The sequence below is a fragment of the Somniosus microcephalus genome, chromosome 11, assembly GCF_052327205.1.
Source record: "Somniosus microcephalus isolate GS21.2 chromosome 11, FLI_Smic_1.0, whole genome shotgun sequence".
NCBI classification, from domain to species: Eukaryota; Metazoa; Chordata; class Chondrichthyes; order Squaliformes; family Somniosidae; genus Somniosus; species Somniosus microcephalus.
Window position 1 is genome coordinate 99,767,469 of NC_140997.1, and position 72,089 is coordinate 99,839,557.

Below are 72,089 nucleotides of genomic sequence, written 5' to 3' on the forward strand. Positions count from 1 at the left end.
GATTCCAGTCCTGGGCCTCCACCAACTGCAGGCGCGCAGTGCTTGCGTATCCCAGGGGCGCAGTTAGTTCGATGCGTCCCCTGGGATCACGTGGGCCATGGAGAGCTAATGGTAGCAGGGAAATGCTCATTCATAAAATTGACATGAAGAGCTGTCAAAACTATAAATACTATAAGCCCCAAAACATCACTAAAACTTCAAATAAATTTTAAAAAGACATCATATTTTTAAAATAACTATAAATTACATAAAATCACTATTTTAAACAATAATTTAAATTTTTGAAAAAATTAATTACATTTTCTAACGGGGCTAAAAATAAACTTAGCTTTATTTAAAGTATTTAAAAATAATAAACCTGTGGAAAAAATGTTTTAATTTTAATTAATTCACCACTTACCTTGTTAAAAACAGGCCTTGCGCCTGTTTTTTACAAGTGTAACTCCTGGAGACTTAGCCTCCCGGAGAAACCTGCAAAAAAAACGTAAGTTCCATGCACACGCGCTGTCTCTCCGGCGTACGCGTTCGACCTCTGAACCATTTCCTTTAATGGAACAGAAGTTCCGGTTTCCCGCGCATGCGCAGTGCATGCATGAAACCGGCACTTCCATTGGGCCTACGGGTGAGTGCACCATGCGTACTCACCCGTGGAGACCCGAATTTCTGGGCCAATATCTTAGTGTCCATGGTGCCAGGCTGGTGCCTTGTGCGTAGAGGAGTCTCACTACTAATGAGCTGCTAATGATAGACGGAGCTTCCTGCGGCGGACACATATACCACAGCAATCCTAGCTTCAACAAGAACACACGCCAACCTGCAAATCTGGGGCACCACAGAAAGTATAGCTGGCCTTATGTGAATTCTGCAAATTCCTCATCAGAGTTGGCCGGTTGCTTCTGCACATCCAAGGTTTTTGAAGACATTGGGTGAGCAAGTCATGGCCTTAGTGCCACTCCGTAGCACCACTAAATGGCACTAAAACAGGGGCTGCCGCTTTTTCACCAGCTGGTGGTGGGTCCCGAGGTGGCCGCTGTTTTCGGCCCTACCTTTGAGCGGCTGGTAACTGGCAGCACCATCCTCAACAAAATGGTGGCGTTGTGACGTCAATTGGCGTGCAACTCCGACTTTACGTCACCAACGCGAACTTCGACCCTAGCGCTGGGTCCTAAGCATGCCAGGTTAACCTGGCGTACAAGCAGGCTGACGGTGGCAATGCCTGCACCTCTTAAAGGGACACACACATCGTTAGGTAAGTTTGAATGTAAGTATTTGGAGTTTTTCTTAAATTTTATTGAAGTGGTGGCCTGCTGCAATAGATGTGAAAAAATTTTTAAGTGTGTAGGGAGTGTTGCTGGATGCTTTCCAGGGCTCAGATGGTAAATGAAGGCCTTTGAGAAGACAGAACATGCTGCAAACACTCAGCCAGTCACGCAACATCCATGGAGAGAAAAACAGAGTTCACATCTCAGGTTGAGATGCTGCCTGACCAGCTGAGTGTTTCCAGCATTTTATGCTGTCATTTCACATCTAAAGCATCTGCTCGCAGGGGGAAGAGGAAGACACAGAAGAGGAGGAAGCAGAAGAGGAGGAAGCAGAAGGAAGGGTGCATCCCAGACAGTCCCTTTGTGGCTGGGATATCTGGGATGGAATCATCCGTCTGTGGTCCCAGTGACCACAACTCCAATTCCCCTTTCAACATTAGTCCCACACCTTACCTTCCCTCTGTTACTGACCATCACAGCGTCCTCTTGGCCACGATACTGAAATAAAAGCCACCACAAAGCAAACTTTCCAATCCACCTATATACGTCTATCCAACCAATGTGGCATCAAGAAATCAATTAATCACCCATATGCGTTCTCTTACTCTTGTGTGTGCCTTTGCCTATCCTACTGTTGTCGTGCAGTGCTGCCCCAGTGGCTGCAGCATGGCTGGTGGAAGGCTGCTGGCTTTCAGTGGGGGTCACTGCAAATGGACTTGCTGGTTGACCTTCAGGAGCTGGTGGCTGGGAGTGTCAAATCAATCATCTTCTTCTTGTTCTTCAATCTCCTCCCCGTCTTCTTGGTCACCCACTGGCTGGGCAGGCTGCATTTCTTGGGTGTGTGAAATGAGGAAGGCACAAGGATGGAGTTGTGGTGACAGGAGGGCAGGAAAGCATGAGGTGCATGCAAGAAGGAGGATAACATACGAGGATACCAGCACCTTGTATCCTTTCAGCCCCGCCGCTGGCCAAGGGCTCAGCCATGCCCCTGCCAAGAATGGCCAGCACCATCTCCTGATTGATGCAGATTGTTGGTAGGTGAGAGATTAGGGGTGGGGGTTATGCATTGAGCAATGTGTGAGGCGAGTGGTGCAGTTGGTAGGAGATGGCTTTTGAAGATGCATTCACTGGCCTTGACAGTGGTCTGAGGTCACAAAGCTTCTTTGGGCACTGGAGCCAGGTGGTGGGGGTGAAATTGCTGGCAGTGATGGTTTTGGTGATGCTGTTCCACATCGTTCTTTCGGGAGGGCCTCCTGTCCCCTGTGGGTGGAGGATCTGTCTTGCAGTGTTGACCCCCTGCACAAAGCTGGAGTGCTGCGTGTGGGACCCTGGGTGCCCGTTCCCTGTGTTGCTGAGCCATTTGTGTTAGTGCTGAGGCAGTTTCCCATTTTTTGAGTTTAGGAAGATAATTCAGCTTGAAGAGCTGAATATTCACATTTGGGACTTCTTTATAATGTTAAATATTTTTTAAAAAGGCAGAAAGAGCTGAAAACTGCATTGTTTCACTTCATTTTAATTTGTATTGTTTCAGTGAGCGTGGCCCCTTTAATTCTCAGACCTCTTCATTGCCCTCTTCATTCCTTGCGAGTTCCACGGCCTCACTTCCAGAGGCTGTGCGAGGCTTGAACGCCACTCGTGCACACGAACTTTGGGTCGGATGCCTCCAGCAATGCTACCAGGATGCCGTCGCATAGCAGGTAACATAGAAACATAGAAGATAGGAGCAGGAGTAGGCCATTCGGCCCCTCGAGCCTGCTCCGCCATTCAATGAGATCATGGCTGATCATCCAAATTCAGTACCCTGTCCCTGCCTTCTCCCCATATCCCTTGATCCCTTTAGCCTTAAGAAATATATCCAACTCCTTCTTGAATATATTTAATGAATTGGCCTCCACTGCCTTCTGTGGCAGAGCATTCCACAGGTTCACCACTCTCTGGGTGAAGAAATTCCTCCTCATCTCAGTCCTAAATGACTTACCCCTTATCCTTAGACTATGACCCCGAGTTCTGGACTCCCCGGCCATCGGGAACATCCTTCCTGCATCTAGTCTGTCCAGGCCTGACAGAATTTTATAGGTTTCGATGAGATCCCCTCTCAATCGTCTAAACTTCAGTGAGTACAAGCCCAATTGACCCAATCTCTCCTCATACGTCATTCCTGCCATCCCAGGTATCAGCCTGGTGAATCTTCGCTGCACTCCTTCCATGGCAAGAACATCCTTCCTCAGATAAGACGAACAATACTGCACGCAATACTCAAGGTGCAGTCTCACCAAGGCCCTGTACAACTGTAGCAAGACATCCTTGTTCCTGTACTCGAACCCTCTTGCTACGAAGGCCAACATACCATTTGCCTTCTTAACCGCCTGCTGCACCTGCATGCTTACCTTCAGCGACTGGTGCACAATAACACCCAGGTCTCTTTGCACTTCCCCTTCTCCCAATCTATTGCCATTCAAATAATAATCTGCCTTCCTGTTTTTGCCACCAAAGTGGATAACCTCACATTTATCCACATTATAGTGCATTTGCCATGTTTCTGCCCAATCACCTGTAGTGATCAATAACATGTAATTCTGTGGTGGACACTAGGTGGAGCAGTAGAGCTGTATGTATAAGACTACACTACCCAGATATATATTATATTAAGACTACATTACCCATGAGGCTAGGCTACCCAGAAGGCAGCAGTCAAGATGGAAGCCTCCACAAGATGCTGTACAAGTCCACATGTGCTCAATAAAAGTGTCTAGCAAAAGCTAGCTGTGTTCATAATAAGAATGCCTATGTATTAATGAACATAACATGGTACCAGGGTGGTGAAGATCTGCTGAAAATTGTGAAAAGCGACATGGAGAATTTGAAGCCACCAGAGCGTTTGAATCTCACAGAAAAAATCAACTACAACTGGTAGCTTTCTAAACAACAATTCGAACTCTACATTGCAGCCACCGGATTCGGTACGAAGCCAGACGCAAGGAAGATAGCGTTGCTGCTCACGGTTGCAGGCCCACAGGTGATAGAGATATTTAATACATTTGTATTTAATCCAGTGGAGAACAGAGAAAAATTAGAACATGTGCTAAAAAAATTTGATGCACATTGCTCTCCCAAAAAGAATGAGACCTATGAAAGATACATCTTCTGTTCTCGGACGCAGCAGCAAAATGAGACTTTTGATAGCTTTATAACTGATCTGAAACTGAAAGCACAGACATGTAATTTCTTTGAGCTCAAAGCATCCATGATTCGTGACCAGATTGTGTTTGGTATTCATGATAAAAAAGTCAGGGAATGTCTGTTGAGAGAAACCGAACTAAATTTGGAACATGCTGTGAAAATATGCCAAGCCAGCGAGCTAGCTCGAAATCACGCGAAGACTTTCAGTGAAATCAATAATGATGCGAATGTAATGAGTGATAATGCTGCTGTCGGTGCTGTGTCCTACAAGGGGAAGAAACGTGGGCAGAACAGAAATGAAAAGCAATCGGAGGATGACATTTTTAATTGTAAACGCTGTGGTTACAAACACCAGTTAAGACAATGCCCAGCGTTTGGAAAAATGTGCACAAAGTGTAATGGAACGAATCACTTTGCCAAACAATGCTTTTCAAAAGTAAAAACGACGAAAGGGCAACGAGTTAATGTGATTGAGGACGCTGATTTAAGTGAGACATTTTTTGTAGGAATGGTGTCATGTGACGATATCATAAAAGATACAGAAAATGTGCAGCCCTCAGAAATAGACAATGCTGAACATAAAGTTAATGCAGTAAAAGAGGACAAATGGATGATCCCACTGCAGATAAATGGAGCATTAGTTACATTGAAACTGGACACTGGGGCAAAAGCAAACTTAATCAGTATGAGTGACATTAACAATATGAAAGAAAAGCCCAAAATACAGAAAAAGTCAGTACTACTGAAGGACTATAATGGACAGAAAATAGATAGCTTAGGTGTATGCAGACTTAAAGTGACAGTCAAAGACAAAGTGCATCATCTCATGTTTTCTGTTGTGACTGAAAGACTTGATTCGATACTAGGTGACAAAGCTTGTGAAGACTTAGAACTGGTTAAGAGAGTCTACCGTATAAACTGTGCCATAAGCAGACCAGATGAATCAGATGATGAAGCAGAGAGCCCATCAAGGATGAAAAGGCCAAAGGGTATCCATGTCTTCAAAAAGCCTAGTTTCTCCAAGAAGAAAGAAAAAGACTGTAAGGTCAAAGAGAAGCCAAAGGAAGAAAAGCACAAAGAGGAAAAACACAAGGAGAAAAAGTCCAAAGATATAACCGCAGCAGATGTTGTTAAGCAGTGGAAAGAGAAAAATAAAATGAAGAAGCCTGCACCAGAGCAGGAAGCAATTCCGGTGGATACTCCTTCTTCCCTCAGGCCAATCTTTGGTGTTCCATTAGCCGAGGCTGCTGAGAGGACTATGCTGTATGATGGGATCCAGCTGCCAGCAGTTTTTCGAGAGTGCATTGACTACATTGAGAGTTATGGCATGAAGAGTGAAGGAAACACTGAAACCCTCTCCAAGCAAAGATCGCAAGGAGACCTCGATCTATACAAGAGCAGATTGATGACAATGCCGCAACTGCATCTTGTCATTCACCGCCAGAACAATCTCATGAAGACACATCAGACTTACCCGTGTTGAGAAGATCCACACGTGATGTAAAGGAGCCTGATAGACTTAATCTTTGAGTACAATGTAAAGCTTTGAAAATGTGTTGACTGTTTTGAAAATGTTTATGTTTATAGAGCACTAACAAAAGTGTTACTGATATTATCTTTATTGTTTTCTTGAAAGTTGATTGATATTGATTTTGTTAAGCCTCAAAGAAAGGAGGATGTAGTGATCAATAACATGTCATTCTATGGTGGACACTAGGTGGAGCAGTAGAGCTGTATATAGCTCTATATATAAGACTACACTACCCAGCTATATATTATATTAAGACTACATTACCCATGAGGCTAGGCTACCCAGAAGGCAGCAGTCAAGATGGAAGCCTCTACAAGATGCTGTACAAGTCCACATGTGCTCAATAAAAGTGTTTAGCAAAAGCTAGCTGTGTTCATAATAAGAATGTCTATGTATTAATGAACATAACATGGTACCAGGGTGGTGAAGATCTGCTGAAAATTGTGAAAAGCGACATGGAGAATTTGAAGCCACCGGAGCGTTTGAATCTATAATTTGAAGTAATACACTGGATTAACCTTTTCCAAACCATTTGCTGTTTCTATGTGTGCGATCATGTGTATTCATACATCATGGATCTGTGTATGCTTTATAACACCCGTAGGCCCAATGGAAGTGCCGGTTTCCTGCATGCACAGCGCATGCGCGGGAAACCGGCACTTCGGTTCCCCTGAAAGAAGGGGTTCAGAGTTCGAACGTGTGCGCCGGAGAGGCTGCGCATGCGCATCGAACTTAGTTTTTTTTTGCAGGTTTTCCCGGGAGGGTAAGTCTGCAGAATTTACACATTTAAAAAGCAGGCGTAAGGCCTGCTTTTTACAAGGTAAGTGGTGAATTAATTAAAATTAAAACATTTTTTCCACAGGTTTATTATTTTTAAATACTTTAAAGCAAGGTAAGTTTATTTTTAGCCCTGATGGAAAATAAAATAATTTTTTCAAAAATTTAAATTATTGTTTAAAATAGTTATTTCATGTAATTTATAGTTTATTTAAAAAATGTGATGTGTTTTTTAAATTTATTTGAAGATTTAGTGTTTTTTTGGGGCCTGTAGCATTTATACGTTTTGACAGGTCTTATGAATGGGCATTTCCTGCTCCAATTGGCTCCCCGTGGCCCACGTGATCCCAGGGGACACATCGAACTAACTGCGCCCCTGGGATATGCAAGCACTGCGCGCCGGCAGCTGGACCAGGCCCCGGATCGGAATTCCACGGGGGCCCACAGCTCAATGGCCGGCGCGCAAGGTAAGTGCAGGTCGGGGGCTTACACCCGCAGGAAGCCCCCGGCCCAAATTTCTGGAATAACTTCCTTCTCAAGGAACAACTGGGCGATGGGCGGAGCGGGGTTGTTCTGGATGGACAGGCCGAATGGCCAAATGTCCTTCTGATGTGCAGTCACTGTTGTTATGTAGGCAGATGAGACAGCCAACCTGCACACAGCAAGATCCCACAGTGACCAGTTCATCTGTTTTGGTGGTGCTGGTTAAGGAATCAATGTTGAACTCGAATCTCTTTTAATTTCCACCCCAATGAGCTTTCTGCTCGAATCAACACCATTGATTAAGAAGATTCTCAACCCAAGCTACTGGGGCATTGAGGAACACATTAATGAAGTGAGGGCAATTTCTAATACGTTCCATGTCACAGCTGCGCGCAGTGTTTGGAAAGAGGTTTGAGAAAAGCAGGCTCACCATTAAAAGCAGGAAACCTTGCATCAGTCTTCACACTCCCCAAGAAATACTTAATTTAGGCCCAGAAATTACCTCAGAAGCCAACATTTAGACAATTAAAATAATGAGGATTTTATTACGGGATGTTTCAGTGACAATAATAGCATATCCATGTGTAGTCACACTCTTGTATTTGAGCCGGTTAAAATTGAAAGAAAGGTTAAAAGGAGACACAAGTAAATGTTCAAATCCAACATTAAGTAATCAAATGAAAACTAATCACAGAGCTGATTGCTCAGATTCTGATGCCTTGCTTTCTATCTCCTAATCTTACTAACTGGGAATATTTCAAGCACCGTCAACAAAACTCAGCAACCTTCTCACATTCGCTCCGGGGAGAAGACTATGGGGAGAAATTCGGTACCTTAGTGCCTCCAGTTAGCACCTGGCGGAGGCGCTAACAAGGCACTGAGGCAGTAGCGCCGCTGCGAGGCAAACCCAGCGGCGAACGCCAAGTTCGCTCCCCACCATAGCGCCGCCGCTACGTGTTAGCGCCGGGGACTTCAGTGCCAGGCAACGCTCACTGGGCGCTCAATCTGCCAAATTGATTATTGCCCCCTGTCTTAGCGCCTCACCCCGACAGCGACCGAGAGAGGGGGCGTGAAGCAGTCAGTAGCCGGCTCCAGGGGAGCTACTTAAAGGGATCGTGAGTAATGAGTCACAGATCTCAGGTTAGTGCTGTTTCACTGATTCCTCATCAGTTTGACATTGTGCAACAGTCTAAATCAGTCGTTTAAAGGTTGTTTAGTCTCCGGAGTGTTTTGGCTACTAAAAATTAGTTACATTTATTCTCACAAAATATCAAAGTGCTACAGTTCCTTAGATTAATGGGGGCTGTACTGGCAGTCGACTTCACCCTCCAGGATCTACTGCGGAGGGAGCGGAGGCAGCGAGAAAGACTGGAACATGTGGCTAGAGGGAGGAGGAGGACCATCAGGTCTCTCAACAGGAGGCCTTACCCTCCGAGGGTATTCCGAGAGTACTTCTCCTACCTCCAATTAAGTGTAGAGCAGTGTGTTAGAAGGCTCCGCTTCACCAAGGAGGTGGTCACAGAACACTGCAATCTACTGCAACCAGACCTCAAGCCTCAGATCAGGGTGACCATGGCTCTCTCAGTGGCAGTCAAGGTCACCGTCTCTCTCAATTTCTTTGCCAGCGGATCCTACCAGTCTGCAACAAGAGATACAGCTAACATCTCGCAGTTCGCCATCCATTGCTGTATCCGGGAGTTCACAGAGGTCACAGTAGGAGAAGGGACTACATTTCCTTCCCCATCACCAGAGAGAAGCAGGACGAGTGTGCATGTGGCTTTGCCAGGATAGCGGTATTCCACATCAAGCTCGCGGCTGGCTGGTCGGAGACAAGGGCTATCCGCTCTCCACCTGGCTCATGACTCCCCTCCGCAACCCCAGCACTCCTGCCCAGCTCTCATATAATGAGAGCCATGCCGCCACCAGAAACATCATCAAGCAGACCATCAGCCTGCTCAAGCAATGGTTCTGCTGCCTTGGCCACTCGGGAGGAGCCCTCCAGTACTGGGCTGAGCGGGAGTCCCAGTTCGTGGTGGTCTGCTGCATGCTCCACAACTTGGCCATCATGAGGGCCGAGCCCTTGCCACCAGGGATTGCGGGACCACCACAGGAGGAGGAAGAGGGAGAGGAGGAGGAAGATGAGGAGAACGAGGAGGAGGAACAGGAGCGAGGGAGGAGGCAGCCACTCAATCGGCCTTCCGGAAGGGCGGTCTGTGACCACTTCATCAGACTGCGGTTCCAGTAAATTAAACACCAGATTCCCGTTGCTCACCACATCCCCATCATTCCAGCCCTGTCGCAGGTCATATCACAGCGCACAGCTGAAATGAGATACATCACAAAATCATCCAAAGTGAATTAATAAATTTATCAATAATCAGTGAACACATATTTACAACAACAATATTACCTATTCACCCTTGTGCAATCCCTTAGTGCCTCGCGTTACTGTGCCTTTGCCTACTCTAGTGCTCCTACGAAGTGTTGGTCCAGTGGCTGCAGCACGGCTGGTGGAAGGTTGCTCAGTGTCCGTGCAGGAGACTTCAGATGGCCTTGCAGGAAGCCCTCGACCAGCTCTGGATCTGGAAGGCCCGGCTGTAGACTGCACCACCTCAGCATGGGCGGCAGCAGCCTGGGCTGGCTGGATGACTGGCAGCGACAAGGGCAATGACAGAGTGCCAGTGGTGGGAGCAGGAATGCTGTCATCCTGAGAGAGGACAGGAGCTTCCTGCTCCACTGACCCACTGCCACTCCCCCGGGGCAGCACCTCAGCATCCCTAGCAATCTGTTGGAGCACAGGTTGCTGGCCTGCTGTGACACCGTGAAAGCCCCGGTCGACGGTGGTAGGCCCAGCCACGATGGCAACAGTCAGAGCTTGCGCGGCATCAAGCTGAGACTGCATGAGAGCAGTCTGAGATTGAATGGCACCAACCATAGGTTGCATTACAGCACTAAGACATTGCATCACTTCCACCTGTGCTGCAATGGAAGTTGCCAGATCGCCCATCACACATGGCATCAGGTCTGGGTCACCACGGTCTCTCTGGGAGTCGACCATCTTTTGCAGACTGGAAATGATGGGCTCCATGGTGTGTGCAGAGCTCTGTGCAATGTTAGAGGCAGACTCCTCCACGTTCCTTACTATTGCTGAGAGGCTCTTGGGCACCCTTGCCATTGCTCCTATCATCTCCGTGTGCATGCCCATCACGCTTCTTCTAAAGGCCTCCCCATTGAGGTCCTCATCTGAGTCCTGTGCAGCAGAACTCGCACGCGAACTCGCCCTCCGGGGAGCTGGACCCCGAGCTACCCTTTCCCCCTGGCCTTGCTGCAGCCCACTCGTCCCCGGTGCCTCACCCTGTGCAGATCCCACTACTGTACTAGCCTCTAAAGAACGCGTTGGGCCAATATCTCAGCTGGTGCCTGCAGGTGAGACATGCAGTGACGCGATGTGCTCTTCCTCCTCCTCTTCTCCCGCCTCGTTCTCTACAATGCCCTCGGGGACAGGCTGCGCAGGTGCTTACTGGTAATCTGAAAGCATAAAGGCACAAGAGACAGGTTAAGGTGAGGGGAGCGGGGGCAAGAAGGGAGAAAGGCAGGCATACAGCATCATTAGCTGGGAAGTGAAAAAGGCTTGTGGGGTGAGGGGGAAGTGGGATGTGAGAAGAAGGCGTAGGGATGAACATACTGTTGTTGTCCCCAAGGGGGCAATGTCGCCAGTGGCCACGGCGCCCACCACCTGGCACCCAATGATCTCCAGCACTCTATTTTCCAGCGCAGACAGTTGTTGGGTGTCGGCTTGTCCCCTGCCTGTGCGCTCCTGCTCCCTCCGGTTGTGAGTAACCTTGGCCTACATGAGAAAGGAAAGTGTGTGAGTGAGTGTGGAGCAATGTGTTTGGGTAATGTGCCTGCCATAGTTGAATAGCTGCTATTGTGTGAAAGGTGTGAGATGTGGGTGTGAGTGTTGGTAGGTAGAGATTGTTGGTGGGTGAGTGCTGGCGGTGTGGTGCTTTGGCCAGTGTGTGCAGACTGTGGTTCAGATGGTGGTATGTAGCATTTGTTAAAGCATTGACACACACTGACCACCCGAGTGAGGTCATTAAATTTCTTCCTGCACTGTGTGTGGGTCCTGGGGACCACAGTGCTGCCTGAGACCTGATGGGCAACCTCCCTCTACATGGCACTGAAGACTTGCAGCAAGGGCCTCCTGCCACTTGCCGGGTAGAGCACCAGCCTCCGTCTCTCCACAGTGGACACCAACTCCTCCAACGTTTGGTCTGAAAATCTGCGGACTCTCTCCCTGGGGCATGGATCTGCAATTATGAAACCTGCTTGAGTCATCGGGCTCCTTGGGCTTGGCCTGCTCCTGCTTGCTGACACAGGTTCACAGCCAGCAATGCTGAGAATGAGGTTCTACAGCATCAATGAAACTCCCCTTTAAGAACTAGAAAGAGCCTGTGGCAATTATGACTTGCGATTAGACTGCACCTGATATTGGTTAGTGCTTTGAGTCCACCGCCACCGAGCTAGGCCGTTAGCACTTGATTTAGCGCTCCCATCCTTTCTTTGAGCAATGACAGTGAATTTTGCGTGCAGCGAGATTCATTAGCACCTGGCGCTAAATCTCAAACTTTTCTGAAGTTAGCACCCATTCCTGGGCGATAATGAATTTCGCCCCCTATATGTTTAATCGTACCATCAATCTGCCTGCTATATCGACAGACCCCAAGTTCTGCTATTGAGTGCAACGTTCATTGCGACATGTCAGTTTGGCTCGTTTGGCTGTGTCTCACTTCTGTGTCAGGCAGTTGTGGGTTGGAGCCCTACTCCAGGAGTTGAGCAGATAGCCGAGGTGGTTAGCCTCTAGAGCAGTACTGAGGGAATGCAGCATTGTCAGAGGGGCTGTCTTTTGGATGAGACGTTAACCCATGTCTGGATGTTAGAGGTCCCATGGTACTATTCAAATAGAAATAGGGAGTTCGCTCAGTGTCCGGGCCAACATTCCTCCCTCAACCAACACCACCAAAAACAGATTAACCGGGCTTTTATCTCATTTGTTGTTTGTTCGACCTTGCTGTGCGCACATTGGCGACGGTTTGCGAATTGAACCCCAAATCCACTCCAAATACATACCCAAATTAACAAACTGTGATTGAAATCCTGTTCCCCATTGAGGTCAACATTGAACGAAGCTTGACTCCAATACTTCATTTAATATACAAAACATTGAACGATGTTACACAAGAGAGTGCCGTCAGACTCACAGCACGTTCTGTGAGCAAGCCTCATTAAAACAGGCACACATTGCTGTTTTTCTGCAGGTCATTCACAGGACAGTGTTTTTTTTCAAAAACACATTAGTGTCAGGTTCGCTTTGGAGATAAACCCTTGGATTCTGAGTAAACAGCAATTGCTGGCTAACCCAACGCCAGTAGGCACAGAACCAACATCTGGTGGTTTTACCTACAACTACTGAAGGCAGGACTCGATTTAGGATTGCTTGGCGGAAATCAGTGCCGCACGACATTGCCCAACTGCCCACGTACACAAACTCTGTCATTCTGTTCCCTCTCAAACAAGCCCGCTGGGTCAATAGGAGATTGTATTCTTCCTTTACTGTGTTTGTCCAGCGCTGACTACACAATGTAGTCCACTGATTAAAACGCATTAAACTGGTTTTCTGCGTAATACACATTTATCCAATGTAAACACTTACAGACTCAAATGCCCCAGTTCTACTTATTCATGGTCTGGTGGTCAGCAAAGTTTTATTCAGCGGTTTTTAAAAAATGCTTCACTATTTTTACAGTAGTTACCGACCATAAAAAGACCTGAGCCTCGGCATTACCCAATGGGATAATAGTGTATGAATACTGAAGGCATATTTTAACATCTCCATTAAAATAATGCAGAGAGAAGTTTCAGACAAATAAGAAGAATGAACTTGCACTTTGTTTGCTTATAATGCCTTTCAGGACGTCCCAAAGCACTTTAGAGCCAATGAAGTACTTTTGAAATGTAGTCACTGTTGTAATGTGGGAAACGCGGCACAACAAGCTCCCACATACAGCAGTGTGATAATGACCAGATCATCAGTTTTAGTGATGTTGGTTGAGGGATAACTATGCTGAGGAGAACTCCCCTGCTCTTCTTTAAAATAGTGCCACTGTAGGAACGGAGGTTCCTGTCAGAAAGACTGAGTTCGACTCAGGCAATTAAAATAATGAACTTTAATGAAATGAAACGAGTTTAAACTGGAAACTGCTGGAACACATCAACAACAGGTCTACTCTCCTCGAGGGCTCCGCCAGGACTGATCCTCTGGTCAGAAGACTGACGTCATGATGTCATCACGTTCTTCCCACCATTGGGGCATCACGTGACTAACGGCATGACGTCATCACGTTGAAACCGCGCTGTAAAGGTAACTAGACATTGTACAGTCAAACAGTGTAATTAAAGGTACAGGCACAGACAGTAACTACATTGTTGTTAAAGGAATTATGTACAACCGCTCTGAGTCCTTTGGGGGCTCCGCCACACCACGAGATATTTTCCGTCCACCTGAGAGAGCAGACACCTCACCCAAAAGATGGCACCTCTGACAGTGCAGCGCTCCCTCAGTAATGCACTAAAATGTCAGCCTGGATTTTGTGCTCAAGTCTCGTGGAGTGGGATTTTGAACTCATGACCTTAAAACTCAGAGGTGAGAGCGCTATCACCTGAGCCACAGCTGACACCTACATGGGTTAAAGGTTGGTACACTAGCATCCCATGGTCTAATGTCTTAAATTAACTTTTTTTATAATTAATTCTTGGGATGTGGGGCGTCGCTGGTGAGGCTGGTATTTATTGTCCATCTCTGGCCGCCCTTGAGAAGGTGGTGGTGGGTCTTTGTCTTGAACCGCTACAGTCCGTGTGATGAAGATACTCCCACAGTGCTTCATGTTATTCCTTGATACAACTGTGTGGCTTGCTGGGCCACTTCAAAGGACAGTTAAAAGCTAACCACATGTATAACACAGATGTGGGATAACAACAGAAAATGCTGGAAAAACTCAGCAGGCCAGGCAGCATCCATGGAGAGAGAAACAGAGTTAACGTTTCAGGTCGAAGACCTTTCGTCAGAACTGGGATGTAGGATGTTGGGAGTGGATAATCTTATGACTGAGAGGACTACAAAAGATCTCGCAATCTCTGTGGCGAGAAGTTCGGCATTTTCTTCATTTTGTTGAGATCAGTGCAGTTTAATGGGAATTCCATAGCACGAGCTGCTGTGACATCAAAAAGCTGTCTAAGCAGCCAATCACAATGCAGAATTTTCACAGACTGGGAACCAGGAAGTGAGTAAGCTCCTTTTTTTCTGACTTTTTAAAAATGTTACAGAGAGCAAAATAAAGGTTGGGGCTCTCACACGGGGAAAAGGCAAACCTGAAATAAAGATGAACAGCACTGGCATCTACCCAACAATGTGGAAAATTGCCCAGGTATGTCCTGTCCACAAAAAGCAGGACAAATCCAACCCGGCGAATTACCGCCCTATTGGTCTACTCTCAATCATCAGCAAAGTGATGGAAGGTGTCATCGACAGTGCTAACAAGCAGCACTTACTCACCAATAACCTGCTCACTAATGCCCAGTTTGGGTTCCGCCAAGACCAATCGGCTCCCGACCTCATTACAGCCTTGGTCCAAACATGGACAAAAGAGCTGAATTCCAGAGGTGAGGTGAGAGTAACTGCCCTTGACACCAAGGCAGCATTTGACCAAGTGTGGCATCAAGGAGCCCTAGTGAAACTGAAGTCAATGGGAATTGGGATAGGGGGGAACCTCTCCACTGGCTGGAGTCATACCTAGCACAAAGAAAGATGGCTGTGGTGGTTGGAGGTCATTCATCACAGCTGCAGGACATCACTGCAGGAGTTCCTCAGGGCAGTGTCCTAGGCCAAACCATCTTCAGCTGCTTCCTCAATGACCTTCCCTCCATCATAAGGTCAGGAATGGGGATGTTTGCTGATGACTGCACAGTGTTCAGTACCATTCATAACTCCTCAGATAATGAAGCAGTCCATGCCCACATGCAACAAGGCCTGGACGACGTTCAGGCTTGGGCTGATAAGTGGCAGGTAACATTTGCACCACAGAAGTGCCAGGCAATGACTATCTCCAACAAGTGAGAGTCTAAGCACCTCCCCATGACATGCAACAGTATTACCATCACTGAATCCCCCACCATCAACATCCTGGGGGTTACAATTGACCAGAAACTTAACTGGATCAGCCACATAAATACTGTGGCAACAAGAGCAGGTCAGAGGCTGGGTATTCTGCGGCGAGTGTCTCACCTCCTGACTCCCCAAAGCCTTTCCACCATCTCCAAGGCACAGTAAGGAGTGTGCTGGAATACTATCCACTTGCCTGGATGAGTGCAGCTCCAACAACACTCAAGAAGCTCGACACCATCCAGAACAAAGCAGCCCACTTGATTGGCATCCCATTCACCACCTTAAATATTCACTCCCTCCACCACCAGTGTACTATGGCTGCAGTGTGTACCATCTACAAGATGCACTGCAGCAACTCATCAAGGCTTCATCGGCAGCACATTCCAAACCCGCAACCTCTACCATCTAGAAGGATAAGGGCAGCAGGCGCATGGGAACACCATCACCTCCAAGTTACCCCCCAAGTCACACACCATCCTGACTTAGAAGTATATCACCATTCCTTCATCGTCGCTGGGTCAAAATCCTGGAACTCCCTCCCTAACAGCACTGTGGGAGTACTTTCACCACACGGACTGCAGCTGTTCAAGAAGGCGGCTCACCACCACCTTCTCAAGGGCAATTAGGGATGGACAATAAATGCTGGCCTTGCTGGCGACGCCCACATCCCATTAACGAATAAAAAAACCTTACAAAAATGTAATTTTTTTTAAGTTTCTTAAAAATGTTAGTTTCTTTCATAATGGAGAAATTTGACACTCCACAAAATGAAAATGAGTCTTTCAGGGCCATAACATTTGTTTAGCATCAGTACGCTGTTAAAACTCGAGTTACACCTAATCCAACAAGGTCTAACATTAATGAGGTATTTAACAGCGATATTACCGCGGAACAACCCAGGTTTTCGTCAGTTTCTGATTACACTGATTGCTGGCTATGGGGGGCGGGCCACAATGCAGCCAGTGTCGGAGTAGTGAATGGCTCACCGCAACTTCAGGATTTCCACGTTTAGGTGCGCATGTGCTACATCCTGAAGTTGCGGTCAGTTTCAAAGGGGTAATAATGGCGAGCGCTGACAGTTCGCCATCATTACCCACTGCAAATTCCGGGTCATAGTGTGAGTGAACATTATATAGTGTATCAGTGAACAGTACATTGTTCACTAACACGATATACTGTTCACTAATACAAATCTCCAATGTTGGAAAACTTGATGGCCTCGATTTTAACTCAGGTGCGGGCAATTTTCGGGTTCCCCGAATTTCGTGATTCCCACACGAATCTAAATGGATGTGGGAGATTGATGCAATTTTGACTCAATTGGCCAATTGATTTCCAACGTGTGGGAAGCCTTTGCAAATGGGTTTTTCATGACTGAAAGTCCCCTCGGATGACGTCATCATTGCTGCAGCATTTAAGGTCCACATCAAGCCTTGCTTCTTCTGCAGACTGCCAAGCTTCCTCCATTTGATGGCACAGGAACCTGCAGGAACAATGGCCAGCGGGAGGCCAAGAGCAGCTCCTAAGTTTGACGAGGCAGCACTACAGGCATTGGTGGATGGGGCTAGGGCCCACAGGGAGGTCCGGTTCCCTTCATCGGGGAGGAAGAGGCCTCCCACTCAGACCAAGGCTGTGTGGATACAGGTGGCTGGGGAGGTCAACTCTTTGGGGGTCACACGGCGCATCTGGATGCAGTGCAGGAAATGATTCCATGATCTTCAACGCACTGGAAAAGTAAGTATGAAGTTCCAATCACCCTCAATCGGATCCCCATTGCCTTTCCTCACAAGCACTCAGCTTTAGCAATCTCTTCCTCCACATCCCACTTGACACTCACATCCATGCACCCTTACCCATTCCCTCTCTCTCTATGCTCACAATCACTTAACTATTCCACCATGCAGCCCTCACACTCCCTATCACTCTGATGCTTTGAACGCAACTGACAACACACAGGGAGGGCCCTTGGTCTTGCAACCTCACTCCATCTTTGTCTCCTTCTAAGTATCTATGCTATGCAATCTCTACACTCACTCAACTTCCACTTGTCTCCCTCATTGCAGGAAAAGAGAGCTCACAATAAAAGGGAAAGAGCCAGGACAGGAGGAGGCCCACCATCATTAGCCCAGCTCACCCCCTGGGAGGAAGCCATCCTTGAAATTGTCGGGGTTGAAAAAGATGCGCACATTGGGGACAGGCAGAGAGGTGCATCACAGCAAGCTGGTGACAGAATAGTTTTCCATCTCTCTCATTGACATTGCATGAGTCGCTGATAATGATTCTGAAGCTATAACAGGTGGACTTATGATCATCTGCAATATGCAGTTTGCATGTAAACATGACCTCACATCTCTAACTCTTTCCTTTACTCCCCCACAGGACCATCGAGAGGCCCCGTCCCACTGTCCAGGAGGAAGAGCCTGAGCTTCCAGACTCCTCAGAGGAATCTGCAAGCCCTGAGGGTGCAGCGTCAGCAGAAATAAGTGCACTCAGCACCAGCGCAGACACTCACACCTCAGTGGGATCTTCGAGACATAGCGTAGTGTTGTCACCTGGTGTATACATAGATACATAGATACATAGAAGATAGGAGCAGGAGTAGGCCATTCGGCCCTTCGTGCCTGCTCCGTCATTCGATGAGATCATGGCTGATCCTTTAATTCAGTATCCCGTCCCCGCCTTCTCTCCGTAACCCTTAACCCCTTTTGCCCGTAGAAATATATCTAATTCCCTCTTAAATATATTTAATGAGCTGGCGTACACTGCCCTCTGTGGCAATGAGTTCCACAGGTTCACCACTCTCTGAGTGAAGAAATTCCCCCTCATCTCTGTCCTAAATGGTTTAGCCCTTATCCTTAAATTATGTCCTCTAGTTCTGTTCTCACCCGCCAAGGGAAACATTCCTTCTGCATCCAGTCTGTCTAGACCTGTCAGAATTTTATACACTTCTATGAGGTCCCCTCTCAATCTTCTAAACTCCAGTGTGTACATCCCTAAACTACATAGTCTCTCCTCATAGGTCATTCCCGCCATTCCTGGTATCAGCCTGGTGAATCGCCGCTGCACCCCCTCCATGGCAAGAACATCCTTCCTCAGATGAGGCGACCAAAACTGTACACAGTACTCGAGGTGTGGTCTCACCAGTGCCCTGTACAGCTGCAGCAAGGTATCCCTGTTCCTGTATTCTAACCCTTTTGCTATGAAGGCCAGCATACCGTTTGCCTTCTTGACCGCCTGTTGCACCTGCATGCTCGCCTTCAGTGACTGGTGTACAAGAACACCCAGGTCTCTCTGTACTTCCCCCTCTCCCAATCTATTGCCATTTAAATAATAATTTGCCCTCCCGTTCCTGCACCCAAGGTGGATAACTTCGCACTTGTCCACATTATAGTGCATCTGCCATTTATCCGCCCAATCGCCCAGTCTGTCCAAATCGCTCTGGAGCTTCCTGGTCTCTTCCTCTGAGCCCACCCCCCCTCCTAGTTTAGTGTCGTCTGCAAATTTGGAAATGCTGCATCCGACTCCCTGATCCAGGTCATTAATGTAAATTGTGAACAGCTGGGGGCCCAGGACAGATCCCTGTGGTACCCCACTTGTTACTGCCTGCCATTCAGAAAATGAGCCGTTTATTCCAACTCTCTGTTTTCTATCTGACAGCCAGTTCCCTATCCACGCCAAAACTTTCCCCTTTATCCCATGAGCCTCAATTTTCCATGCTAATCTTTTATGTGGGACCTTATCGAAGGCCTTTTGGAAGTCCAGGTACACCACATCTACTGGCTCTCCCCCATCTATTCTACCAGTTACTCCCTCAAAAAATTCCAATAGATTAGTCAAGCACGATTTACCCTTTGTAAATCCATGTTGACTCTGTCCTATCCTGTCCCCATTTGCTAAGTGCTCCGCTATTTCATCCTTAATGATGGACTCCAGCATTTTGCCCACAACTGATGTAAGGCTTACAGGTCTGTAATTACCTGCTTTTTCCCTACCCATCACAGCTCACAAGTGAGCATCAGCAAATTGTGGAGACAGGGACAGCAGTGGAGAGTCCTCGTCGGAGGGCGCAGGATTCTGCCAGCTCGGCTCAGCTGCATGTTGACCCTCTGCCTCTGGGTCCATCCATAAGATCAGAGGTGGTGGAACTCCATGCACAGATGCAGGAGTCTCTGGCAGGTTTTGTCTCTAGGGTCGCTGCGAGTGTGGAGCGAATGGAAGAGTCCATAGCGAACATAAGCAGAGCCTTTGTGGAGTCATTGGCACATGAACGCATCAACACGGAAAGGATGGCTACCTACGTGGAAATGATTGCTGCCTCTGTGGTAAGGCTGGCTACAGTAGAGGAGAGGAGGGCTACGACCATGGAGGAGGTTAGTCACCAGGGTATGGAAAACATGGTGAGTGTTCAGAATAGAATTACATCTCTTGAGGAGCGATGGGCATCCATTGAACAGAGAAAGCAGACCTTCATGGAAGTCCTTCTGAGTAGGACTGCCATTGCAGATATGGGTCCACATGAGCCCACTGATGTGCAGCAAGGTGCTCTCCAGCCACTTGCAGGCGCGGAGGGGGAGCTGACCCGTGAGAGGGAGGTTGGTGGCAGACCTCAAGGAAGTAGGGGTTCCCCTCCAGGTGCTCACACTTCCATGGCACTGCAGAGCCCTCAGTCAGAGCCCCACCGGAGTCCACACCCAAGTGAGATAGACGTCTCAACCCCTGCACAGCCGCAGGAGCAGCAGACTGTTGACGAGCCTGTTGTGTATGTACCTTTAAGAGGATAACTGGTCTCAGACTGCAATACCGGCTGTGACCACCCCTGTATAAAAGGCGCTAGAGAGCCTCTGTTGGTTAGATTCGTTTATGCCTTTCACCAGTAAAGTTCTGTTTGTTTCTCTCCTGCTAGTCCGTGTCTCAATCATTCACGGACTTAACATTGGCGACGAGGTAGAAAGAACTTACCTGCAACTCAGCAGCAGCTCCGACGACGTTGAAGGTCGGAAGAAAAAAAAAATAGAATCCATTGAAACTCGAGGAACGGGCGTCGACCATCAATCATCGGGTTCAAGGCTTTGCAGGAGCGACTTTCCAGAGTCAGGCTGGGTTCCTCGGTCCGTGGTTTCCCAGCTAATCGGGCTGGTGGCAGGTAGTGCTCTGATCCTTCCTGGGCTGCAACGGGGCCAGGCAGCGAGTCGGGAAGCAAGGAGAGAGAGAGGGTGGAGCATACAGGGCGCGGCCGGTGTTTCGAAGCTGGGCAGCGTTCGGACCTCAGAAGAGAGAGAGAAGTGTTCCAGAGGGTCCGCTCCACGACGGGAAGATAATAAAAGAAAACAAATTAATATTTAACGCGCAGGAAACCGCGTAAAGCAGCGCTAACAACAGCGGGGAAGAAGGAAAAGCGCGGGAGGCGCCATTTTGTTAAATCGGAGAAGAAGGCAAAGCACGGGAGGCGCCATTTTAGATTTGTAAGATGCTGAAGACTGGCTGTATCACTGCTTTTGATAATACATTAGAGGACTGGACCACGTATGTGGAAAGAGTAGAGGTATATTTCGAGGCAAACGATATAGCGGAGGGGAAAAAGGCATCGGTATTGTTAAACTTAATGGGCGCTAGACTGTACGGCCTATTGCGGGACCTGATTACTCCAGCCAAACCGAAGGCGAAGAGTTTTAACGAAATTGTTGCTGTTCTACAGGAGCACTTAAACCCTGCACCGCTGTTGATAGCAGAAAGATTTAAATTCCACAGGAGAACTCAGCACAAAGATGAGAGCAATGCTGAGTATCTTACGGAACTACGCAAGCTATCAAAGCACTGCCAGTTCGGAGCAGGACTGGCAGATACCCTACGGGACAAATTTGTCTGTGGACTCCTGAGTGAAGGAATACAGAAGAAGTTACTCGCAGAAAAAGAGCTGACGCTAGATAAGGCTTTCAGCGTGGCAGTATCATATGAAGCAGCAACCAGGGGAGCTGCAAAAATTCAACAAAAACCACAGGAATACAGCACCCACGAAATGACACGGGGATTTGCAAAATGTTATCGCTGCGGCAGAACTAATCATGACCAGAGGACTGCTGGTCCAAAGACAAAATATGCAGACAATGCGGGAAGATTGGACACATTGCACGAGTTTGTAGGTCTGGGAAGAAGACCAGCGACAACAAAAAGGCTACTAAGGAACCGTACAAGAAATTACAAAAGATGACGGACAGTAGTTCCGAAGACCAGATGAGCGATAGTGAATCCGAGAACAGGAGATTAAGCTGTCTCAAACTTCACAATGTAATCGCAGAAGAGGATCACCGAACCATTTGGGTCACCCTCACGATAGCAGGGTCCCAAGTTAAAATGGAATTGGATACAGGATCAGAGCTAACGGTCATGAATCGACGAGACTATGAGCGGCTATTTTCACACATACCCTTGAGAGAGACATCCATTGTCTTGACGACGTATACGGGGCAAAAAGTATACCCCAGAGGAAAAATAAGGGTGCCTGTCGAATACAATGGCAAGAAAATACGGAAATTGCATCTCTACATACTGCCAAATGGTGGACCACCGTTATTTAGATTGGCATTCCATTCATGCAATGATGGTGGACGGTAAAAATGATGAAGACGTCACTCCTGGACGATTGTCAACAATCTTAGCTAACGCCAAAGAGGTATTTCAACAAGAACTGGGCACGCTTAAAGGCATAACTGCCTCGTTCAAAATAGAAGAGAATGCAGTTCCCAAGTTTTTCAAAGCGAGACTGGTACCATATGCAATTCATCCAGCCGTCGAGGCAGAGCTGGAGAATCTGGAGAAGGTGGGCGTGTTGTCTAAGGTTGACTGGAGCGAGTGGGCGACACCCATCATTCCTGTCATGAAGAAAACGTTAAGCAATAAGTCCAGAGAGCCAAGGAAGATTTGCATCTGTGGGGATTTCAAGGTGACGGTGAACCCTGTCCTTCACACAGTACAATATCCTCTTCCAAGGATAGAAGACATCTTCGCCTCACTGTCTGGAGGGAAGCATTTTACAAAAATTGACCTAGCACAAGCATGTTTGCAGATGGAGGTTGAAGAATCCTCTAGGAAGTATCTCACGATAAACACTCATAAAGGTCTTTACCAGTATCATCGATTGGTATTCGGAGTAGCATCGGCTCCGGCGATATGGCAAAGAGCGATGGAACAAGTCCTGCAAGGGATTCCGGGGACTCAGTGTTACTTGGACGACATCCTTGTAACAGGTGAAGATGACAGTGAACACCTTAACAACCTAGAACAGGTGCTCACTAGACTATGGGAACATGGGCTGCGAGCCAACCGCCCCAAGTGCGAATTTTTCAAGAAACAGATATCGTATTGTGGCCACGTGATTGATGAAGAGGGGTTACATAAGTCCCCTGACAAAATTGAAGCGGTTGTTAAGGCCCCAGCGCCTGAAAATGTGTCGCAACTGAGATCATTCCTCAGGTTGGTGAATTACTATCATAAGTTTTTGCTGAATTTGTCGACAATTCTGCATCCACTGAACGCCCTGCTACGAACAGGGGTAGCATGGAAATGGAGCGATGATTGTAAACGTGCTTTTCAGAAGAGTAAGGACTTAATCACTTCGAAGGAAGTATTGGCTCACTACAACCCAGCACTGACAATCAGGCTGGCGTGTGATGCGTCTCCCTACGGCATTGGGGCGGTACTGTCACATAAATTCCTTGATGGTTTGGCGAGGCCGATAGCTTTTGCGTCACGCTCATTAACTTCTGCCGAGCGTAACTACGCCCAGATTGACAGAGAGGCCCTCAGCCTAGTGTGGGGGTTGAAGAAGTTCAATCACTATCTGCACGGTCAAAAATTTACTCTACTAACCGATCATCAACCTCTTGTCTCCATTTTCAACCCTCAGAAGGGCGTACCGATAATGACAGCACAACGGCTGCAGAGGTGGTCCCTTTTCCTAGGGGCACACCAATATGACATCGAGTACAGGGGAACTAAACAGCATGGAAATGCTGATAGATTGTCACGTCTACCGTTGCCGATGGTGGAAGAAGAAGACCTTGCAGTGGATCCAATGGAGTTATTCCACTCAACCACAGTCGAATGTCTCCCTGTGACGAATGCAAACATAGAAAAGGAAACACGGAATGACCCGACACTATCACGGGCCTATGATTTAACAGTGAAGGGATGGCCAGCACATGGCGAACCACTGCTGCCAGCATTTTCGTCAAGAAGAGAACAGCTGTCAGTGTGCAGAGTAACCTTGATGTGTGGATCCAGAGTAGTAATTCCACCTAAGTTGATGGATAGAATGCTCAATGAGCTTCATGAGGGTCATCTGGGTGGGGTAAAAATGAAGAGCTTAGCCAGAGCGTTTGTGTGGTGGCCGGGAATCGATAGAGAAATCGAAGAGATGACCAAGAGCTGTGCAGGATGCCAGAAGGTCCAAAACGCCCCACCACAAGCTCCTCTGCATCCATGGGAGTGGCCCTCATCCCCATGGCAAAGGGTGCACATTGATTTTGCTGGTCCCTTCATGGACTCGATGTTTTTAATTGCGGTGGATGCACATTCAAAGTGGCCAGAGGTAATAAAAATGTCCTCAACCACCACGGAAAAAACTATCGCAGTTTTATGAACCATATTCACCAGGAATGGGCTGCCTGAACAGATTTGCTCTGACAATGGACCACAGTTTGTGTCTGAAGAGTTCCGGAGGTTCTTAAAGAACAATGGTGTTAAGCATTACACATCTGCCCCATATCATCCAGCCACTAATGGATTGGCCGAGAGGTTTGTCCAAACATTCAAGAAGGCTATCAAGGCAATGTGTAATGAAGATATACCCCTACAACACAAGGTAGACAACTTCTTGTTTGCCTACCGGAATGCGACACATGCGGTTACCAACCAAACTCCAGCCATGATGTTCTTCAATCAAAGACTACGATGCCGCTTGGATTTGGTTAAGCCAAACGTCCGAAGAGATGTGGAGAACAGGCAGTTTCAGAATATGAATGAAAGGCCGACCAGGAGTTTTTTTTAAGATAGGTCAACCAGTTTTGGCCCGGGACTACCGCACTGAGAAATGGCAGCCAGGAATGATTTGTACACGACAAGGACCTCTCATGTATACCGTGGACGTTGGGGAGAGCATTGTAAGACGCCATGCTGACCAGATTCTAGAGTCACTGGAAAACGTCAACTCCACACCACGATCTGATACACCTGGTAATGAAATCGACGTTCCAATTGCAGCTACCGCAGAACCGGTAATATTGGAAGCAGATGAACCAAACAACGACATTGATTCCGACTCAACATTGCCAGAAGAACCTGATACTCCAAAGAGGCGTTATCCAGACAGAATCAGGAAGCCTCCTCAAAGACTGAACTTATAATTGCTCAAACTTAACCAATGTATCTAGCAACAGTAATTGTGATTGTAATTCGTTATCATTAGTGTTAAATGAATGTTATGTACTGTTTATCTAAAAGGGGAGGAATTGTTGTGTATGTACCTTTAAGAGACTAACTGGTCTCAGACTGCAATACCGGCTGTGACCACCCCTGTATAAAAGGTGCTAGAGAGCCTCTGTTGGTTAGATTCGTTTGTGCCTTTCACCAGTAAAGTTCTGTTTGTTTCTCTCCTGCTAGTCCGTGTCTCAATCATTCACGGACTTAACAGAGCCCTCACAGGCTTGCTACCCCAGAGGACGCCCATCAAAGCTGTCAAGACAGGAGCAGCAGGAAAGTGAGCAAGGGGCCTCCACATCTGCTGAAGCCACAGGGGAACCATGACGTAGGATCACGCGTAAGAGGAAAATAAAGCAGAAGTCGTCACAAGGGTAGTCACTTGGGTGAAATTTTATGTATTGTTAAAAAAAGCCGTCAGATGAATTCTGCCAATAAAAAAGCTGATGGCTACTGCTGTATTTGTGGCGTGTGTCATTTCGCGAATGGGACTTTCACATTGAGGGCTTACGATTACTTGCAATTGTCAGTATGCTGGACAAATAGCTAAGAATCCGCAGGGTCTTGGCCATTGTCGATGCTCAGGTGTGAAGCTGCGAGGCAAAAGCGCTTGATTGGCAAGGCTATGCAAATCTGGCCAGGATGAGTGTATTCCTGGCATCCCGGGCAGCAATGTTCTGGCGTAATGCTGCCGCTGGTTGCTGGTACTCTGCAGGACGGTCGTTTTCTCCCTCCTCCTCCTCCTCCTCATCATCATCATCATCTGAGGAGGGTATGTGAGGAGCCACTTGGTCCTCAGGAATCTGCAAGCCATGACGCTGTGCCATGTTGTGAAGTGCACAGCAAACCACGACAATTCTGGAGACCCTGGCTGCTGAGTACTGTAGGGCTCCAGCTGATCTATCCAGGCATCTGAAGCGCATCTTCAGCAAACCAATGGTTTATTTGATAATGGATCTGGTGGAAATGTGGCTGGAGTTGTAGCGCTCCTCAGCTTCGTTGGCTGGCCTCCTCAACGGCGTCATTAGCTAAGTCCTCAGGGGATAGCCTTTGTCTCCAAGTAGCCATCCGTGAAGTTGGTCTGCCGGCCTGAATAGCGGAGGCACACTAGACTAGTGCAGTATGAAGGAGTCATGGCAACTGCCAGGGTACTTGGCAGAAACATGCAAAATCTCCTTCTTGTGGTCACACACCAGCTGAACGTTAAGGGAGTGGAAGCCCTTGCGGTTGACAAAAATACCTGGATTGCGATGGGGCGCCCTAAGGGCCACATGTGTGCAGTCAACGACACCCTACACCCTTGGAAAGTCTGCCAGATGAGCTAAGCCAACTGCTCGCGCTGTCAAACTTGCGCGATCCTTGGTGAAATGGATGTGATTGTGCGCGAGGGCAAAGAGGGCATCGGTTACCTGCGTGATGCAAGTGTGTGCGGCTGCCTGAGAAATGCCGCTGATGTCTGCTGATGATCCCTGGAATGAACCTGAGGCAAAAAAGTTGAGTGCTGTGGTGATTTTGACGGCCACTGGTAAGGAGTGTCCACCTGGTCCTCTGGGCAACAGGTCTTGCTGTAGCATTAAGCAGATGTCAATCACTACCTCTCGCGAAAGTCAGAGCCGCCTTTGCCACTGCTGCTCAGTCATGTTGTGTAAGAGCAGGGTTCTCAAAATTCCCGCACTCCCCAAATTATGGGTCAAGGGACCCTGTTTTGGACAAGTTATTAAAACCAGGGTACCCAAAATGGCTTCTGTAACCTCATGACCAAAACCGACAGGATTTTTAAAACAGGGCTCTGCAAGCAGGCAGGCCCGGAGACGAAACTTAAAATGCAGGAATCTGTGAAAAGGACTCTCTAGAGCCAGCCAGACAAAGTAAACACAGAATACGCATTCATTCAACTTGAAATAGATCAAGCCAGAATGGGCCTAGAACCGAGGCCATTAGGTTTCTGCATATTTAATCGGTAACAGCTCACAGTAGCCATCAAGTCAGGATGAGGACAATTAAGTCTTATCCATGACAAACAACCAGGACATCGGGGCCATTAGACCCCAAGACAACCACTCCACAAGTCGTTAAAATAAATGGCTGTAATCATTTAAACAAGCCCGCCAAAAGTTAAACAATGGACTGACCTGATTTGGCGCGCAGATAAGGAGTTGAAGAACAGTTATAATTGTAGGCCCATCAGTGGCAATCGCTCTCTTGCTCCTGCCCTCATCTTTGACCTTGGCCTGCTGCCTCTCGTACTCGCACCGTGGCCTCATGGCGGGCTCTCTTCTTGCTCCCCGCGCCGCTCAAAAACCAAGGACGCCCATTACACCGGGACCAAATGCGGGAGGAAAACGAGACCCGAGTTCAAAACCACAAAGGACACACAGGCAGGGCAGACGAGACGAGACAAGACGAGACGAAGAAGAAGGTAAACTGGTAAAGGCAGAGAAGGGCAGTGGAAAGACGCATTTGGGGACCAACGCCCAGTTATAAGCTGATGTTTGGTGAATAAGTTGACGTATAGTGTAACCCCAATTTAAGAATATGCTGGCATTCGGAGGATGGGTAGAAGAATCGAGACATACAGCCTAGTTATAAGCTGGCGTTTGTCACATGGACAATAATAGCCCGGTTAAAGAATAAACTGGCGTTCGAAGCATGGATAGTAAAATCATCCAGATGATAAAGACCGCAAATCGACCCCCGACCGTAACATTACCGCCGACGACTGCCCAAGGGAGAGGAAGAAGAAAACCCATCGCGACGAGACGACGATGGTAGTGATGTGCCTCAATAAATCCGAGACTCGATGTTAGCGAAACAAAACAAGGCTTTGATTGACTTAGAAGGTAACACACAGAGGAGAATGTATCTTCCATCCAGAGGTCTGCCGTACTGGATGTGCTGCAGGCTGGGCCAGCTTACATAGGAGCCAGGTATGGGCGGAGCCCTACACACAGTACAATGCAATGGAAATGAAACTGAAACCAACCACAGTCACAGGCAGAGAAATACTGATGAGTGATGAATGGAATATTTCATCACGGGTAGCTGAGGAAAATGAGGGTGCTTCACATCAACAACTTCAGCGCTGCGCCCCGAGACCACGTGGCGACGGGATACCCTAATGGACAGCAAGAGCGGACCTCAAAACCAGCCCAATTAAAGCAACAGGTTTTGGATTGGTGAGCATGAATTCCTGGCCCCTCATAGCTTAATCTAGTTAGGTATAGCGGGTGGGATAAGGATAAGGGGATTGTTAATGTAATTGGTTTCCCTCAATGTGCCGTGTGTTCCCCATTCCCATATAAGTATAATTTTTTTATGCCTGTATTTTCACACCAGTAATTTTCATAAGATTGTTGTATTCTGCTTATAATAAAATTTTGGTTTTCTTACACCAAACCACTTGTCTACTCGATTTTCTGTATCGCCGCCTACACCTAAGTCCAGTGTCTAGAACCCAGGGGTGTGGGAGCAATTTGAACTGCTCAAAGGACAGTCAGAGGTGAAGCTGACTGGGCACACACGCCACCCCCTACAGAAATGGCGACCACGGCAGGACTCCGGCAACAGGGGTGCGATACAGTAGACAATGGTTCGGATGAGCAAACCATGATGGAGGAAAGGATTTCTGATTATGTGTTTAGTAAGGTGAATATCACAAAGAAGTGGATCACCACTCTGTTAAATGCTGGGTGTCCGGTAGATGCAGCAGCTAAGTGGACAGAGGGGAGGGAACACAAGAAGTCCTTAGAGAAGGCAGTCTGGCTGATGTGTTTCAAAAAGCAGGTCCAGCTTCTGGACAGGCTCGTTGCTGCACAGGCAGCCGAATTAAAGGAGTCAGCCCTGGAAATCCAGGACAAGGCTCTAGCAGGGGGAAAGTTACTGGTAGCATTGCAGGCCCTGAATCAGGAAAGGATGCATTTAATGGGAGAACATAAGGCCAAGTTGGAATACTTACAGTGCCAAGTCACCAAAGCCAAGGGTAATGAGTTGAGGTTGCGGGAAAAGATCGCCCGCCTAGCAAGGCAAGTTAGGGAACAGGAGGAGAAATTAAAAGAGGTAAAGGCAGCTTACAAGTTAGCGAGCGAACAGGGGTTTGAAGATGCAGATCACAGCCCCTGCAAGGAGCAGATAGAAAATCTGAGCTTGGCCCTGAGGAAGGCTAAAGGCATGGTGTGCCTCATAAGCCCGAAGGCAGGCCAGGCGGACTTTATGGGGAACGCTGGGAGGACGGTTCAAACATCACTGGTAGTGCCCAGGGACGACCCGGTTGAGGAACAGGAGGTCTCACGACCACCACCTGCAGTGCCAGGTTTCAGCGAGGTCTGGCAGCAAGGTGGGGTGGAGTCAGAGGTGGGAGCGGAGGTGGAGCAACCCCCGCCAGAGAGGCCGGAGCTGGGACCGATGTGCCCAGCCCGGCATCGGAGGTTCGGCCCACCCGTCAATGGCGACGATGAGGGTCCCCTCCATAACCAGTTCGTATTACCCTACAGCACCCAACAGCTTAGGGCTATGGTGAGCCATATCCCAAAGCTCTCCGAAAAGGGAGACCCCTCGATCCACTTCAGGGAAGTAGAGCAGGCAGCCAGCGTCAACGACTGCGATGGCGCTGAGCAGGCCAAAATGCTGCCATTCTCCCTGGAGAGTAGGCTCCTCCAATCCCTCTCTGATGAGTGTAAGAAGGGGCAGTGCAGGTATGAGGAGCTCAGGGATGAAGTTCTGGAGGCCATGGGGATGAATGAGGGAAGTCCTTTCTCCCGTGTGGAGATGACGGTCCAGCTCACAGGGGAAACCTCGCAGGCTTTCGCGGACAGGTTATGGCCGGTGTACCGGAGTGCCTGTCCAGGGACACCTAACCGGCCGTTCCTGAATGGGGATCCACTGGCCCACTGGCTCCGTTACCTGGTGGCAAACAGCTTGCCACAGGTCCGGGCCAAGGCGGAAGTCTGGTTCGACCCCAAGTACCCCCAGACCACCGAACTTACGGTGATCAGACAGTTGACCCTAGCCTATAAGAACGGTAGGGGAACCGATGTACACCCACCCAAGGGGACGGTGCATGAGGTAAAACCCAGACAGGGTAGGAAAGAGTGGCATCAGGAAGGGAATAACACCCCCAACACAAAGACGAATTGTTACGGGTGTGGGAAGGACGGTCACTGGTGGTAGGAGTGCAAAAACCCTTGGAAAGACAACAAGGGAAAGAATTCCACTGCCCCAGCCCAAAAGACAGAAGCAGGAATCCCTCCCGCCGTAGTCGAGTCATTTTTGGACACCATGAGGTCCTTATTGACTGGCCACGGGAGAGTAGCAGCCGCTACCGGTGCTCTGACCCCATCAGCCCCATCCAACCCACAGCCCTGACTAGAGCCAGCGCAGCCTGTTTACCTGTGTCCCCTTTGGTACGATGAATGGAAGAGACCCCTTGTGGAGATGGAGGTAGAAAAGGTGAAGGGGACCTATCTGTTGGACATGGGGACATCATGCACCATGGTCCATTCAGCTAACCCCACCACCTCACCTCTATCTAACGGGGTCCCATACAGTCTGTCGGGATTCACAGGCAAAGAACAGGCCGGCTCGTTTTCCATCCCACCCGCCATTCGTTTAGGACCACTCCGCTCTAAGTGGACCTGTGTCCTGATGAAATGGGAAGTGGAGGGAGGAAGAGGGGTCCTGGGAACCGACTTTATTGTAGGCCACGGGATCCTGGTCGATTTAAAAAATCATTGCCTATGGGGGGCAAGTAAAGGAAACGACGGTGCGGTAGTAGTAATCCCAGGGAAAGAAGGGAAGGGGACCCTATGCACCATGAAGCACAAAGAGGGTTATAACCTTGAGCTCATGGTCAGTAACACCCCACAGGAGTTCCAGGCATTTGTGCAGGCCCACCTAGCCACATTTGCCACACACAAACACGACTGCGGGAGGGTCAACGGGTTTGAGGTCAGCGTAGACGGGGACCCCATGGCCCGACAACAGAAACAGTATAACTTTCCCAGGGAAGCGGAGCCAGACATGGAAGCAACCATGTCCTCTTTAGTACAGTAGGGAGTTCTGAGACCAATAGCCACCCACGTAAACTCTCCACTGTGGCCGGTTAGAAAGCCGGTCAATTCCTGGAGGGCCACGGTGGACTATCGGGTGCTCAACAGCAACATCCCAGCCTGTGCACCCACGGTAGCAGCAGTTGCCAACCTGATAGGAAGTATCCCAGCATCTGCGACCACTTTCACGGTGCTGGATATTTCCAACGGGTTTTGTTCCATCCCTTTAAGGAGGGAGGATCAGTACAAGTTTGCCTTTACGTTTAAAGGGCAACAGTACACGTGGAACTGCTTGCCTCAGGGCTTCCACAACAGCCCCAGCATTTTCCATCAGTGCATGGCAAACAGTTTAAAGGAGTTCAGTCAGCCCAGGCAGTTGGTATGATATGTGGATGACCTGCTTCTGTTTACAGATACGAGAGAGGAGCATGTCCCACTATTGGCCGAACTGCTGGAGCTGCTCGGGCAAAAGGGTTTTAAAGTGAACCCCAAGAAAGCGCAGATCGGCCAGCAGGAGGTGAAATTCTTGGTCCTGACCGTACGCGCTGGAGAAAGGGCCATAGATAAGGCTAGGAGAGAAGCGGTACAAGAGTTGCCAGTCCCCAACACAGTCACGGGTGTGAGGTCATTTCTAGGGCTAACCGGGTACTGTAGAGACTTTATTGAGGACTATGCAGCCACAGCGGCCCCTCTGCTCCGACTCCTACACAAGGGAGTGGAGTGGGTTTGGGATGAGGGTTGCCAGGCAGCGTTTGTCAGGCTTAAGAAGGACTTGCAGACCGTACCAGCTCGAGGGGGCCATGGATGGGGGGAAAGAGTTTTTCCTGGAGGTAGCAGCCAGCAGAGACAGCCTGAGAGCTGTGCTGCACCAAGAGCGGCACGGCAGGCTGAGGCCGGTGGTCCACTCCTCCAGGATACTCACGGATGTGGAGAGGAGCTACTCCAACTGTGGCCACACATTGGGCTGTGAAAAGATCACTGATCTTCACAGGCACCTCTCCCATCACCCTCCTTACCCATCACACACCCACCCAGTTGCTCCTGGATGGGAGGATCAAAGATGGAACGGTGATCAGTGCCCGCATTGCTCGCTGGACCTTGCTCCTCTCACAGATGGACCTCAAGGTGAAGGGTCTCTGCGAGCCAAAACTCGCAGCCAACCTGGTATATCCTGGAACAGCCCACTGGTGTTCCATAGAAGGGGTTTGGGAAGCGGACATAGGTTTACGGGCCGGGTTACACCCCACAGGCCGCGAGATCTATGTGGACGGCTCCAGCACGGTATCTGCTGGCGAGCGACTCACGGGGTGTGGAGTTTATGACCCAGCGGCAAACATTGCCCTGGCGATTAAGCTCCCCAGCACCATGAGCGCCCAGCAGGCTGAACTGTCCACGGTAGTGTACGTCATTACACACCCCGAAATCTTCCCCACCCCATACACGATTTGCTCGGACAGCATGTTTACGTGCAATTCGTGTACGGAGTACCTGGCCATCTGATGCACCTCCGCCGACGGGAGATCCCTCACAGTGAAACCCCTGCTGGAAAAGATCCTAGCAGCAGTGGGGGAGGAAGGGGAGGTTTTCATCCACAAGGTGAAAGCCCATTCCTCCACAGAACTCCGCAGTCAAGGCAACCAGCAGACTGACATGCTCGCCAAGGAGGGTGCCCGTATAGGCACTTTCTGGGACCCATATGGGTCCAGACCCATGGCGGCAGTCAGAGGTAGGGACGGGACCCAAGTGAGTGCAGGGGTAGCTTTAGCCCCGGACCTTAAGACGGTCCAAGCCCAAGACCCCGTCCTCAAAACAGTCCTCAGTGCAGTGACTGAGGGAAAAAGGGTAGAGGGTCCGTACGGCACAGCAACCCTCTCCGTGAAAGAGGGCACGCTGTTCCAGGGGGAACAATGGGTTGTGCCGCAGCAACACCGGAGGGAATTCCTTCAACTGGACCATGAGGGCCCAGGAGCGGGGCACCCCGGGCCTGAAACCACCTGGCAACGGGTGGAACAGGTGGGATGGTGGCCAAGATTCAGGGAAGATGTCCGTGAGTTCTGTGCTGGCTGTCTTGTGTGCGCTGCTAATAACCCTGACCCCCACAAAAGGAAGGTACCTATGGGACACATCAGGAGGGTAGAGGGACCATGGCAGTCGATACAGGTCGACTATATCAGGCCCCTGCCCACCGCCCAGGGAGGCTATAAGTACTGCCTAGTCCTGGTAGATGTGTTCACGAAATGGGTAGAGGCCTTCCCCTGTAGAACAGCCACAGCTCTGGGCACTGCCAGGATCCTGGTCTGGGAAGTGTTCTCGCGGTGGGGGCTACCACAGTATGTGGAGTCCGACCAAGGGAGCCACTTCACCGGACAGGTGATGCAGAATACCCTTATGCTGCTAGGCATCGAGGGGAAGTGGCACGTGGCCCACAACTCACAGTCATCAGGGATTGTGGAGAGAATGAATAGGACCCTAAAAGAAAGGTTGAGGAAGGAGACGGTGGACTTGCCTCGAAAATGGGCCGAGGTCCTACCGTTGGTTCTGATGGGGATCCGGGCCAGCCAGTCGAAAAGCACAGGGTACTCACCATACCAGCTGATGACTGGCAGGGTTATGCGGACCCCCACCCATGTACTAGCCCCGGTGCTCACGGAAGGTCAGCTCAGAGAGGTAAACCGGGACAGGTTCGCCCGAAACCTCTTCGAGCACCTTAAACAGGTCCACGAGCAGGCGGCTGGGAACATGGGAAAGCAGCATCGGAGTAACCGATTGCTGTTGGAACCCCACAAACACCACGAGTGGGAGGTGGGAGATCAGGTCATGGTGAGGAACTATGCCCGAGTAGGGAGTCTGGAACCATTATACATGGGGCCATACAGCATTGTAGACAAGGCCAGCCGCATGGTATACGCCGTTAAGATGCCTCAGCGCACCAAATGGCTCCATATTAATCAGTGTAAACTGTTTAAACCCGAAAGGAGGAAACAGCCATTTGGGGTAGGGTCTGAGGATATAGATCCTCAGCCTGCAGCGGGAGCAAGTTCACAGACTGCACAGGCAGGCGCTGTGGCTTGCTTAAGGGGAGGGGTAATCCCGCCCACTGATTGGGACACTCGCCCACACTTCTGGGCTCCAGATGAGGAGGGACCCGAGGGCGAAGACCCCGCCCCTAACCCAGGTTTAGAGGAGGAGGGACCTGAGAGCGAAACCCCTGCCCCGGACCCAGATTTGGGATCTGAAGGCGAGGATCCCCAGCCAGCAACAGTGGTGAGCCCACAGACCGCACCGGAGGGGGCAGCGGTTCGGGTTAAAGGCCCACCAGCCAAGAAAACCCCACCCGCCAAAGTCCTCAGAAGGTCCCCACGGACGCCCCAACCAAGGAAACCATGGTCACCAGCTCCCCATTTTAAAGGGACAGCCTCCCGAGTGAGGGGGAAGTCCAAGGACAGGGGTCCCCAGCCAGCAGCCACAGGCTGTGAGGGACCGACATTGCAGGACAGTGTGGCCACACCGAAAGGAGCGGTGTGCCGCAGTCCAAACAGAGATTAGCCTGGCCCCCCGGAGACGGGCGGCGGATGTACATAGTTTAGCGTAAGTCTATATTGTTAAGTTTGGGTGTTTGGTTTAAGTTAAACGAGGTGATGGGTAGTTTAAATAGTAGTTTTGTTAAGAATGTGTATTGAGTCGAGGTCGCAAGACTCGACTATGCTTCACCCAAGCCAGAGAATCTCCTCGGGACCTGGCTATATGCTCTTGTGTCTCTTTGCAGAAAGAGGATTTGAGAATGAAGGGGGGCGTACTCCTACTCACCTTGCTAGGGATGAACGTTGGAAAGCGAGGCGGCGTGGAGGACTCCCACATCTACGGGTGCGTGGGAGAAAAGGCTCCAGTGGTGACTGCTGGGAGCAGCGAAAAAGGCGCGGAGGGACCCGCCATCTACGCCCATGAGGGAAGATGGCCCAGGTGGCTGGGATCCAACTCCACCCGGTACTCCAGCCAGACTGGGTTCACCTACGGGGAGGCCTCCCTCCCCTGCCCCAGCGTACAGGTTGTGGCCTCACGGGTCGGGGTCACTGAGGGGAAACGCATGTGCCTGACCTGCAAAGGACAGATTCCCCTGGGAAGATGGTGGTGGCTCAGAAAGCTGAGCACGGACATGGGGGATCGTACAGCTGACTGGGAACGAATGGGGAACGACACCCACCGGACGGTCACCGGGACCCAAGAAGGGACTAGCGTATGTTGGGATAAGTGGTGGGAGTCGTGTGGTGTATGTAACCTGTTCCACCTTAAGAGAACTTAAGCCTGTTCCACCTTAAGAGATGTACTACTTTCTCTGGCTGCTGTATACGTAATACCGGTGGTGACCACACCGGTATATAAGCACTGTGTAGTAATATTATATTCAGTATAGTCCCTACCTCCAACCAGTAAAGACCTGTTGAATTTACTCTTGTAGTCTGTGTAGTAATTATCACTATAACACACAGACTTAACAAGTCGGAACAGGGAATCGATGTCTGTATGTGGGGGTCGAAAAGGGCCTGCCCTACAGGCATATCTATCATCTTCTCCGCATCATGGCAGGATAAGGGGAAGGGGTGGAATGGAATACCCACCTGCACACCTGCATAGTCCCACGTTACCCAGCCCCAGTTAAAGCCACTGAGCTAGTGGCACGCACCCGAAAGCCCCTGCCCACGACTCAGGCAGCAAGGGCACACCGAGAGGGGTGCCCCACCACCACCAAGTGACCAGGGAATGGGCTGGTACTAGTGCCTACAGAACAGGTACTGTACCAGGGGGTACACTACGCGGTAGCCTCCGTGATTTTAAATCTCACCGAGGTACACTTACCACAGTGATGTCCCAAAGAGACAGAGCAGCTATACCAGGCCCTGTTAAAGGACATGTTCAGAAAGTTTTATGAATTCGATTTCACCAATGTCGACAAAACCGAACTGTACACCACATAGCGCGAGTACTTTGGTAATGCAGGGAGACAAAGAAGGGGAGTATGGAATGATGTTTTTACTGCGTTTAACACTGGGTCCTCTGTCATCAACAGTCTGGATGACATAGAGCTGCAGACCCAGATAAACGGTTTAAAAACACAGTTAAGGAAGATATTAATGGACGAGAACAAGGTGGTAGGCTCGGAGTTACATGAGGACCAGGCCATGACAGTCCATTTAAAGGAAATCATATCCGAGCTGGAGAAGCACGCAAAGACTGTAAATGCCCTCATAAGGGAGGAAAGAAATGCTTCTGACCAGGCTGCGCAGAACGAGGTGTGCGTGCTATATGAGGCATGGTTACTGGGTGAGGGCTGCAGTAATCTGGAGGATTTAAAACAGGGTTTAGTCTCCTCCTGGATCAGCAACAAGCACCTCGCAGCCCTCCATCCGTTTGAGAATGCGTTAAGCCCGTGTCAACTCCAGCTAGCTTCCAAGGCCTACCCAGTCCCAGTGGATTGTGGGCGGTCTAACCACACTATCATGGGGATAGTAGTGAGAATGCCGGTCATGGGTGGGACAGCCCGACCCGTGCCGGTATACAGGGTAGAGAACATTGGAGTCATTCAACGGGGTGCACACACATTCGTTTCACAGTGGTCCCACCTTACGTCATAAAGTGGGAGCACGCTATGACAGGTGCTGACCTCTCGGGGTGCCGGAGCCAGGGAGCACACATAATACTGTGTCCCCAGCACTTGAACACCTATTCAAAACCACAGTGCGGGTTTAAAGCTGTTGACGCAAAACCTATAAATTGTACCATGAAGGCAATGGCACAAGGCCATGTCCCCCCACAGGTAGCATATATAGGAGGTGGGACATATTGTGTCACCACAGGTGCACCCCACTACCAGCATGGACAGCATAGCTGGTGTCTGGTAAGTGACAGCAGTTTCTGCTTTAAACCCGAGGCAGAAGTTCAAGTGGCCCAGGAACGAATTGTCCCCATTCCTGAACCCTCCACTGTTCACCACACTGTGAAGGAGAATTTTACCAACCTGCAAAAGTACGTAGCGCATTTCGGCTACAAAATTCCCCCCCTCCCAGAACACCTTACCAAGATACTCAAAGCCGTTATAGTCTCGCAGAAACATTTCTACACGTTAGAGCAGAAAATGGTAGAGATAGGGGCTAAGATATTGGACATTGTGATTTCACCCTGGTGGGACATTTTCAATAATATAGAGGTCTCTTCGTGGATCAGACTGGCCTCCCACATTCTCATGGTTTGCCAGTTGGGGATAGTGTTGTACCTAGTCTGCACTCAGTGCAAGGGAAAAGGTCAAATACTAGAATTCCAAAACCAGAGGACCTGGAAGGAACATTATGTGAGGGTGGAGGGAGATACACCTGTTGGAGTTTTTGTATTTCTGATTAAAGATTGTTTTTGTGTTTGTTGTTTTTAATAAAGATTTTCAAACGTGTTGATAATAAAGATATATGTGTACCAAGTGGTGCAGGGATGCCAGACCCCCTCCATGCTTGGATGTGTGTAAACGACTGTAATTATTCTATGTATACTTATGTATACCACATTTTCGTGGAATGGGAAGTGCATGTGCCGTGGGTATATTAGATAGGTAATTACAGGGGAAGGTTGACTATGGAGGGTCGGAAATTTTGCTCACCCTATCAGGATGATACTTAAAGCGAGTTTAGTATCAACAGGGAGTGTAAGTGCAGGGTTCTCAAAATTCCCACACTCCCCAAACTATGGGTCAAGGGACCCTGTTTTGGACAAGTTATTAAAACCAGGGTACCCAAAATGGCTTCTGTAACCTCGTGACCAAAACTGACAGGATTTTTAAAACAGGGCTCTGCAAACAGGCAGGCCCGGAGACGAAACTTAAAATGCAGGAATCTGTGAAAAGGACTCTCTGGAGCCAGCCAGACAAAGTAAACACAGAATGCGCATTCATTCGACTTGAAATAGATCAAGCCAGAATGGGCCTAGAATCGAGGCCATTAGGTTTCTGCATATTTAATCAGTAACAGCTCACAGTAGTCATCAAGTCAGGATGGGGACAATTAAGTCTTATCCATGAATAACAACCAGGACATTGGGGTCATTAGACCCCGAGACAACCACTCCACAAGTCGTTAAAATAAATGGCTGTAATCATTTAAACAAGCCCACCAAAAGTTAAACAATGGACTGACTTGATTTGGCGCACAGATAAGGAGTTGAAGAACGGGTATAATTGTAGGCCCATCAGTGGCAATCGCTCCCTTGCTCCTGCCCTCATCTTTGACCTTGGTCTGCTGCCTCTCGTACTCGCGCTGTGGCCTCGTGGCGGGCTCTCTTCTTGCTCCCCGCGCCGCTCAAAAACCAAGGACGCCCATTACACTGGGACCAAACGCAGGAGGAAAACAAGACCCGAGTTCAAAACCACACAGGACACAGAGGCCACAAACGGGCAGACGAGACGAGATGAGACAAAGCAGAAGGTAAACCGGTAAAGGCAGAGAAGGGCAGTGGAAAGATGCATTTGGGGACCAACGCCCAGTTATAAGCTGGTGTTTGGTGAATAAGTTGACGTATAGTGTAACCCCAATTTAAGAATATGCTGGCATTCGAAGGATGGGTAGAAGAATCGAAACATACAGCCTAGTTATAAGCTGGCGTTTGTCACATGGACAATAATAGCCCGGTTAAATAATAAACTGGTGTTCGAAGCATGGATAGTAAAATCATCTAGACGATAAAGGCTGCCAAACGACCCCCAACCGTAACATTACCGCCGACGACCACCTGAGGGAGAGGAAGAAGAAAACCCATCGCGACGAGATGACGACGGTAGCTGAGGAAAAGGAGGGTGCTTCACATCAACAACTTCAGCGCCGCGCCCTGAGACCACGTGGCGACGGGATACCCTAAAGGGCAGCAAGAGCGGACCTCAAAGCCAGCCCAATTAAAGCAACAGGTTTTGGATTGGTGAGCATGAATTCCTGGCCCCTCATAGCTTAATCTAGTTAGGTATAGGGGGTGGGATAAGGATAAGGGGATTGTTAATGTAGTTGTTTTCCCTCGATGTGCCATGTGTTCCCCATTCCCATATAAGTATATAATTGTTTTATACCTGTATTTTCACACCAGTAATTTTCATAAGATTATTGTATTCTGCTTATAATAAAATTTTGGTTTTCTTACACCAAACCACTTGTCTACTCGATTTTCTGTATCGCTGCCTGTACCTAAGTCCGGTGTCCAGAACCCAGGGGTGTGGGAGCGATTCGAACCGCTCAAAGGACAGTCAGAGGTGAAGCTGACTGGGCGCACACGCCACCCCCTACAGAAATGGCGACCACGGCAGGACTCCGGCTACAGGGGTGTGATACAGTAGACAATGGTTCGGATGAGCAAACCATGATGGAGGAAAGGATTTCTGATTATGTGTTTAGTAAGGTGAATATCACAAAGAAGTGGATCACCACTCTGATGTGAAGCTGACTGGGCGCACACGCCAACCCCTACAGTTGCAAGGGCCTGTTAAAATATGATTGTAGAGGCCATTTAGTGGTAATTAAGGGCCTTAAAGACCAGTCCACCCTGTTGGATGCGGGATGGAGTTGGGACCATCAGACATGCCTGAGTTAAACTTGCTCGGAGTCGGGAACCAGGTGGGGGGCCCGCCCGCCAGTTTTTGTGATTTTAACCCCCCACACGCTTCCAAGCCCGACTCCACGGCCCAATCAAAATTGAGCCCGTTAACTCTGTTCCTATCTCCACAGATGCTGCCTGACCTGCTGAGTGTTCCCGGCATGCTCTATTTTTATTTCAGATTTCCAGCATCCGCAGTATTTCGCTTTTCTGTTCTTGTAGTGTTAACTGTGCCTGGCTACATTTGAAAAAAAATGCTTTTCATAGACTGCTTCTTCATAGTTTGGGATTGGAGTTCCCCACCATCAGCGTCTCCGAGGGGGATGTGTGAGTTGAAAATGTTTTTTCTCTCCTGTCACTCAAAGTTTCTTTTGCAATCCCTTTTTTGTGCTTCTAGTAGGATCAACATTAAGAATGAGGAGACGGTTGAGTTTGACTTGTTGTTTCTGAATGTTTTAATCATGTTGCTTTGATTTGTGCCTCTTTAAACCAGACACAGATGTGTTTCTTTTGTCCCGTAGGCTTAACCCCACACTTTAATTACCAAGTTGTTTTTCCCTTATGTCCGTCTACCTGTGACAAACACCATCGGCTGCTGTGAAGGACGGGGAGAGTATCTTGCTCCCAGGCCGCCATCAAAGCTGCTCTCAATGGGATGTTAGAAAGTGTGTAAGAGTAGCTTGGGAATAGTCCATCTGTACTCCCTTCCTTTCTCTCCTGTTTCTCTTAAAATGTGGTAGGGCCTCTGTCCTCTGTACATGCCCTCCACAGACTTTGACATGTTTTGGGGAGGGAGAAAGTTGCCATCCGCTTCGTGTGCCTGTGCAGACCCGCCCAAATGTTTGAGAAAGCATTGAGCATGCCGATTGGAGGGTCCAACAGCTGATGGATCTTCCTGCCATTTGGCAGCTGGTTGCAGACTCTTCCTTAGGTGGAAGTTATTCAGTGACCGTGAACAACTCCCTTCTCGAACATTTTGAAATAACTGGGTATGTGATAGTTGTGTGTGTGTGAGGTCAGGTTCTGAAGGTCTCCAACTTTGAAACAAATACATCGGCCTCAATTTTAACTGAGCCGTGGAGGCGGGCTTGGAGGCGTGCGGGGGGTTAAAATTGCAAAAACTGGTGGGCGGCCCCCGCCTGGTTCCCGACTCCGAACCATTTTTACTCAGGTGTGTCTGATGGCCCCGAATCCGTGACGCATCCAACAGGCGGGACTGATCTTTAAGGCCCTTAATCACCACTAAATGGCCTCCATAATGCCATTTTAACAGTCCCTTGCACTTTTAAACCTTTTCCCAAGTAAAACACGCCTGGTGGGAATCACGACTGTGAAACCTGGCAGGAGCACTATTGGCTTGCTGACTATCAGCTGCAGGTCAACTATTAAAGAGGAGATTTGATCAGCCATCATTTGCAGGTGGCAGGATTTTTTGTCTCAGGCCTGGGACCACTTTTACCAGGCTTAACCACACCTCTGGAAGGTTGGAGCCATACACACACATCTCCAGTGTGAACTCCTGGGAAACCCCTCTCGCCACCTTCACTCAGCGCTTCCTCAACAGAGGCATATACCAGAAGCATGGGAGCCATTTTTTTCCTTCCCATCTGGGCATTAGAGGAGCTTGAGAGCCAGGTGTGGCAACAGCAGAACCAGGAACAACAGCAGCACCAGCAACAGCAGCAGCAGCAGGAGCACCAGGCTGCTGCTCACCCACCTAAGGCTGCACAGGCCAGAAGGGGCCAGCGCCTGGAAGCCTGTCAGTGCAGGAGATACCCCCCAAACAGGGTCTACAGATGCAGGGTCACCTATCTCAACATGTCTGAGCAGCAGTGCCAAAGGCGGCTCCGACTTTCGCAAGAGGTAGTTACTGACATCTGCGCAATGCTACAGTAAGACCTGCTGTCCAGAGGACCAGGTGGAAAAGCATTACCAGTGGCCATCAAAGTCACCACCGCACTCAACTTTTTTGCCTCAGGCTCATTCCAGGGATCAGCGGCATTTCCCAGGCGGCCGCACACACTTGCATCACACAGGTAACCGATGCCCTCTTTGCCCTCGAGCACAATCACATCCATTTCACCAAGGATCGAGCAAGTGTCATGGCGCGAGCGGGTGGATTAGCTCATCTGGCAGGCTTTCCAAAGGTGTAGAGCGTCGTTGACTGCACACGTGTGGCCCTTAGGGCACCCCATCGCAATCCAGGTATTTTTGTCAACCGCAAGGGTTTCCACTCCCTCAACGTTCAGCTGGTGTGACCACAAGAAGGAGATTTTGCAGGTTTGCGCCATGTACCCTGACAGTTGCCATGACTCCTTCATACTGCGCCAGCCTAGTGTGCCTCCGCTATTCAGTCCGCCAGACCAACTTAACGGATGGCTACTTGGACACAAGGGCTATCCCCTGAGGACGTGGCTGATGACGCCGTTGAGGAGGCCAGCCAACGAAGCTGAGGAGCGCTACAACTCCAGCCACATTTCCACCAAATCCATTATCGAACAAACCATCGCTTTGCTGAAGATGCGCTTCAGGTGTCTGGATAGATCAGCTGAAGCCCTGCAGTACTCAGCAGCCAGGGTCTCCAGAATCGTCATGGTTTGCTGTGCACTTCACAACATGGCACAGCGTCGTGGCTTGCAGATTCCTGAGGACCAAGTGGTTCCTCACATATCCTCCTCAGGATGAGGAGGAGGAGGGCGAAAACAAACATCCTGCAGAGGCCGATCAATCAGCGGCAGCATTACGCGAGAACATTGCTGCCCGGGATGCAAGGAATGCACTCATCCTGGCCAGATTTGCTTAGCCTAGTCAATCAAACACTTTTGCCTCGCAGCTTCTTACCTGAGCATCGACAATGGCCAAGACCCTGCGGACTCCTAGCTATTTGACCAGCATACTGACAATTGCAAGTAATCCTAAGCCCTCAATGTGAAAGTCCCATTCACGAAATGACACATGCCACAACTACAGCAGCAGCCATCAGATTTTTTATTAACATTATTAATCTGATGGCTTTTTCTAACAATACATCAAATTTCACCCAAGTGACTACCCTTGTGACTACTTGTGCTTTATCTTCCTCTTTCGCGTGCTCCTGCGTAGTGGTTCCCCTGTGGCTTCAGCAGATGTGGAGGGCCCTTGCTCACTTTCCTGCTGCTCCTGTCTCGACACCTTTGGCGGGCATCCTCTGGGGTTGCGAGTCTGTGAGGGCTCGTCAACAGTCTGCTGCTCCTGCGGCTGTGCAGGGGTTGAGACATCTATCTCACTTGGGTGTGGACTCTGGTGGGGCTCTGAGCGAGGGCTCTGCAGTGGCATGGAAGTGTGAGTGCTTGGAGAGGAACCCCCACTTCCTTGAGGTCTGCCACCAACCTCCCTGTCATGGGTCAGGTCCCCCTCCGCGCCTGCAAATGGCTGGAGAGCACCTTGCTGCACATCAGGGGGGCCATGGGGACCCGTACCTGCAATGGCAGTCCTACTCAGAAGGACTTCCATGAAGGTCTGGTTTCTCTGTTCAATAGATGCCCATCGCTCCTCAAGAGATGTAATTCTATTCTGAACAATGACCATGTTTTCCATACCCTGATGACTAAGCTCCTCAATTGCCGTAGCTCTCCTCTCCTCTACCATAGCCATCCTCTCCTGTACGGTAGCCAGCCTTACCACGGATGCAGCAATCGTTTCCACGGAGGTAACCATCCTTTCCGTGTTGATGCGTTCATGCGCCAATGACTCCACAAAGGCTCTGCTCATGTTCGCTATGGACTCCTCCATTCACTCCACACTTGCAGCGACCCTAGAGACAAAACCTGCCAGAGACTCCTGCATCTGTGCCTGGAGTTCCATCACACACTGATCTTATGGATGGACCCAGAGGCAGAGGGTCGACATGCTGCTGAGCCGAGCTGGCAGAGTCCTGCGCCCTCCAACTAGGACTCTCCACTGCTGTCCCTGTCTCCACAATCTGCTGATGCTCACTTGTGAGCTGTGATACACCAGGTGACAACACTACTCTATGTCCCGAAGGTCCCACCGAGGTGTGAGTGTCTGCGCTGGTGCTGGGTGCGCTGAATTCTGCTGACGCTGCGCCCTCAGAGGTTGCAGCTTCCTCTGAAGAGTCTGGCTGCTCAGCCTCTTCTTCCTGGCTAGGGGGGACGGATGCTTGTGATGGTCCTGTGGGGGAGTAAAGGAAAGAGTCAGAGATGTGATGCAAAGGCTACATGCACATAGCTTTTTGCAGAAGCTCATTAGTGTATCTGTTACAGCTTCACAATCATTATCAGTGACTCATGCAATGTCAAAGAATAGTCGAAGAGGTGGATTTTAAGGAGGGTCTTATAGGAGGAGAGGGAGGTGGAGAGGGGAGAAGAGGTGGGAAACTTTTCTGTCACCAGCTTGCTGTGTTGCACCCGTCTGTCTGTCCCCCATGCGCGAATCATCTTCAATGCCGATGATTTCCAGAACGGCCTCCTCCCAGGGGGTCAGGTGGGCTATTGAGGGTGGTCCTCCTCCTGTCCTGGCTCGCTCTCTCTTGTTGTGAGCTCTCTTTTCCTGCAATGAGGGAGACAAGTAGAGGTTGAGTGAGAATGAAGGAGTGAGTGTAGAGATTGCATAGCACAGATACTTAGAAGGAGACAAAGATGGAGTGAGGTTGCAAACCCTGTGTGTTGTCAGTTGTGTTCAAAGCATCAGAGTGATAGGGAGTGTGAGGGCTGCATGGTGGAATAGTTATGTGTATGTGAGCATAGAGAGAGGGAATGGGTATGGGTGCATGGATGTCAGTGTCATGTGGGATGTGGAGGAAGAGATTGCTAAAGCTGACTGCTGGCGAGGAAAGGCAATGGGGATCAGATTGAGGGTGATGGGAACATCATACTCACTTTTCCAGTGCACTGAAGGTCATGAAATCTTTTCCTGCACTGTATCCAGGTTCTGCGGGTGACTCCCAAGGAGTTGACCTCCTCAGCCACCTGCATCCACACAGCCTTGGTCTGAGTGGGAGGCCTCTTCCTCCCTGATGAAGGGAACAAGACCTCCCTGTTGGTCCTAGCCCCATCCACCAATGCCTGAGTGCCGCCTCATCAAAGCGAGGAGCTGCTCTTGCCCTCCTGCTTGTCATCTTTCCTGCAGGTCCCTCTGACACCAAATGGAGGAAGCTTGGAAGCCTACAGAGGAAGAAAGGCTTGCTGTGGACCTTAAATGCAGCAGCAATGATGATGTCATCGGAGGGGACTTTCAGTCATGAAAAACCCCTTTGCAAAGGCTTCCCACATGTTAGAAATCATTTGGCTAATTGAGTTAAAATTGCATCAATCTCCCACATCCATTTAGATTCGTGTGGGAAACACAAAATTCGGATAACCCGAGGGTAGGATGTTGTGGGGGGGAGTCCTTTCACATAAAGCTGAAACTGGAGTGAATGGTTTATTTTCCAGGTTTTCATTGCACCACTTTCCCCATTAGACCTTCAGGTCTCTCATTCAATTATCAAAGTTATAAGGAACAGTTTTTAAATGGTACAGAACAGCAGTTCATCTGGAGGGAAAGAAGCAACAATCACGGCACCCAATCTTTCCTAAGCCTTTTATAGACCGTGTCATCAAGATATGCTTCTTGTATCATAGCAGCCCAGCATTGAACTCACTGCCGATGACAAAAGGTTGTGCGGTCTTCAACAGTCACCCTCGTTGCCTTTTCATGTGACAAACCAGAAAAATTAAATTTCATATGAATTAAATCTTCCGAATAAGCAGAAAGGGTCTGTACGGTCAAATTAGGGTACTTGCCAAATTAGACTGACCTGCTGAGTTTTTCCAGCATTTTCTGTTGTTATTTCGGATTTCCAACATCTGCAGTATTTTGCTATTAGACTATGGTAACCTGGCTTTGGATTTGATTTTTTATTATTATATTCATTTCCGGAGTGTGGGCGTCACTGGCATAGCCAGCATTTATTGCCCTGAGTCGGTGGTGCTGAGCGATGTTCCCTTTGAGCTGTGCGGCACGCAGCGCTCCAGGGGTCCCATGCAGCCGGCTTCTAAATAGAGAAAACGCGTATGCGCAGTATTTTGAATGGGCCATGTGGCCCGTTAAAGAGGTAGGCGCAGGCCCCCAAAAAATTACAGGAAACATTGGTGATGGGCCTTCTTGAAATGCTGGTCGCAGTTTGGTACAGTTCGCTAGACCGCTTCAGTGGGTAATAAAGAGCCCACCATATTGGTGCGGGATTGGAGTCACATGTAGGCCCAGACCAGGTAAGGACGGCGGGTTTCCTTCCCTAAAGTACATTCGTGAACCAGATTTTTTTTTTACCGCAATCTTTTCATGGTCACTTTTACTGACACCAGATTTTATTTCCAGGTTTGTAAAAACTGAATACAAGTTCTCAAACTGCCGCGGTGGAATTGCGAACTCACACTTGCCTGGATTATTAGTCTAGGCTTCTGGATTACTTAACCACTACACAACCGTACGCCATTACTTTGCTGGCTAGCCATAAAATGCTCCATGTCCCAGCACGATTCACTTGTAAATAACCCTTCACCCAATGGGAAACTGTGTCTCGTCTGCACTCAAGAATTCCTGAGGCAGCAGGGCAGAATTGGGAACTCATCAAGTGAGGAATCACGGGAGTCACCCCAAGTCGGACCACAGCATGGCTGAGTGCCTTCATACTTCAACGTAATGAGTTGGTTGTAATCATAGCCCTTAAAACGAAACTATTTTTCCAAGCATAAAGTTGCACATTTATTCATTAAATATACTCAATTCATCAGCCAGAACACCAGACCATGCCACACCTCTAAGCAGATTTGTATATAACGTACTTTTATATTAAGTATTTTCTGTTGTTTTTGTTTAGAGTTAATTGCTGAATGGTTGATGAAATGGTCGGCAGCACAAAGGTTTACAAATTGGCTATTTTTATCTCGAGTTTATAAAAACCCTGATCTGTGCATAATTGTGATCAAAGCACAAGAAGGCTTCTTGGCAAACTGGATAGATATTTTCTGGGACCCAGCCGTGCTGGGATTAGTCTGTCAGAGACATCTCTCTGTGCTCACCACTTATCTGTTGGAATTCCTGGTTACTAAATAAAACCAACCTTCGACAAGGAGCTCGCTACCAAAAGGAGTAGTTGAGGCGAATAGCATAGATGCATTTAAGGGGAAGCCAGATAAGTACATGAGGGAGAAAGGAATCGAAGGGTTCTGACGAAAGGTCATCAACCTAAAACGTTGACTCTGTTTCTCTCTCCACAGATGCTGCCTGACCTCTGAGTATTTTCAGCGTTTTCTGTTTTTATTTTAGAAGGATATGCTGATAGGGTGAGATGAAGTAGGGTGGGAGGAGGCTTGTGTGGAGCATAAACACAGACCAGTTGGGCCGAATGGAATGTTCATGTGCTGTAGACTATGACATTCTATGCAAATCACTGCTTTAAAATTCAGCACTCTTCACAAAGACCTTGAATCCCATTCCCTTTTACCTTCTCATGCACCCAAACATTCATGGAAAAACTCATGTCAAATAGGACAGATACGAATCCAATCCATTGGAACACATTACTAGAAAAGACCACCGCAGTCCATTCAGCTAGTCGCAGTGTCTTAGAAAGGTCACATCTCAGGATACCATTCATACCCCTCCATCAAATTGTCTGGCAGCTATTTACCCAATAGATAATATTTTAATGGATCCACTCTCCTTCCACATCTTGCGGGGGTGGGGGGGAGGGGGAAACAGAAAGGCAACTAGCAATGTTCTGCAAACTACTCAAATATCAAAGAGGGGAAAACCTCAATCTCCTCCTCATTGCCAGCTTGCTACTGTCCTGGTGCCATCCTCCCACTGTATTAATAAAACCATCAACAACAACTGCTGCATTTATGTAGCCTCTTTAACATAGGCAATCACCTCAAGGCACTTCTCAGGTGCGTTATCAGACAAAGATCGGCGCCAATCCAAAGAAGGAGATATTAAGAAGGGTCGAAGAGGTGGATTTTAAGGAGGGTCTTATCGGAGGAGAGGGAGGTGGAGAGGGGAGAAGAGGTTTAGGGAAGGAATTCCAGAGCATGCAGCCGAGACTGATGAAGGTGCGGCCTCCATTGGTGGGGTGAAGGACAACGCTTCCCCTAAGCTGTGTGGGTTGCGCAACAATTGAAAGGTCCCGCGCAGGCTGCGCAACAATTGGGAGGTCCCGCACAGGCCGCGCAACAATCGGGAGGTCCCGCGCAGGCCGCAGAACAATTGGGAGGTTCCCACAGGCCGCACAACAATTGGGAGGTCCCCGCAGGCTGCACAACAATTGGGAGGTCCCGTGCAGGCTGCGGAACAATTGGGAGGTCCCCACAGGCCACGCAACAATTGGGAGGTCCCGCGCAGGCTGTGCAACAATTGGGAGGTCCCGCGCAGACTGCGCAACAATTGGGAGATCCCACGCAGGCCGCGCAACAATTGGGAGGTCCTGCGCAGGCCACGCAACAATTGGAAGGTCCCGCGCAGGCTGTGCAACAATTGGGCAGTCCCGCACAGGCTGCGTAACAATTGGGAGGTCCTGTGCAGGCCACGCAACAATTGGGAGGTCCCGCGCAGGCTGTGCAACAATTGGGCGGTCCCGCGCAGGCTGCACAACAATTGAAAGGTCCCGCACAGGCCGCGCAACAATTGAAAGGCCCCACGCAGGCTGTGCCACAAGCTGGAAGAGATACCATGCATGCGCGGCCACGTAGCAAATCAAAAGGAATCGCGTACAAAAAACATTCGAGGGGACATTGGTGGAGGGAGTGGGGTATGCACAAGAGGCCAGAGTTGGAGGAACACAGAGTTCTCGGAGAGTTGTAGGTTGTAGGAGGAGGTTACAGAGATAGGGAGTACCATCAGGCTCTGGTATAATACAATATCAATTCAAGTGAACATCAACATCCTTTGCTTATGTCAAGAATCATCCGGTTGCCCTGGGAATACAATACAAACAGACTAGATGCAGGATGAAAACTGCATATATTGTCGCACCTAATCCACATTATATGACATATGTGATGACAGTCAGTGTCAAAATTCTTTTACCAGTGCAAAAAAGCCATATGCCTGAAGGCACACAGAGGGGGAAAAGATCAGTACACATCAACAAAGGCATCTCCTGCTTCCTACATGCAGATCCAGGTACCACTTTTGTTTTCAGTAGTTAGTTACCACGTTCTAAAGACAAGAATGATGAAGATTATTTAATTTGGACTGTGAGGACTGAACTAGAGGATGTGAGGCTAAAATTAATAACCCTCCAGCAAGGCTCGAGATTAGAAGCATCTTTCCCCCTCTCAACAGAGTTGTGATTACAGGTGACCACAGAACGCAATTAATGCTGTGTTATTTAATATCTTTGAAGACAAATTGGAGGAGTATCTTGTTAGGAGCCAGACTGAAGGACAAAAGGAATCCATAGAGAAAAAGGTGATTGAATACCGCATGGAACATGATTGTTCCTGAACTGCTGGGACCTTGGAACTGGCAAGGAACAGCATCAGTCAAAGATGGGTACTGTTGATTGTAAGATTAGAGAGGTGTACTGGATTCAGCTTTTGGGGCAGGGAGATTTCTCACAATCAATATTCAGCATGTCAAATGGGAAAGTCTAGACTGAGCTGATGCCCAGACAAGTTGAAGACAACACCACCTTGCATGTATATAGCACCTTTAACATGGTGAAACGTTCCAAGGCACACCACAGGGATGTTATCAAACAAAATTTGTGCGGGTTAGGTTGATTGGCTATGATAAATTGACCCTTAGTGTTAGGGGGATTAAATACGTGGGGATAGGGTGGGATATGTGTTGGTGTACAGGTTACGGGGATCGGGTGGGATATGTGTTGGTGCAGGCTCGATGGGCCGAAATGGCCTCTATCTGCACTGTGGGGTTTCTGTGATTCTGTGATTCTGTGAAAATTTGACACTGAGCCACATAAGGAGATATTAAGACAGTGACAGAGGTAGGTTTTAAGGGGCATTTTAAAGGAGGAGGGAGGTGGAGAGGCGGAGAGGTTTAGGGAGGGAATTCCAGAGCTTAGGGCCTTGGTAGCTGAAGGCACAGCCGCCAATGGTGGAGCGATTAAAATTGGGAATGTGCAAGAGGGCAGAATTGGAGGAGCACGGAGGGTTGTAGGGCTGGAGATTACAGAGATAGGGAGGGACGAGGCCATGGTGGGATTTGAAAACAAGGATTAGAATTTTAAAATCGAGTCATTGGGAGCCAATGTTGCAAGAGCATGAAGAGAATCGTGAGTGATTTCACTATTTTCATTAGGTGGCAAAAGAGCAGAATTCTGCCTCTAACTTCCTACACGACTCTCCACCTTCAAAGCTCTCCTTAAAACCTACCTCGAGGACAGCTCCTTCATTCCCCTCTCCTAACTCCTCCTACATTCTTGCTCGGCTCCAAGCTCCAACTGCAAAGTACTTTGGGACATTTAGCTATGTTAAAGTGTGTCAGCTGTGGCTCAGTGGGTAGCACTCTCTAGGTGGGAGGGGCTAGGAGTGAACCAGGTGTTACTGGTTGCCTGATTGCAGTAGGGAGTTGGAGTGAGTTTGTAAAAAGTTGGTGGTGGGTTTTGGGGTTTTTGTTTTCAGGTTTTAGGGCCTTTTTGGCCGACAAAAACAGCCAGATGGCTGCTGAGGGGTCCGGAGTGCCGGGCCCCTCAGAGGACAGTGTTCTCGAGAGGAATTTAATAAGGGAAGAAACTGTGGTTGGAAGGGAAAGAAAAAGGCCCAAAGATTTGGGCCGGGACCCCAGGAGGTTTGGAAAAGAAAACACGGTGGTGGTTCAGTGCGAGGATAAGGAGATACGAGCTTGGGATATTATCCAAGCGGTACATGAGGACTGTGGCGGGGGAAGCTGCTTTGCCTGCCGACCAAAGCCAAATGTTGGGTTCGAGGTGACAGTCAGTGGCCGGGAGGAGGTGGAAAGACATTTACTCAGTCTGAAAGTTGGCGATAAGTTCTTGGAGGTATCTCTGCTATATTCGGAAGAGGTGGTGGTCTCATTCTTAAAATTGCCAGTTTATATTGAGGACGAAGAGCTAATCAAAAAGTTGGAGTCGTGGGACATTAGAATTTGCTCAGCAATAAAGAGGAGGTACTATCCAGGAACATGGGTAGCAGATGGAACCCGTTACGTAAAGGTGCGGTTCCCAGAGGGGGTGAGGTCATTACCGTACAGCATGAAATTCGAGACACTGGAAGGAGTGCAGTACTTTCGAGTACTGCATGATAACCAAGTGAAGGTTTACTATTATTGTCTTGGACACGACCATCTTGTAAGAAACTGTCCAGACTTGTATTGTTATAATTGCGGCGAGTCTGGACACATCGCTCGGAGCTGCAAGGCGACGAGCTGTGGGGTGTGTCACAAAGGCCCCACACACTGTGAGTGTGAGGCAGAAGGAAGCTCTATGAGTGATGAGGAGATGGGAGAAGGAGTAGGAGATGTGAGTGGAACGGCCGGAGGAGCGGAGCAGTCGGAGGACACAGCTGGTAAATTGAAGGAGAAAAGAGCACAGGAAGAGGCAGAAAATTGCGGAGCAGAGAACAGGATGGAGTTGGTGGAAAACACACCGGGTACAGTGGAAAAGAACAATGACAGCAGCGGGCAGAAAGGGTCGAATGCAGACTCGAGCCTTAATACGGTTCAGCTCTCCCTAAAGAATCTGGTGTCTGCGGGGGGGAGAGGAGGTGGGAGCGGGGTGCGTGGTAAATGTAAGTACTCCAAAGAAAGACGGGGAGACGGACATCTCAGTGAGCAGGAGGGGGCAAGACAAGGAGAGGGTGCAAGAGGCAGGAGCCTTAAAGGGCAGCAGGATGGAGTTGGTGAGACAAAGACGCTAGAAGGGAACAATATAGGTGCGCCATTGTCCCATAGAGAGAAGGATCAGGGAGCAAGGGTCAGAGGTGGAGGTGAGGTCAAAGGGAGCGACACAGTGGGAGAAACTACGATAGTAGGAAGACTCTCTATGGGAGATGAAGTATTTGACGGGGAGCAGGATTATGTATCTGATGGGGAGCAGGCACAGAGGGTTGCAGAAGAGCTTGAGTGTGAGGAATTAGAGGGGGACAGAGACATGGAAGTCGGGGGTGGGGTGGCATCATGTGGAAAGGGAAAGGTTAGTGAGGGGCAGAAGGAAGGAGAAAGGGCAGCTCCTTGGCCCAAACTTAATGCAAGGAAGAGGCTGAAACAGCAGGGAGGGTTCAAACAGGAGGTGGAAAAGAGTCGGAGGCTGCAGGAAAAAGCAACAGCTGGCCGAAAAGTTGTGAAGGAGCATGTGAGGAGGGAAGGGCCAGAGATTAAATGATGGGGAGATTATCAGGCATACTTCCCTTCTTTGAAGCCATGATTATATTGGCCTCGATTAATGTGAACGGACTGAGGGGTGAGAAGAAATTGCAGCAGTTGTTGCAGGGTTTTAAAGGTACGGACTTGTTGTGTCTGCAGAAACCTTTTGGGATGAGGATATCCTAGAAAGAATTCAGAAGGTTTGGAAGGGAGAGATGTTTGCAAGTTGTGCAAACAATAACCGTAGAGGGGTGGCTGTTTTGGTGAGTCCGTCCATAAAAGAGAACGTTGCCTTGGTGGACAAGGACACTGAGGGGAGATTTTTACGGCTAAGGGTAAAAATGGAGGGATTTAATTGCGATCTCTTTAATATCTATGCACTGAATGACCATTACAAGCGTCGCAAGTTTTTTCGGGGGTTATTCACTGAAGCAGCAGAGGTGAAAAATCCTTGTATAGTGGGGGATTTTAATGTATTTTTATCTCGGATGGACATTTCAGCCCAGATGAACTTTAAGGATGATAACTCCAGAGGGATGATTGTAAAAATGATGGCAAATTTAAATTTGAGAGACTTATGGAGGGACCGGAACCCCATAAAAAGGGAGTTCTCCAGATCAGGTTGGGTGGGTGATGTTTTAAAACAGAGCCGAATAGATTTTGTGTTAATGCGGGAAGGGTTAAGTTCTGAGGTGATGGAGATTTATTATAAAAAAGTATTTTTTAGTGATCACTTGGCTTTGGTTCTTAGAATTAGGAACAGCAGAGTTAAGATCGGTTCAGGGGTGTGGATTTTAAACAATCAATACCTGAAAGAAATTGCTTATAAAGAAGGGATTATCAATATAATAAAGAATGCTCGGAAGGAACCTTTGTTCTTGAAAGAAAGAAGAGTTTGGTGGGACAATTTCAAGCATGAGGTAAAAGTTTTTTCGGTGCGTTATGGGAAAAAGAGGGCGGCAGCTAACCAGTGTCGAGAAGAGAATATAAACAAAAGGTTTACGGATGTCTGTAAAGCAGTTGACGGAGGGGATAAGGGAGCGGAGACTAAGTTCCGGGTGCTAAAGGAAGAGTGGGAATTATTGCAAGCTGAAAAATGCAAAGGGGCCATTCTCCGTGCAAAGGCTAGAGATGCATTGGAGGGCGAAAGATGCACCAGATATTTTCTAGAGCAAGAGAAGCTGCGACAGAGATTATCATTAATTGAAGAGTTGAAGGTTGGGGAGAAGATCATTCATGAAAGTGGGCAGATTTTAGAGGCGGCTAGCAGCTTTTATCAAGAGTTATATACTAAAGAAGACATTTCCAATTTGGCGATGGAGAAGGTTACTGCTTTTATTGAAGAGGGTTTAAAGGAGGATGAGAGAAGCATGTGTGACAAAGAAGTAGGATTAGCGGAAATAAAAGTAGCAATAAGTGGAATGAAGGGGGGGAAAGCCCAGGGCCCGATGGACTAAGTGCAGAATTTTATAAAGAATTTTTTGAGATTTTAAGTCCTTTGCTCTTAGAAGTTTTTAAGGAAATTAAAATTGAGGGAAGCCTGGCCCCATCTATGAGGAGAGGTATCATAAGCTTTACTTATAAAAATAAAGGGGATAGACGGGATCTGAAGAATTGGAGGCCCATCACATTATTAAATGTGGATTATAAGATCTTGGTGAGGGTTATGGCAAATCGTTTGAAGGAGGTGTTACCGCAGATAGTTTGGCCCTCTCGGTCCTATGGAGTCATAGGCCGGGACATCGCAGACTCTGTGGTCTCAATCCAAGATGCGATAGAGCTCATGGAAGAGAGAGGGAGGGAGTCTTATGTATTAAAGATAGATCAAGAGAAAGCCTTTGATAGGGTCTCTCATGAGTTTTTATTGAAGGTTTTGGAAGAATTTGGTTTCAAGGAAAATTTAATTCAGTGGATAAGGATTTTTTATTCAAACATATTTAGCTGTGTTAAATGTAATGGTTTTTTATCCAAGTATTTTCCGATACAGAGATCAGTGAGACAGGGTTGTCCCCTGTCCCCATTGTTGTACACATTGGTAGCAGAACCATTAGGTTACATGATGCGAAAGAAACAAGGTGTAGTTGGGATTGTGTTCCCCAGTTCTGGGCTGGTGTCGGTGTTACACCAATATGCAGATGACACAACCTTAACATTGAGAAATGGGGAGTCAGTGAGGAAAGCTATGGATGTAGCGGAGGAATATTGTAGAGCTTCAGGAGCCAGAGTGAATTATAGTAAGTCCCAATGCCTGGTTGCAGGGAGGGGTGGGGGGGAATGGTTGGGGGAATGTCCCTTTAAGGTGGTGGAGGTTTTGGAAGTTCTGGGGGTGCATATGGGGTGCAAGAAAGACAGGGATGAAGTGGATCGATTAAATTGGGAACCGAAGGTTATGAAAATTAAAAAGATTTTGGGAAGATGGGAAAGAAGGTGGTTGAAAGTGCAAGGAAGAGTGACAGTGGTGTCTGCTCTCCTGCTATCTAAGCTATGGTACTTATTGACGGTGAAGGAAATTCCTGAGTGGGCGGAAAAGTCCATCCGAGAGGCTTGTGTGAGGTTTTTATGGGAAGGGAAACCAGCCTTGGTGGCTTACAATACCATCATTGGACGGAGAAATCAGGGAGGACTCAATTTCCCAGATATTGATTTGAAGAAAAAATCCTTTAGAATCAAATGGGTGAAGAGATTTCTTCAGAAGTCAAATACAAGTTTTTGGAAGAGTTGTTTTGAGCATTTTTTTAAATGAAGTGGGATAGGAGGGCAGGGGATATTGTATATGGAATACAATAATATGTTTTTGAAATCGATTAAACTTCTCCCTAGGTTTTATAAGGGGGTTGTAAAGATTTGGGCCCTATTTTTAAAAGGTGTGCAGTTTATGCCCAAGGGGGCTGAGGAATTTTTGGAACAGCCCTTATTTTTGAACAGGTGGGTCAACATCGAATCAGAGGTTTTATTTAATCAAGCTTTTATAAAAGCTGGGATTATATCTGTGAAAGATGTATTATACGAGGTGATTCCAGGTTGGTTGCCGGAAGCGATAGTGAGGGACATGGTGTGGGAGGAGGATCAGGAGGTAGAGGGAAAAGCAATAGGAATTATGTATGAGAAGATTGTGAGGGCAATGCCACAGGATTGGATGGAAGAAATAAATGCGGAAATCTCCAAAGGAAGTAAAATGCGTCCTGCTTTTCCAAGCTTTGTACTGGAGAAAGGGGGAGAGTTGGTCCAATTTGACAACTGTAATACTTGAGATTTCTATGAGGTATTTAGAGAATGGAGATTCAAGACACCTGCTGGTCAGGAGTTTTGGCAGAGTATATACCCACAGCTGGACTTCAACAGGATTTGGAAGGGAGTGTGGGCGAATTTTAAATGTCCAGAATGGATTGAACTGGATTTCAAATTGGCTCATAACCGGATTTTTACCATGACGGTCTTGTGCAAGATTGGACGAGTGGAGGCGGCAACTTGCCCAGTGTGTGGGACACGGGATGAGACTCTGTCCCATTTACTGGTGTTATGTCCGCAGTTAAATGACTTTAATTACTATGTTCGACAGTTGTGTGAAGCTTTTTTGCTGGATGGGGACCGAAGAGCGAGAATAGGAATCCCGTGGGACTCAATTTTGAGATGGGGATTGCAGGAGAGTCTGCCCGAGTCTAGCGGAGCGGAATTAATTTAATGTTCAGTTTGGCTAGATTCGTGATTGTGCAAAGAAGGAATGCTCTGTTTTTTAAGGGGAGGAGAATCAATCTAAAAGAGTATTTTAAATACAAGCTAAAGGATCATTATAAGGCTCTGTGGATGTTTTATTCAGAAAGGTATTTAAGGATGGTATTTTTAATTTTTAAAGTACAATCGATTAATATATGTTACAGGAGACACATTAAACTTCAGGTTTTGATGTTAAAATGTGGTGGCGGAATGGCTGTGTTGAGCGGCGGAATTGATTTTTATCATACAATGAAATGATCACGATGTTGTAAATGTTCTTAAGGTTCAATAAAGTATATTAATAAAAAAAAAGTGGGTAGCACTCTCACCGCTGGGTCAGAAGGTTGTGGGTTCAAGTCCCAATCCAGAGGAACTTCAGCACAAAGATTGAGGCTGACACTCCCAGTGTAGTACTGAGGGAGTGTAAAAGATCCCATGGCAATATTTCGATGTAAGAGCAGAGGAGTTATCCCTGGTGTCCTGGCCAATATTCTTCAATCAATATAACAAAAATGGATTATCTGGTCATTATCACATTGCTGTTTGTGGGAGCTTGCTGTGTGCAAATTGGCTGCCATGTTTCCTACATTGCAACAGTAACTACTACTACAACAACTTGTATTTATATAGTGCCTTTAACGTAGTAAAATGTCCCATGGAGCTTCACAGGAGTATTTCAAGACAAAAAAAAAACTACACTTCAAAAGTACTTCATTGGCTGTAAAGCACTATGAGACATCCAGTGGTCCTGAAAGGCGCTATTAACTGCAAGTCTGTCTTTCTTTCTATACAATGGGCAAGTTATTGTCGTCATCGCCATCGAGGGAATTGACCCAGCATCTTCGCCATTACCTTATCGCACTCTTCCTGTGTAGAACACCACGGGCTATAGACAACACATGTACACACTCATTAGGTCCACGTTTTCCATACGTAATTAAATGCAGCTGTAATGGATTAGTACGCTGAATGAAACACCGATTAAGCCAATTACTGGGGATGGGCTTCTTGTGCATTTTTGGAGGGGGAGAGAAGAGTTGAGATTGGTAAACATGTAGACTATAAGTCACGCTTCAAGCAGTTGTTTAATATCTGCCACTTAGTTCCATAATCTTTGGTTCGACATGTCCCATATATTCACTGCTAAATATGAGTCACACAGCTGCAGGGATTAATTACCATTAATGATGATACAATTCACATTTGCAATTTAGAGTGGGAACTATGATCGCATTATGTACTTGATTTAAAGGACTAACAAATATAAACTGAAATTACAATTCCTATATTTTTGGATAGACTAGTGGATCTCCAGTGGTATCCCCACCACTCCCCCGCACACACTCACCGCCACCCCCCCCCCGCACTCCACCCCATCCACCCCCCTCCCATAATGAAACCATTAGGATATAGAGGCACTGGAGAAGGTGCAAAAAAGATTTGCAAGTGTGTTACCAAAACTGAGAGGTTACAACTGTCAGGAAAGATTGAACAGTCTGGGGCTCTTTTCTCTAGAAAACAGAAGGTTGAGGGATGACTTGATAGAGGTCTTCAAAATTATGGAAGGGGTTTGATTAGGTAGGCACAGAGAAGATGTTTCCACTTGTGGAGAAGACCAAAATTAAGGGCCATAGATATACGATAGTCACTAATAAATCCAATAAAGAATTCAGGAAAGACTTATTTACCCAGAGAGTGGTTAGAATGTGGAACTTGCTACCACAGGGAGTGGTTGAGGTGAATAGCACAGATGCATTTAAGGGGAGGCTGGATAAGTACATGAGGGAGGAAGGAATTGAAGGATATGCCAATAGGATGAGATGAAGAGGGGTGGGAGGAGGCTCATGTGGAGCATAAGCACCAGTTGGGCCAAATAGCCTGTTTCTGTGCTGTACATTCTATGTAAGATATGAAGGGAATGAGTATTTAAGGAATAAAGGGAGTTCTATATAAACTCAAACACTCCAGAAAGTGCAAAGCACAGAGGCACTCAGCACAGGGTGTGATTTTTTAAAATTATGAAATGCTGATCTTTTTTTAGCATTAAAGCAACGGAGACCTAATGCAGATGCAATGATAAGTAATGGCTCAATGAGTCTTCAGTGAAAGCAGTAGGTTATATTGCACTTCTTTCTTCACATTTTTAAAAAAGTAGTCGACCTCACTGCTAATTTAGTTTGATATGATGCACTAACTATTGGAAGCATAGCTCTGTGAGTAAGTTTACTGCAAGTTTACTGTACACAGGGTCAGCCTGTGAGTAAAGTAGTACAATAGTTATAGTGGCACTTAAGGCTGCCTTTGCATTCCTACTTGTCTGCTGGTTACAGGACTCCATAGACTAGTAATCCCTAAACCAGGGACACTGGTTTCAGAGTAGTGCATCCAGAAGAATGGTCAAACCAATTCACTTAACTAAGGCAGACTGCATGACATCGTTAAAATGTTCTGATACCTGGGGGCCTCACTCACCCCAGTTGGCTGAAGATGCCTAGTGAGAGGTAACCCCCATTGCCGAGATATCCCTTCAAGCATCTTTAGGTTTCTCCTCGAATGGCTAAGCCAGTTCTAAGGAGAATCCCACTATTGAGGCAACGTCTCCAGTGCTTTTCTTCATTCCGGATGTTAGCTCTCCAATGCAGCAAACATCCATCCCCTCATCTTCCTCTGAATCATCTGAATTGATCTTCCTCCCTCCCCCGATTCCTCAGCCCACAGCAGGTGTTTCAACAATGATTCAGCCGTGGTTTCAAAGGCTGTGGTTTCAGAAGAAAATGAATCATCCGCATTATGAATGTGGGAGTTACGAATCTGAATGTACAGTGTCTCGTCATAAGAGAATGGTTCTGTTAAGACGACTACATAAGACTTTGAATTTTCTCTTTGCTTTTAAAAGGCAGGTATAAATGAGGAGTGCCTATAATCTAGCTGCAATGTAGAGTGATATGTACACCCATGTAATGTTAACCAAGTGTAACCTATAACATATTGAAAGAAAGAAAGATTTGCATTTATGTAGCGCCTTTCATGACCTCAGGGTGTACAGGCAATGAAGTACTTTTGAAGTGTAGTCACTGTTATAATGTAGGAAACGTGGCAGCTAAATTGCGCACAGCAAGCTCCTAAAAGATCTTTAGGAGGCTTTTCAAATCAACAATGATGGTGGCATAAAAACAGAAAATGCTGGAAATACTCAGCAGGTCAGGCAGCATCAGTAGAGAGAGAAACGGAGTTAACATTTCAGGTCGATGACCCTTCGTCAGAACTGGAAAAAGCTGGAGATGGAACAGGTTTTTAAGCAAGTGTAGGGGCCGGGAAAGAGGGGAGGGGCGGAAAGAACAAAAGGGAAGGTCTGTGATAGGCTGGAAGGCAGGAGAGATTAAGAGATATTAAGAGATGGTGCAAGGCCAAAGGAGATGGTAATGGGACAAGTTAAGAAACAAAAGATGATGGTGGCAAGCTGGCAGCTGTGAGAAGGGAGGCCAAGAGGTATATAGTTGATAAAGGAATAGATGCTGGTGGGACAGCAGAGGGATTTAAAGATAAGGATAAGTCCTTCAAGTTGATTTCCTGGTGCATAGGGAGCCAGTGGTGTTTTGTAAGGACAGGAGTATCAGGGACGTGGAACTCTTCTAGCCTGTAGACTTCTGGATGAGTTACAGTTAGTGGAGATGGAAGCAGGCGAGTTGCCAAGGACAGGTTTGGAAAGTTGAATCAGGAAATTATCAAAATGTGGATTAGGGATTTGACAGCAGAAGGGAGGAAGTGGGGCAGAGATGGGTAATATTTTGGACAGGAGCATTTCTTGTCTCAGATCATTGACATGGCAGGGCCTATTACCAACAAGAGAGAGGAAAGGAACATAGGAAAAGGAGCAGACCATTCAGCCACTCGAGCCTGTTCCCCCATTTAATTAGATCATGGCTGATCTGTAAATCAACACCATTTGCCCACTTTTGTTATATATCCCTCGATATTCTTACCTAACAAAATACTATCGATCTCAGTCTTGAATATTTCAATTGACCCAGAATCCACAGCCTTTGGGGGAGCAAATTTCAGATTTCAATTACCCTTTGTGTGAAAAAGTGCTTCCTGATTTCACTGCTGAATGGCCTGGCTCTAATTTTAAGATTATGCCCCCTTGTTCTGGATTCCTCCACCACAGGAAATAGTTTCTCTGTATCTACCCCATCAATTCCTTTATTCATTTTAAACACTTTGATTAGCACACTGTCCTGAGGAGCTCCTGCAGAAAGATCCTGGGGCTAAGATGATTGGCCTCCAACAACCACGACTATTTTCCTTTGTGCTAGGTATGGCTCCAGCGTGTTTTCCCTCTGATCGTCATTGACTTAAGTTTTACTACGGCTCCTTGATGCCACATTCAGTGGAATGCTGCCTTGATGTTGGGTTTGCCTGCTGCTGCTCCTGGCATGCTCTTCTACACTCCTCATTGAACCAGGGTTGGCCATTTGGCTTGAGGGTCTCAAATAGGAAGGCCATTAAATTTACACCCACTTGTTTGTGGTGTGTTGTTCATTTCTGGCTGCTAAACTGTTGGATTTGTCTGAGTCAGTGGGACGTGGTTCCTCATGAGCAGTAACTCACCACCAGAGAATGTGGGTCAGGAGTAAATATGTACAATTTGCAAATCTTTGCCAAAAAGGAGTCTTAACAAACAGAGCAACAAATCCAGACAAATATTAATCCTCTTCCAGCAGACTAAGCAGTCACTATCATTCTCAATATTCCATTACCTCCAACATTTCTTGCTTAATAAATGTACTTACTTATTACCCATCCCTTGCACTGTTATAGTTCATCTATCCTCTCCAGCAACTGTATTGCTCTCTAATTCATGACCCAAGTTGCATTTGGCAGTAAGAATTCAATCACATTGCAAGAATGAATTCAGTCTCCTTTCATGCTCCTTAAATACTCATCAGAATTGAGCCCCACAGAAAGGGCACTGGAAAACACAATACTTGACGGTCATTATTTTGAGCCAGCCCGTTAGCCTTTAGCTGACTAATAAAAATTGTTTCTCAAGACGAATAACAAAATAATTATATTTACCTTTGATGTGGGATTGCCAGGTCTGGCTGGATGGATTCCTGGAGGTTTCATCACATGACCTCCTACCGCCAACCACCCTGCCCCCACACTCCTGCCATTGGTTGTCCAACATGCCCATCATCACGGCGCCCCACCTTCCCATGCCTAATTGGACTCTTCATTACCCAATTGCATGATTCTTAACTGTCAGTCCAACAGCCTTTTTATCACCATCTCCAATATTTTTATCTACATATATAAAAGGATTGATCTGTCTGTCTGTCTGTCTATCTGTCTGTCTGTCTGTCTGTCCTTCAGTGTGTCTGTCCGGCTATACACTCAAAAGTTATAGAGCATACCTACACGTGCGTTACGTCCAAAGAAAGCTTACCATTCCAGGACGGTTGTAAGCATATTTACTTTTTGGTCGGACAAAAATTGTTCGCGCGTTATATAAAACCTTCAAAATTAAACTCATTATCTGCTAATTACCATTGATTGACTGACGTCAAGGTTGACCAATCCTGTGCTGTCATGATTGACCAATCCTACAGTTCAGTCACCTGATGGTTGGCCAATCGGTGTGTGTGTGGGACTAATCGTTTTCATCTCAGGGATCTGGCAGCCATTGCTTCAACTACTTCCAGCTCAAAATCTGCTAATCCAGCTTCTAAAAAGTTAGTATCTCTTTTAAGAATAACATAAGATTTACCAAAAATGTTTTATAAGTACTTTCACTTTCATCTTTCAAGGTATTAAAAGGTAGAAATGTTGCCCGGCAGCACATTCACAGAGGGACAGACAGACAGGCCCGAAAGCCTGGGACTCGATTTAAACCGCCCGGCCCAAAACAGCCCTGGCAACGCCGGGCTCCTCCAGCTAGTAAAAGTATATATGGCCTGCTTGTATCTCCTCTCCATTTAGGATGGATTATGTCACATTTCCACAAAACGGATTTGGAAATGAGACACATTTAAGCGGTGTGTTTTAAATCAGATTGGTTCACAAGGGCTTCAAATCCTCTTTACAGCCAAGTACTGCAGCTGCCGAGACAAGGAAGAAGTTACTTATTAGTAAGACAAGCATTGTATTTGTGTATTAAAGCTAGATGGACCAGTTTGTGGAATGGTGCTGTTGACAGATCACTTTGAACTGAGACAAAAACAGAAAACGGATCTATCGTTGAACTGAGACTATATGGGCTGGATTTTCCAAGCCCCGAGGAGGCAGGCATGGAGGCAGGACAGCCCGTAAAATCGGAGAAAGTGGGGGCGGATGGCAGACCCACCCCCATCCTGCCTCCGTGCCCATTTGCCAGGAGGCGGGAAGATGTGTAGCTTCGGGTCCCGTCTCCTGGAGGCGGGAAAGGCTTTTAATCCTTTTAACTGCCTGGTAACAGGTAGTTAACAGGCAGAAAAGGGATTAGTGCCATTTTACCTTCACAGGTGAAGGCTTCCCGACCTCAGAGAACCCCGTCGTGTTGGAGGAGATGTGGAGGAGGTCTGCGGTGGTCGGAGGCACCTGGAAGTAAGATGTAGAGGTGAGTGATGGATGCAAGTGTGGAGTGGTAAGTATGTAAAGTGAGTGATAAATTTAAAAAAGTGTTCACTTACCTTTTTTTCCTTCTATAGACTTTAGCTGCGCTGGATTGGGAGAGCGGACATCCACCTTGTCAATTTCAGGTAATGGCTGATGGACCCTCTGATCCATCAGACATCTGAAATTTACTTATTTTCAATGTTTGCTGAGTCCTCACCACAAAGCCTCATCAAACTAAAGAGAATGTCAGTGTTTGACAGCTTCACAGAGCTGTCAAACGTTGTCATTTCTTCTTTCAAGAAGTCTTGACAGATAGCACGTCTGACATTGACATGATCTGTCAGTGACTTCTTCCCTAATTGGTCTGCTGAGCCTGCAGGGCGGGCTTAACAAGCTCAATCAGGGGAAAATCCCTCTGAATGGTCAGGCAAGGATGGAGGTGGGACATTGACACGACAAGCAGCAGTGTCACCTCCAACTCACCTCCATTCGCAAAATCCAGCCCTATGAATCAATTGACTCAACCTGAACTCATTGGGAGGAATTTTAACTCTCCTCTGCTTGGGAGGAACTGGGCGGGGGTGGGGGGGGGGGCGGTGGGGTAGTTAAGATAGAGTGGGTGGCTTACCCACTGGCTTCGTGCCCTGATCTGGACACTCGCCTGAAACCGGAAGGGTCTTTCTATAAATATGCAGATAGGGTGCCAATGACGTCATTGGGGCCTGACTGAATTAATAACCTGAGGCTTGAGGGGGGTACCTCTCCAAAGTTGGGAACTTGCCTCAAGTACTGGAGAGCTCAATTCTGCACTACAGGTCCTGGTTAGTGGAAAATCAACGGAACATAGGGAATCAATGGGGGGAGGAAATTTGACTTGCACCCAAACCGGGTGCACCGGCCTGAGACTCAATGCAAATTCAACATCGAACAATCCCTGCCACGCAGGTCAGCGGCAGGGAGGGGGGTTCAGTAGGGCCTCATGGTTGGGGGAGGGGCTAGCCTAGGTCAGGGGAAGCCTAAACTATCCTTGAGGGGCAGAGGAGAATTCCTGCTCCTCTTGGCCCCACAAGGCAATTAAAAAAAAAATCCACTTACTTTTTTGGGCCTCTTCTGGCCCTAGCTCCTGCTCTTTGAAAAGGTTTGGTGACCGTTTTTTTGAGGACTGCTGAAGATATGGTACAACTAGGCGGAGTTTGCGCCTCTCAAGCTCTGCCCAATCGTACCTGAATTTTGATTTGTGACCCCGATTTGCGCCATTTCAGGTAAGTGGGCTGCTTGCCCAATTACAGGCCTGCCTGAATATGGCATCAGGCGAGCCTTGGGCATCAATGGGGCAGCACCAGTTTTTGAACTAGCAGTCCTAGGGGTTCGTGCGTTACGTCCAAAGAAAGCTTACCATTCCAGGACGGTCGTAAGCGTATTTACTTTTCGATCGGACAAAAATTGTTCGCGTGTTATGCAAAAAACCTTCAAAATTCCACTCATTATCTGCTCATTAGCATTGATTGACTGACGTCAAGGTCGACCAATCCTGTGCCGCCATGATTGACCAATCCTACAGTTCAGTCACCTGATGGTTGACCAATCGCTGCGTCTGTGGGTGGGACTATTGATTTACAACTCAGGCATCGGGCAGCCATTGCTTCAACTACTTCCAGCTCAAAATCTGCTAATCCAGCTTTGAAAAAGTTAATATCTCTTTTAAAAATAACATAAGATTTACCAAAAATGTTTTATAAGTACTTTCACTTTCATCTTTCAAGATATTAAAAGGTAGAAATGTTGCCCGGCAGCAGATTCACAGAGGGACAGACAGACAGGCCCGAAAGCCTGGGACTCAATTTAAACCGCCTGTCCCAAAACAACCCTGGCAACGCCGGGCTCCTCCAGCTAGTAACTAATAAATTGAAGTGTTCAAATTAAAAAAAAACCACACTATTTGTTTCAATGGCTCCTCTGATGTTTCTCCAGGGTTTTCTCCCAGCAGTGTCCTGGAGATTCATCTTCATTCCTGGAGGTTCCAGGGCAATCCTGGGGGGTTGGCAACCCTATTTTGGTATAGACATAAGCAACATTGCATAGTAGAACTCAACAGGCTGCAACAAAGGGCTGAATGTGGAGCCAAGAAAAAACATTACTTGCAAGCTGGTTCGTCAAAACAATGAAGTAAGTTTCTCTTATCTGGTTAGCAGATGGAATTATCCAGGTCTGCTTCACAGGCTTCACATTAATCTGCTGTAGAGATGGCCTGAGATGGCCAACTCGGTAGCACAGAGAGCAAGGTATTTGCTGCAGGGTTGGCAGCCTGAACCATAGGTCATCAGTTGCCTGATGCTGTTTGACCAGACCTTAGCCAGGCATCAGGTAGCCTCACTGGGCATGGCTTTTTTCCTGGATGATTGTATCTACCAGCAGAAGAGGATAGAACAATGAGAAAGGTTTTGAAACAGTTGAAATTAGAATATGTCCAGTATATGTCCAGCAGCACGGTGGCATAGTGGTTAGCACTGTTGCCTCACAGCGCCAGGGACCCGGGTTCAAATCCGGCCTCGGGTGACTGTCTGTGTGGAGTTTGCACATTCTCCCCGTGTTTGCGTGGGTTTTCTCCGGGTGCTCCGGTTTCCTCCCACAGTCCAAAGATGTGCGGGTTAGGTTGATTGGCTATGATAAATTGACCCTTAGTGTTAGGGGGATTAAATACATGGGGTTACGGGGATAGGGTGGGATATGTGTTGGTGTAGGGGTTACGGGAATCGGGTGGGATATGTGTCGGTGCAGACTCGATGGGCCGAAATGGCCTCTATCTGCACTGTGGGGTTTCTGTGATTCTGTGAACATACATGGAAATTGTACACCAAGGAATTGTTGGCTATAGAAAATAAATCACAAATGGTATTGGCTTCATAGCTCACGGGTGAGTTATAACAGAGAGTTGATGGGCCTTCAATAACCACAAAACTAGAAGTTATAGACTTAAACAAGTTGGCTTTTAATCACTAAGATCAGAGCTAACATCTCAACACGCCGACTGGTTCACAGGAATGAGTCATACAGATCCTGGGATCTTTATGTAAGAGAAGTCAGGGGCGGAGCCAAGAGCCAAGACCTGGAACCTCCCAGGTTAGTCGGGAAAGAGGAAGTGAAACTATATACAGTGGGGGAGGGTAATATACATGAGTGCAAAACGAATACAGGATCAAGACAAACAGATTTCATTACAAGAGTCATCCACCAGTCCTCGATATGTATTTTAATGCAGTGCCCACTAGTATTTTATGAAGGTTTGTTTCTTTAAATAACCTATTCCGGTCTGGTTACCCCATCTGGAGCAAAGTATTCAGGTCAAGGCACCGCATCTCAGAAAGGATACAACACAGGGTCACCAGAATGATACCAAGGGTTAAATTATGAGGACAGGTTGCATAACCTTGGCTTGTATTCCCTTGAGTTTAGAAGGTTGAGGGGCGATCTGATCGAGGTGTTTAAAATAACAAAAGGATTTGATAAGGTGGGTACAGAGAGACCATTTCCCATGGTGGGGGAGTCCAGAGCAAGGGAACATAATCTTAAAATTAGAGCCAGGCCATTCAGGAGTGAAATCAGGAAGCACTTCTTCATACAAAGGGCAGTGGAAATCAGGAGCTCTCTCCCCTAAAAAAGCTGTGGATACTTGGTCAATTGAAATTTTCAAGAATCAGATCGATAGATCTTTGTTAGGTAAGGGTATCAGGGATATGGATCAAAGGCACTCAAATGGAGCCAAGATACAGATCAGCCATCAGCTAATTAAACGGCAGAGGGGGTGAACGTAAGAACATAAGAAATAGGAGCAGGAGTAGGCCATGTGACCCTTTGAGCCTGCTCCGCCATTCAATAAGATCATGGCTGATCTTCTACCTCATCTCCACTTTCCCCCCATCCCAGGAACCAGACTGGTGAACCTTCGCGGCACTCCCACTATGGCAAGTATATCCTTCCTTAGATAAGGAGACCAAAACTGTATACAATACTCCAGGTGTGGTCTCACCAGGGTCCTATATAGTTGCAGTAAGACATCTTTACTCTTATATTCAAATCCTCTTGTAATAAAGGCCAACTTACCATTTGCTTTCCTAATTGCTTGCTGTACCTGCATGTTAACTTTCAGTGATTCATATACAAGGACACCCAGGGCCCTCTCACCATTTAAAAAATACTCTGCTTTTCTATTTTTCCTACCAAAGTGGATAACTTCAAATTTCTCCACATTATATTCCATTTGCCATGCTCTTACCCATTCACTTAGCCTGTCTATATCCCCTTGAATACTCTTTGCATCCTCCTCACCACTTACATTCACATCTAACTTTGTATTATCAGCAAACTTGGATATAATACATTTGGTCCCCTCATCCAAACCATAGATGTAGATTGTGAATAGCTGAGGCCCAAGCACTGATCCTTGCGGTGCCCCACTAGTTGCAGCCTGCCAACCCAAAAATTACTTGTTTATTCCTACTCTCTGTTTTCTGTCCGTTAACCAATCCTCAAGTCATGCTAGTATATTATCCTCAATCCCATGAGCCCTAATTTTGTTTAATAACCTCTTGTGTAGAATGCCTTCTTAAAATCCAAATACACCACATCCACTGGTTCCCCCTTATCTATTCTGCTAGTTGCTCCTCTAACAGATTCGTCAAACATGATTTCCCTTTCATAAATCCATGTTGACTCTGCCCAATCCTATTATTCTTTTCTAAGTGCCCTGTTACCACGTCCTTAATAATAAATTCTAGCATTTTCCCAACGACTGATGTCAGGCTAACTGGTCTGTAGTTCCCCATTTTCTCTCTCCCTCATAGAAACATAGAAACATAGAAGATAGGAGCAGGAGTAGGCCATTCGGCCCCTCGAGCCTGCTCTGCCATTCAATGAGATCATGGCTTATCATCCAAACTCAGTACCCTGTCCCTGCCTTCTCCCCATATCCATTGATCCCTTTAGCCTTAAGAAATATATCTAACTCCTTGAATATATTTAATGAATTGGCCTCAACTGCCTTGTGTGGTAGAGAATTCCGCAGGTTCACCACTCGCTGGGTGAAGAAATTCCTCCTCATCTCTGTCCTAAATGGCTTACCCCTTATCTTTAGACTGTGACCCCTGGTTCTGGACTCCCCTGCCATCGTGAACATCCTTCCTGCATCTCGTCTGTCTAGTCCTGTTAGAATTTTATAAGTTTCAATGAGATCCCCTCTCATTCTTCTAAACTCCAGCGAGTATAAGCCCAATCGACCCAATCTCTCCTCATACGTCATTCCTGCCATCCCAGGTATCAGTCTGGTGAATCTTCGCTGTACTCCCTCCATGGCAAGAACATCCTTCCTCAGATAAGGCGACCAAAACTGCACACAATACTCAAGGCGTGGTCTCACCAAGGCCCTGTACAACTGCAGCAAGATATCCTTGTTCCTGTACTCGAATCCTCTCGCTATGAAGGCCAACATACCATTTGCCTTCTTAACCGCCTGCTGCACCTGCATGCTTACCTTCAGCGACTGGTGCACAAGGACACCCAGGTCTCGTTGCACTTCCCCTTCTCCCAATCTATTGACGATCAGATAATAATCTGCTTTCCTGTTTTTGCCACCAAAGTGGATAACCTCGCATTTATCCACATTATATTGCATCTGCCATACATCTGCCCAATCACCCAACCTGTCGAAATCATACTGGAGTTTCTCGGCATCCTCCTCACAGCACACACGCCCATCCAGCTTTGTGTCGTCTGCAAACTTGGAGATATTTCATCTAGTTCCCTCATCTAGATCATTAATATATATATTGTGAATAGCTGGGGTCCTAGCACCGATCCCTGCGGTACCCCACTAGTCACTGCCTTCCACTCGGAAAAAGAGCCATCTATTCCAAATCTTTGCTTCCTGTCTGCCAGCCAGTTCTCTATCCAAGTCAATACCTTGCCCCAATCCATGTGCTTTAAATTTACACACTAATCTCTTATGCAGGACCTTATCGAAAGCCTTCTGAAAGTCCAAATACACCACATCCACTGGTTCTCCCTTATCTACTATACCAGTTACATCCTCAAAAAGTAGATTTGTCAAGCACTATTTACCTTTTGTAAATCCATGTTGACTTTGTCCGATCCTGTCACTGTTTTCCAAGTGCTCTGCTATTACATCTTTTATAATGGGCTCTAGCATTTTACCCACTACCGATGTCAGGCTTACCGGTCTATAATTCCCCATTTTCTCTCTACCACCTTTTTTGAATAGTGGGGTAATATTAGCTACCCGCCAATCCATGGGAACTGTTCCAGAGTCTATAGAATTTTGGAAGATGACCAGTAATGCATCTACTATTTCTAGGGCTACTTCCTTAAGTACCCTAGGATGTAGAATATCAGGCCCTGGGGATTTATCGGCCTTCAATCCCGTCAATTTCCTTAACACCATTTCCCTACAAATATTGATTTCATTCAGTTCCTCCCTCTCATTAGACCCTATGTTCCCCGACATCTCTGGGAGGTTATTTGTGTCCTCCTTTGTGAAGACAGAACCAAAGTATGTATTTAATATGGTCTGCCATTTCTTTGTTCCCCATTATAAATTCCCCTGATTCTGACTGCAAGGGACCTATGCTTGGCTTCACCAATCTTTTTCTCTTCACATATCTATAGAAGCTTTTACAATCACTTTTTATGTTCCCTGCAAGCTTACTCTCATACTCTACTTTCCCCCTCTTAATTAATCCCTTTTTCCTCCTTTGCTGAATCCTAAACTGTTCCCAATCCTCAGGTTTGCTGCTTTCCAATGTATATGTCCTCTCCTTGGATCTTATCCTATCCCTAATTTCCCTTGTTAGCCATGGTTGAGTCACCTTTTTTATTTTTATGCCAAACAGGGATGAACAAATTCTGTAGTTCATCCATGCGATCTTTAAGTGTTTGCCATTGCCTATCCACCGTCAACCCTTTCAGCAACATTCTCCAATCCATCCTACCCAACTCATGCCTCATACCATCATAGTTTCTTTTATTTAAATTCAGGACCCTAGTCTCTGAGTCAAATACTTCACTCTCCATCTTAATGAAGAATTCTATCATATTATGATCGCTCCACCCCAAGGGGCCTCACACAACAAGATTGCTAATTAATCCTTTCTCATTACATAATACCCAGTCTAAGATGGCCTGATCTCTAGTTGGTTCCTTGACATTTTGGTCCAGGAAACCATCCCGTATACACTCCAGGAATTCCTCCTCCACCGTATTGTTACAATTTGGTTAGCCCAATCTATATGTAGATTAAAGTCACCCATGATAGCTGCTGTGCCCTTATTACACGCGTCTCTAATTTCCCATTTAATGCCACCCCCAACCTCGGCATTACTGTTTGGGGGTCTGTATACAACTCCCACTAACGTTTTCTGCCCCTTGGTATTTCTCAGCTCTACCCATCATCAGAGCTAATATCCTTCCTTACTATTGTGTTAATCCCTTCTTTAACCAGCAATGCTACCCCAACTCCTTTTCCTTTTTGCCTGTCTTTCCTGAATATTGAATACCCCTGGCTGTTGAGTTCCCAGCCTTGGTCACCCTGGAGCCATGTTTCTGTAATTCCAATCATATCATATCCATTTACATCTATTTGCGTAGCTAATTCATCCACCTTATTACGAATGCTCCTCGCATTAAGACACAAAGCCTTCAGGCTTGTTTTTTTAACACTCTTAGACCTTTTAGAACTATTACTTACTGTGGCCATGTTTGATTTAAACCCTTGACTTCTCTGCCTGACACTTTTGCTTTTCTCCTTCCTGTCTTTTGCTTCTATCCTTGTTTCCCATTCCTCTGTCTCCCTGCACAGGTTCCCAACCCCCTGCCATTTTAGGTTAAACCCTCCCCAACAGCACTAGCAAACACTCCTCCAAGGACATCGGTCCTGGTCCTGCCCAGGTGTAAACTGCCCAGTTTGTACTGGTCCCACCTCCCCCAGAACCAGTTCCAATGTGCCAGGAATTTGAATCCCTCCCCCTTGCACCATTCCTCTAGCCATGTATTCATCTGAAATATCCTTCTATTTCTACTCTGACTAGCACGTGGCACTGGTAGCAATCCTTTCTTAAATAGTGGCCTTTCTTAATTATTTGCCACCTTCCAATCTGCAGGAACCATTCTAGAATCAATGGAATTTTGGAAGATGACAACAAATGCATTCACTAACTCTATAGCCACCTCTTTCAAAATCCTAGGATGCAGGCCATCAGGTCCAGGGGATCTATCGACTTTTAGTCCCACTCGTTTTTCCAGTACTATTTTTTTTACTAATACTAATTTTTTTCAGTTCCTCATTCTCGCTAGAGCCTTGGTTCTCCACTATTTCCAGAAAGTTTTTTGCGTCTTCTTCCGTGAAGACAGACAAAAAATATTTGTTTAATTTCACTGCCATTTCCTTATTCCCCATTATAATTTCTCCTGTCTCAGTCTGTAAGCGACCCACATTTACTTTCGTTAATCTTTTCCTTTTTACATACGTATAGAAGCTTTTACAGTCTGTTTTTATGTCTCTCGCTAGTTTACTCTCATATTCTATTTTTCCTTTCTTTATCAATTTCTTGGTCCTCCTTTGCTGAATTCTAAAATCCTCCCAATCTTCAGGCTTGCTACTCTTTTTGGCAACATTATCAGCCTCTTCCTTTGATCTAATACTATCTTTAACTTCTCTTGTTAGCCACGGTTAGGCCACTTTTCCTGTGGGGTTTATATGCCTTAAAGGAATGTATATTTGTTGTAAATTATGTATTAATTCTTTAAATGCTAGCCATTGCTTTTCTACCATCATACCTTTTAATATAGTTTCCCAATCTACCTTAGCCAACTCGCCCCTCATACCTTTGTGGGTGAACAGCCTACTGCTGTTCCTGTGTTCCTACTGTTTCGGTGAGAATTGATGTCCTCATGCATGAATTTTGCATTAATGTCTTTGATGAATTTGTTGCACTCATAGTTGGCATGAGTTGAGAGACTGCTGGTATTGTATGGAAGGGGAATGAGTGAAATGTACAGTTTAGCAGAGATTATGATCATTTCTGCCTCCGTTTGAATAATGCAGACTCATCACTAACAAGCATCAGATATTGATCTTTGAAGCTGAGATAATTCAATTCAGTTCATTTCTGGAGACCAGGCAGCCAAAGAAACTGTCATCCAGCCGCATTACTAAAAATCTGTTTCAAAACCCATTTCTCGTTAAGAGAGTTCAACCTGGAGCAACCGCAATTAAGTTTGGCTTAAAAGTCTGCGTGTAAATGAGGCCACCTGACCTTAATTTGTGCTGTCAACAATCTGTATATCAAAGACTCACAGCTGCTGCCGGAATCTAAAGCACCACAATTGAGGATTATTATTGGAGCTGAATCTCATTTATTCTAAATGGTGCATGTCTGGTTTACAAAACAAAATAAATTATTCCAAATGCACAGGTTGTTGTGATGCTGAGAAACCTCATTATGTACACAAACAAGTCAGAAAAAGAGTTTCAATCACACCTTGTTTCACTGCTAAAATCTGAGCGTCTAAATACCATCTTCATATTTTGATAGGAGTAATTCACAGCTCAATTAAAGATGCCTTAATATGAAATTAGTGCTTAATTTATCACTCACCGATCTCAAAACTTTGCTTTTCAGAAAACAACATGTACTCATATTTTTATTTATCTATAATACATTAAGGGGGAGAAATTCAGTATCACCCCATATGGGGCGCCATTACTGGCGGTGCGCAAAGTTTAGCGCCTGGTGCTAATTATCGCCTCCGACAGCAAACTTGGCTTTTATCGCCCCTGGAGGTGATTGGAGCACTAA